The sequence below is a fragment of the Ascaphus truei genome, chromosome 1 (assembly GCF_040206685.1).
Source record: "Ascaphus truei isolate aAscTru1 chromosome 1, aAscTru1.hap1, whole genome shotgun sequence".
NCBI lineage: Eukaryota > Metazoa > Chordata > Amphibia > Anura > Ascaphidae > Ascaphus > Ascaphus truei.
In genome coordinates, this window is record NC_134483.1 from 485560558 (window position 1) to 485632646 (window position 72089).

Consider the following 72089-nt stretch of genomic DNA (forward strand, 5'->3'; position numbering starts at 1 on the left):
CATTTACAGCATAGTTTTGACAGACAAGATGATGGTTTTTACTATTACTGTGAAGTCTGCTGAAATGCAGATACACTGCTAATTTGCACGGAGGTCTGACCAGCTGATATAGGTCTCTTTGTATCAATAGTCGGCTTCTCTCTATGGGACAGGCATCTGGCATCAATTTTTGCTTCATACTTACCATTACTCCCTAGAGAATTACCTACACATAGTAAAAGCTTTTGATACAATATATGTGCAGTATCTATGTATATGTTGCAAACCCTGAGTTGCCTCAAAGTGTGTTTCTATGTGAGCAAGCAAACGTGCTGCATTCACATGAGTGAAAATTAATTATGCAGCGATATGGTTAAAGATTAACCAGCCACACGGACACCATTAACCTTTGTGTACGTAGTAGGGAATTTAGAGTCTCTGACTACTGATTATAAGTAGTCACACTTATAGCCTTGAGAAAGCGTTTCTAACTGCGAAACAGGCCTGTCGGCATCTGTCACGTGCACGCGCGCCGTCAGTACTCACGTGGTAGCATTATTGAGTTGCAGAGCAAACAGCTGCCAGACGGCTAACGTGTACTCCCTTCAATGTTGGGCAGGAGTCTTTGTGGGGACTCGGTGACGCATGGTGAGGCGAGGGCTGCTTGATTTTCCTTGTTATTTTGTTGCATTAGTGTAACCAGCAATGGTGAACAAAAAATTGTGAACTAGCGCTAAAGTGTAAAACACAGTTTGGTAATATAAAATGACTTATATTAAAGGTTGGCTGCCCGGTGATACTGCCAGTACTAACAGAAAAACACAAAAATATACTAAAAACCTGGCACCAAATTGTCAGTGGAATGTCCTGTACTCCTCAAGGGATCCGCACACTTGCTCGACAGACCATGGAAAGAGAAAAACACAAACAAACAAAAATCATAGCGCAACACTGTAGGGTAAGCAGTACTGCACTAATCACACAAACAATTAAGAGTCCTAGCGACAATTAAAAAACTATTTATTAAAAGGAACTATGCCAAATCAGGCATTGGCAAATACAAAGAACCGCAGGTCATCTGGAACACAAAAACTGGAGCCCTACTTACAGACAGCAAGGCTTTAACTCGCATTGGTAGGAACAAGTCCTAATTTCAGATGGTCTCCCTGCCGGGTGATGTCTCTGCTCCGTTGCGGCTTAAGCTCCAAACCGTCCCTACGATGGTAGCCGGAGCAGCTCCGGCCGTGGAGGCTGGTGTGCAGGGTCCACAGCTCTGCACCGCGTGTAGACACACGCCTCACTTCCTCCTCCGGAACAAACGGGAAATAATTGCGCGCCTGCGCGATAGAACCCGTAGCCTTAAAGGGACAGCTGGCAAGCTGAAGGGAAAGCTGGGCTCCAATGTTCAAATGTTCAAATGACCATAAACGTCCAAAGCCAGACCAACAGTGGCAATGCCACTAGCCCTACGCGTTTCGTAGATGTCACTCTACTTCCTCAGGGGCTGAAAACAATGATACTTGGTGACACATTAATAAACCCTAGCCAATTAAAATTAATTGATCATTTAAAATTAAAACAGCCTGTATGTCATTAGTACCAATTCACTACATGGACTCTTAAACATACATTACATAAAAACATAAAAACAACATTACCAACAATGTCAAAATATATACACCTAGACGTCGTATACATATAAGACAGACCAACAGTGATAAAAAAATATATTCAAACTCTCCCAATGGATATATTTGATTATTGCACAGATTCCTTTTATTCTTAATTTGTAAGACCTAGCAGGTGTTGCACCAGTCATGCCACAGTTAGCTAGAAATAACTAATTCTCTTACATCTGATATTGCCAGACCAATCTATTTACCTAAAAAAAAAAACCTAATTCAAAATCAATATTGAGGCCATTGGGGGACAGGGTCTTCAGTTCGTAAATCCAAAAGGCCTCACGTCTATTTATATGTTTAATAATGTCCCCACCTCTCCAGTCTGGACTGCATAGCTCAATAGGTTGGCAAACCAGGCCCTTTGGGTCTCTATCGTGATGTAACAAAAAATGGTGGGACACACTGTGCGTTGTTAGACCTTTCTTTATATTATAGACGTGTTCATACATACGTCTTTGAAAGGTTCTGCCTGTGCGTCCCACATATTGCAAGCCACATGGGCATTGCAACACATAAATTACAAATTGTGATTTGCATGTGATGTGTGACATAATCTTGTACACTTTATCAGTAACATTAGATTTAAACTCAATGCTACACCGACTATATTTACAGGCTATGCGCTTTTTGCATGGTTTGAACCCATTAGGACCCTTGGTACGTCCCATTTTATCCTTCCCTTGATGTAAAGGACAACTGGGTGCCAGTTTGTTTTTAAAGTTATTTGCTTTCTTAAAGATAATGGAAGGTTTTGGAGTTAGTGCCTGTGATAGTGTAGCGTCCTGTAGCAAAATTAGCCAGTGCTTGGCAAAAATATTTCTTATTCTAGGGGCCATAGCATTATATTGTGTAATAAAAGAGATGTTATTCTTTCCTTGGTCCAACCCTTTATCTTTATATTGAAGGAGCTTATTCCTGTCCATACTACGGACTTGTGATATTGTACTTTCAAGTTCTTCTATAGGATAATTCCTTTCAAGAAACTTTCCCTTAAGTTCTTCCACCTGTACCGCAAAAGACTCTAATTTTGAGCAATTGCGCCTCAGGCGGATGAACTGCCCTTTGGGGATGTTCCTAATCCAATGCGGATTGTGATGACTGTTGGCCATAACATAATTGTTGGCCTGTACAGGTTTAAAATACGTTTGAGTGTGTATTTGGTCATCAGTGATGCTGATATTAAGGTCCAGAAAATTAATGGTATTCTTGTCATATTGGCAAACAAATCTCAAATTTCGTTCGTTCGCATTAAGGTATAAAATAAATTTATCTAATAGCTCTAATTCCCCATCCCAAATGAAAATAACATCATCAATGTAGCGCCGCCAGAGCACGAGGTTGGCACCAAATGGGCAGTTGTTCCAAATAACCTCCTTCTCCCATTGCCCCTGTTTATTGATGTGCACAAATTCGCCAGAAAACTAGCTTTAAAGAAATATTTTGCTAAGGATGCCATCAGTAACCAGATTGAGTCAGGTAGTAAGAACAATATATGCAGTAATGCTCCCTTTAAGAAACAATCTACTTTCAACCCCAAGTTTGTCCAGGGCCACTTTGTGAGCACATTTGTGGAAATGGTCTCCAGGGATTTGGAGCAGTCGAGTCGTACTTTCAGAATTAAAAGTGATAACCTCAATCTGGAAGAAAAGCTGGCTGTTAAATCATTAGCCAGTAACGAGTCGATTGTAATCAAACCAGCTGATAAGGGGGGGGGGAGTGGTAGTGATGGACAGCACTTATTATGTCCAAGAATCATCAAGATTGCTTGGTGACACTGCCACTTACCTCCCCCTGGACAATGACCCTACGGACATCTACCATTCAGAACTTGTTGCCCTTTTAGATAGAGGTTTGACCAGTCGAGCTATCACGCAGGATGAGTATGACTTTATAAATAATTTACACCCGCGGATACCACTTTTTTATTTCATTCCTAAAATTCACAAGGATCTTCACCACCCACCAGGTCATCCCATTATATCTGGGATTCAATCAATCACATCAAATTTATCTCAATTTATTGATTATTTTTTACAGCCACTTGTAGTTAAATTAAAATCACATTTAAAAGATACCACACAAGTTTTGCAAATCCTGCGTGAGATCGATTGGAAATCCAGTTATGTATGGGTAACAGGAGATGTCACATCCCTCTATATCATTATAGACCACCATTTGGGGTGTGAGGCTATAAGAGCAGCCTTTGAGGAGGATAGTACTATGAGCACTGCACTCAAGGCCTTTCTGATGGATGGGATTAGGTTTATACTCACCCACAATTACTTTTGTTTTAATTTACAGTATTATTTGCAGATATGTGGCACCGCTATGGGCACGAGGTTTGCACCAAGTTATGCGAACATTTTTATGGGGCAATGGGAGAAGGAGGTTATTTGGAACAACTGCCCATTTGGTGCCAACCTCGTGCTCTGGCGGCGCTACATTGATGATGTTATTTTCATTTGGGATGGGGAATTAGAGCTATTAGATAAATTTATTTTATACCTTAATGCGAACGAACGAAATTCGAGATTTGTTTGCCAATATGATAAGAATACCATTAATTTTCTGGACCTTAATATCAGCATCACTGATGACCAAATACACACTCAAACGTATTTTAAACCTGTACAGGCCAACAATTATGTTATGGCCAACAGTCATCACAATCCGCATTGGATTAGGAACATCCCCAAAGGGCAGTTCATCCGCCTGAGGCGCAATTGCTCAAAATTAGAGTCTTTTGCGGTAGAGGTGGAAGAACTTAAGGGAAAGTTTCTTGAAAGGAATTATCCTATAGAAGAACTTGAAAGTACAATATCACAAGTCCGTAGTATGGACAGGAATAAGCTCCTTCAATATAAAGATAAAGGGTTGGACCAAGGAAAGAATAACATCTCTTTTATTACACAATATAATGCTATGGCCCCTTGAATAAGAAATATTTTTGCCAAGCACTGGCCAATTTTGCTACAGGACGCTACACTATCACAGGCACTAACTCCAAAACCTTCCATTATCTTTAAGAAAGCAAATAACTTTAAAAACAAACTGGCACCCAGTTGTCCTTTACATCAAGGGAAGGATAAAATGGGACGTACCAAGGGTCCTAATGGGTTCAAACCATGCAAAAAGTGCATAGCCTGTAAATATAGTCGGTGTAGCATTGAGTTTAAATCTAATGTTACTGATAAAGTGTACAAGATTATGTCACACATCACATGCAAATCACAATTTGTAATTTATGTGTTGCAATGCCCATGTGGCTTGCAATATGTGGGACGCACAGGCAGAACCTTTCAAAGACGTATGTATGAACACGTCTATAATATAAAGAAAGGTCTAACAACGCACAGTGTGTCCCACCATTTTTTGTTACATCACGATAGAGACCCAAAGGGCCTGGTTTGCCAACCTATTGAGCTATGCAGTCCAGACTGGAGAGGTGGGGACATTATTAAACATATAAATAGACGTGATGCCTTTTGGATTTACGAACTGAAGACCCTGTCCCCCAATGGTCTCAATATTGATTTTGAATTAGTTTTTTTTTTTAGGTAAATAGATTGGTCTGGCAATATCAGATGTAAGAGAATTAGTTATTTATAGCTAACTGTGGCATGACTGGTGCAACACCTGCTAGGTCTTATAAATTAAGAATAAAGGGAATCTGTGCAATAATCAAATATATCCATTGGGAGAGTTTGAATATATTTTTTTATCACTGTTGGTCTGTCTTATATGTATACGACGTCTAGGTGTGTATATATTTTGACATTGTTGGTAATGTTGTTTTTATGTTTTTATGTAATGTATGTTTAAGAGTCCATGTAGTGAATTGGTACTAATGACATACAGGCTGTTTTAATTTTAAATGATCAATTAATTTTAATTGGCTAGGGTTTATTAATGTGTCACCAAGTATCATTGTTTTCAGCCCCTGAGAAAGTAGAGTGACATCTACGAAACGCGTAGGGCTAGTGGCATTGCCACTGTTGGTCTGGCTTTGGACGTTTATGGTCATTTGAACATTTGAACATTGGAGCCCAGCTTTCCCTTCAGCTTGCAAGCTGTCCCTTTAAGGCTACGGGTACTATCGCGCACGGGCGCGCAATGATTTCCCGTTTGTTCCGGAGGAGGAAGTGAGGCGTGTGTCTACACGCGGTGCAGAGCTGTGGACCCCGCACACCAGCCTCCACGGCCGGAGCTGCTCCGGCTACCATCGTAGGGACGGTTTGGAGCTTAAGCCGCAACGGAGCAGAGACATCACCCGGCAGGGAGACCATCTGAAATTAGGACTTGTTCCTACCAATGCGAGTTAAAGCCTTGCTGTCTGTAAGTAGGGCTCCAGTTTTTGTGTTCCAGATGACCTGCGGTTCTTTGTATTTGCCAATGCCTGATTTGGCATAGTTCCTTTTAATAAATAGTTTTTTAATTGTCGCTAGGACTCTTAATTGTTTGTGTGATTAGTGCAGTACTGCTTACCCTACAGTGTTGCGCTATGATTTTTGTTTGTTTGTGTTTTTCTCTATGCATGGTCTGTCGAGCAAGTGTGCGGATCCCTTGAGGAGTACAGGACATTCCACTGACAATTTGGCGCCAGGTTTTTTCTATATTAGTGTAACCAGCACTCCTAACGGTGGTAGCACATTCATTAATATGTGCATAGGCATACCAACAGCCACACCGTTTCTAGGTGTATATTAGCCACGGCGTTTGCATTTATGAGTGGTATTAGCTCTATGAATTAATCAGCTAGTACACAGGTGATTTACATTTGAATTTTTATGGTACATATGTGACTGATTTACCTTCACTGGATCTGTATACCATATGCTCATTTAGCAGTTTACTAACAGTGTGTTCAGTGCTGCTTTGTGGCAGTATTATAACAGTGTCTCTTTCTCACTCAGTACCCACCAAGGAACCTTTTCCTGCACATTAGACAGGTTTCTTTCCACCATACACAGCTTTAAAGTGGCATTAGCACTCCTGACAGTGGAAGCACATTCATTAATATGTGCACAGGTATACTAATAACCACACTGCCTATAGGAGTCTATGAGCCTCTGCACATTGTGTTCTGTGTTTAACAGCCTCCTCCTTTACTATTTTGGAGCTAATTAGCTGCTGTTAGGTGACTACATGTATCCACCATAAACCTTTCTCTGCATACTAGATAGGTTTCTTTTCACCATACACAGCTTTATAGAGGCATTAGCACTCCTGACTGTGGAAGCACATTCATTTATATGTACACAGGTATACTAATAACCACACTGCCTATAGGAGTCTTTGAGCCTCTGCACATTGTGTTCTGTGTTTAATAGCCCACTCCTTTACTATTTTGGAGCTAATTAGCTGCTGTTAGGTGACTATATGTATCCACCATGAAACCTTTTTCTGTATACTAGATAGGTTTCTTTCCACCATACACAGCTTTATAGTGGCATTAGCACTCCTGACAGTGGACGCACATTCATGAATATGTGCACAGGTATACTGACAACCACACTGCCTATAGGAGTCTATGAGCCTCTGCACATTGTGTTCTGTGTTTAACAGCCCACTCCTTTACTATTCAGGAGTTAACCAGTTGCTGTTAGGTGGCTACATGTTGGATTGTAGAGAGAGTTTATACTTTCCATTTATGGATTCATGATTTGCAAAGTGAGCACACACTGGTTTAAAATACAGATCTTTTTGTCTGTACCTAGCATATTATGATCTATTTCACATTTCACCTTCACCATCTGGGACCTGTCTGACACTTGAGACAGGTATTGAACAGCCCCTCACTGATACCAGCATACACCTAATTAACCACTAATAGGGATTACTGTATACCGGCTCCCTGGGACAGTTTGATACAATTAACCTCAAATTGCCGCCTTACTTAGTTACCCGGAATATCATATATATTCATCATAGGGTATCATATATGTGTGTCAATTGTTGAATTTTAACACCCATTATTTTAATTAGTATAGCATTAAAAATTATTTTTAATTTTCACATCATACATCAGGGGGTATTGAGTGCTTATAGTGGGTTCTTGCTTCTTTACTACTCACCTTATACGTCACCCATTAGAACCTTACCCCCACACTATTACTTTGTACTTAGCTGAAGCGGGGTTCTTCTATATTGAACTTTACTGATTATAAGTAGTAAAATTATTAGAAACTGACTCTAATCCCTCGCTCCCATATGGGGATTTTTAACATTTTTTAGAATTTATTTTAACTAGTTAGTGTGATTATTTTTGATGTAATAAAAATTTGTTATTTTTTCGTCGTTCTCCTCCTATCTGAGAGGGATTTTTTGTGCTAGCCTTTGGAGACTTGTAAGACTACTATTGCTAAGCATTAGAGTGCAGTAAAGTGGGGTCTTTTTCTCTATATCTTTTGGAGATCTTGTAGTTACCTAAACTTAACCTCTATGCACCTATGGTACTTATCTTAGGACTTTATTTATTAGGTGAGCGGTAAAATTTCTCCTTTTATTAAATTAAGAAGCTAACAAGGTAACTGATACATTTTGACAGCTAGGCACTTCAGCTAGACCGCAAACCACTCATTCAATTAACCCTGCGGTTGCAAGGTCTAGGGCTTAGAAAGTGATCCGTATGCTTCAAAGCGGCCACCCATACATAGGCACGCTTCTTCAATCAGCGCTTTGTTTAGCGCTCAGAGCTCCCCCTTGTGTCGCAAAACCAATTGGCACAGTTCACATACACTTCTATTACTGCACCTAGGAATTGAGCTGCAAAATGGGGACAATAAAGATGGTAGGGGAAAACATGTCAGTGTGGTGCACATACAGTTAACCACTTCTGTCCCACACGATTTAGGGTTAATCAGCCGGGTATAATGCCTTTATTAATGGCCTGATTAACCCCCTGGCCACATCATCCTAATATCCTCATTTCCATCCACATCTCCCTCTCTGCACACACCATCTCTACCTGGAAGTGTTCAATTAGCTTCATTTAAGTAGCTATGTGTTTAGGTCACGTGACTTAATTAATTTAAATTAGTTACAACACATTACAAAAAAATTAATCGATAAACGCAAGCTCTGTCTAGAAAATATGAATATGTGTTCATTAGCTATTCAAATGTATTATAACAGGATATATTTTTTTACACGTGATGTAAATATTCATATTCCTTGGTTACTTAAAACAATTATTTTTTAAATGCCACAAATGGACGGTAATGCAACAGTAGTCACCAATAGGTGTAGCATTTTTTAATTTGTGAACACTGTTACTAAATCATTGACGTGTAAATCTACTTTGGAAATTTTTAATTTATTAACAAATATTTTATTACCAAAAATATTAAAGATGTGCATAAATTCAATATGCACAACTACAACTGAATTGCTACACTGATGACCGATCCGTTCTCCTGTAATCGATCGCTTGATCAGGGTTATTATGTCACATTATTGCACAGCATTGTGGGAAATTGAGTCCTTGAATCTGCTTGTGTGGGCAGTTACTAGATATAATTGGTATAAAAGGACAAAACAATCAGAAGAGGAAGGGGATGTAACTTTGAAAATGTGTAATACAGTAAATATTGGGTGGTCGTGGCTGGCTGGCTCCTGGTGGGGAGCCGCCTGCTTGGTCTCTGGCCTTTCCTCTCTCCCCCCCCCATCCCGTGTTTGTGTATGGGAGAGAGAGAGTGTGTGCATGGGAGAGAGAGAGAGTGTATGTGTGTATGGGAGAGAAAGAAAGAGGGTGTGTGTGTGTGCAGGACACCAGAAGTACCCCCCCAATCAGTCACCCTCCCAACCAATCATCCAGTCAGTCACCCCCCCACTCAATCACCCAGTAAGTCAACCCCCACCCAATCACCCAGTCAATCACCCAGTCAGTCACCCAGTCAGTCACCCCCTCACCCAATCACCCAGTCTGTCACCCCCGAACCAATTACCCTGTCAGTCACTCAGTCACCGCACCTCCCACCCAGTCACCCCACCCAGTCACCCAGTCAGTCACCCAAACCCCCACCCAGTCACACAGTCACCCCCCACACCCCCACCCAGTCAGTCACCCACTCTCTCCCACTCTGTCACTCTCCCACTCTGTCACTCTCCCACTCTGTCACTCTCCAACTCTCCCACTCTGTCACTTTCCCTCTTTGTCTCTCACCCTCTCTTCCTCTCACCCTCTCTTCCTCTCACCCTCTCTGCCTCTCAGCCTCTCTCTCTCTCAGCCTCTCTCTCTCAGCCTCTCTCTCTCTCAGCCTCTCTCTCTCAGCCTCTCTCTCTCACCTTCTCTCTCTCACAATCTCTCTTTCTGTCTCTGTCACCCTCTCTCTCTGTCTCTGTCACCCTCTCTCTGTCTCTGTCACCCTCTCTCTGTATCTGTCCCCCTCTCTCTGTCTCTGTCACCCTCTCTCTCTGTGGCCCTCTATATCTCTCTCTATCTCTGTTGCCGTCTCTTTCTCTGTCGCCCTCTCTCTCTGTCATTCTCTCTCTCTGTCACCCTCTCTCTCTCTCTCACCCTCTATCTCTCACCCACACTCTGTCTCTCTCACACACTCTGTCTGTCTCTCTCACATACTCTGTCTGTCTCTCTCAAAAACTCTGTCTGTCTCTCTCACACACTCTTTCTGTCTCTCTCACACACTATCTCTGTCTATCTCTCTAACACTCTCTCACTCACTCTCTGTCTGTCTCTCTCCCTCTCTCTTACACACTCTCTCTGTCTCACTGAGAAGAGTAGGGGCTCCAGAACAGAGCCTTGCTGGACACCACAGGTGATATCCAAGTGGTTGGAGTTAGAGCATGAGATGGACAGATGTTGGGATCTACCATAGGTAGGATTGAAACTAGTTTAAACCATGCTTTCCTATTCCAGAGCACTGGAGTTTGTTAGCCAAGATACCATGATCAACAGTATCAATAGCCTTTACAATATCTAGGAATATTGCACCAGTGAGTTGTCCCTGTTCCATTCCACACTGGATTTTATTGCAAACTTTTAGCAGGATAGTTACCGTGGAGTGTTTGGGACGAAAGCCAGATTGGAATTGGCTAGGGAAATTTGTCTTGGTATAGTAATCTCTTAATTGGGAGTGACTTTGGATAGTATTGGTAGAAGAGAGATTGGCCTGTAGTTTGAGACAGTGTTTTTGTCCCCACATTATGTCACGTGTATTGTAAAGCGCTATGTTCTGTCCCTGGATGGCACTATATAAATAAAGACATACATACAAATTTCTACTACTTAAATGTACTTTATTTTGAGTACGAAAATAGTAATAAACTTCAGAGACAACGCCTTAAAACTATTTGTAGACGATAAAACGAAATTCTGAATTCTGTATGGTTTATAGAAAAGAGTAATTTGAAATATGCTTTTAAAATGTTTTGAATAAAATTATTTTAAATCTTAAAGGCTGGACATTAAAGTGCAGTTCTAGTTCAATTTGTTATTGTTTATGGGATATTAAAATATCTATAATATACTGTACTCTTTTGCACCTACTCTTTAAAGATCGATGTGAAATGAATGCAAATAATAATGTAATAAATCAACTTGATCTTAAAAATATGATGTTAATAGCAAATGGAGTCTACCATGACCAGCAAGATATGTCAAATGGATATGGGTATTTTATTACAGTTGCAAAATGAGACTGCCTTAGTATATTTTGCCTTCTGATTTATACTTCAATATTGAAAAGAATAAACTTTGACTTCTTCACAACATCGTCTCTTTAGGATAACCTTCTTCTGTCCGGTCAGATTTTCACTTGATTTATAATTCATGATAAATTATACAGGGGAAAATAACTTGTGCTATATGTTTATCATCCTATTGTGCTGTGGACACTTACTGTAAATGGCATGCTTTTATGCTGTATTTGTGTCATGTAGTTTCAGCATTACTAAAAGAAATAAATTCCCAGTCTGGATATTATTTCTTTTTTATTTAAAAAAAAAATCAATCTTGTCATGTAAAGTGTATTTCTAATTCTGACAGCTCTGTGAGTAATATATAATACTTGGCACCTATCAATTGTGTATACATTTTCCTATATTCTTAAACTTAAAATACACATCTAAGAAAATAATTAAAAATTTAGTAATTTAGCTCCATGTTCTATAGAAACCTAGAAGAATACTATTTTACAGTTGAGATGTATACTCTGCTGTTCACTGAGTTGAAGAAAATATACTCAGCAATAATCTAGTTATTATCTCATCTTAAGTCTGACATTGCTTGATTTCCAAAAAGTTGGAAAGCTTAGTGATCTAAATCTGTAAATAAAGGAGATAATGAGAGAAATAATCTAGCAGTGCTTTCGATTGAACAGTGGTGAAGTTCTCGGAGCGCTAATCCAATATACAGCCATTTATTATTATGTAATTTTATAACCTGGAGCGTATGACTGAGTCATTTTTGGACATTTGTCCTGGACAGAGTTTGAATTGGTGTAATGCAGTGTAATTCCTCTACCTTCTTGACTGATGTTTGAAACTGATAAATGGGACAAGGTTTTTGGTTGAGACTTTTAACATGGTGTAGCGGGGTATCCCCTGGCTACTCTTCTACCCAATGGCCTGGCACTAAACCCTTGTATTTACAGGCTTGCCAGTAGTTGGTATGGGGTTTTCCCCTTCACCTTTGGTACTGCACTTCAGTGACAGCAGAGGGTGGCACATCCTGTTGTAGCTGGGACAACGGGGTGCTGTACAGTATATGTACTTCATGAAGATTCAAATTCTGAGGAGGGACGAGTCTTGATTCCTGAGTTGAACTCATGAGTTGAACAAAGTTGATTTCAACCTCCAGGAACCCCTACTTCCCGAGATACAGGCCCCGGTATGGGGTGCCGGTATCCCCTCTGCTTTGTTTAGATCCCACGGTCACATGACCCACAGGATTTTAACATGGGGTTACCGACACCCTATCCCGGGGCCAGTATCTCGGGAAGTAGGGAGTCCCCGGACCGGAAATCAATGCGGTTCAGCTCAGGAGACCCCTGCTACATTACTGTAATGTTGGACGTTTAATAAACCCCCCCCCCCGATTGCCTGTGAGAGGCGTGCAGTTAGAGTGACTGATTCAGCCTATCTCCTACTGCGCGTCTATTACAGGCAGGCAGACCCCGGTAGGACTCAAATAGCAGGGACCCCTGCTGTGTTACTCTGGTGGGCCATTAGTCTGAAACTGACCATCTAGGGTCCACCACGTGACGCAACGCGGGATGTACCCAGATATTCCTTAAAATAACGGCCGCTGCATCTCTAACTAATAAAAGCTTCTGCTACATGTTTAGATTATGAATAAAATTAAAAAAAGTACAGGTAAATTGAAAGCTAAAAGCCTTTCACAAATATTCTGTTTTTAGAAATGAGTCAATACTGATTATGATCACGTTAATAACTCAGATACCTGAAAGACAAAGGAACCTTAAAAGGTAGGAAATCCTGAATACCCTGTAATTAAACACTGAGAGAAAGCAGGCTTAAAATTGCCTAAATACATAAGTTACATAGGATGTGGAAACCCTTTATGTTGGCAAACATTTGATATTCCCTGTTCACAAAAATTAGCAAACAAATCTGCAAAAATGTATCATTCATTATCAACTAAATATGCACAGGAAATTATGGTGGGAAAAGTGTTCTCTTCATTACATTTTGTACAGCAAAGACAATACATAGGACACAAACTCACAGAAACAAATAAATTGTTTATTGCCATTGATTTGTAGTCACTGCATACTGTTCATGTGGATGGGAAATGAGAATCTAGAGACTAAAAGAAAAAAAGCAAACTCTTTAGAGTCAGGTATTGCTTGTATTTTCTTGGAATCAATTGTAGATGTGTGAAACTTTACAACATTCATTCTCATACTTATTTTCAGGGTTTTTTATTTATTTTTGTGAAAGTGGCTTACTGGTCAACCAGTTCAAAAACATTTTAAGGTCTAAAAGTCATTAAATATCACACATTTCCAAAATCAATTTTTTGATTGAACTGACACTTGTCTGTCTGTGTCCACTCCCCTGACCTCAGTGGCCTTGTTCTATGCTTTATATATTATATTTAATTATATATTTGTGTGTGTAACGCACTTCCCCCCACACTATGGGAGATATGGCGGCTACGGTGTGTGTGGTGCCTATCCTGTGGTTCACAGGAGGCCTGAAACTCCGCCGCTGGGAACCTGGGGTGTACCTGATTCATCTGTTGACACCGCTTGCACCTGCAAGGGATCCCAATGGAGTGGGATAATAATACCAATAATACACACACACAAGTACAGTTGTGTGAAAAAGATAGTACATGGTTTTACATATCGAGACATAATAACAATCATCTGTTCCTTAGAAGGACTTAAAATTAGGTAAATACTACCTCAGATGAACAACACATGACATATTACACAGTGTCATGATTTATTTAACAAAAATAAAGCCAAAATGGAGAAGCTACAGTATGTGTGAAAAACTAAGTACACCCTTACTGCTTCCATAGGAATTAAGATGCTAAGTAGCAGACAGGTGCTGCTAATAAAATGCCCTTAATTAATTGATCATCAGCAAGTGTGACCACCTCTATAAAAGCCGAAGTTTTAGCAGTTTGCTGGTCTGGAGCATTCAGGTGTGTGTTAACACAATGCCAAGGAGGAAAGACATCAGCAATGATCTTAGAGAAGCAATTGTTGCTGTCCATCAATCTGGGAAGGGTTATAAGGCCATTTCCAAACAATTTAAAGACCATCATTCTACAGTGAGAAAGATTATTCAAAAGTGGAAAACATTCAAGAGACTTGCCAATCTTCCCAGGAGTGGACATCCCAGAAAATTCACCCCAAGGTCAGACCGTGCAATGCTCAGAGAAATTGCAAAAAAACCAAGAGTTACATCTCAGACTCTACAGGCCTCAGTTAGCATGTTAAATGTTAAAGTTCATGACAATACAATCAGAAAAAGACTGAACAAGTATGGTTTGTTTGGAAGGGTTGCCAGGAGAAAGCATCTTCTCGCCAAAAAGAACATGGCAGCACGGCTTAGGTTTGCAAAATTGCATCTGAACAAACCACAACAATGTCCTTTGGACAGAGAATGTCCTTTGGAAAGACGAACAAAGGAACAATGTCCTTTGGACAGACGAGAAACCAAACACAGCATATCAGCACAGACACCTCATACCAACTGTCAAGCACGGTGGTGGAGGGGTGATGATTTGGGCTTGTTTTGTAGCCACAGGACCTGGGAACCTTGCAGTCATTGAGTCAACCATGAACTCCTCTGTATACCAAAGTATTCTAGAGTCAAATGTGAGGCCATCTGTCCGACAGCTAAAGCTTGGCCGAAATTGGGTCATGCAATAGGACAATGATCCTAAGCACACCAGCAAATCTACAACAGAATGGCTGAAAAAGAAAATAATCAAGGTGTTGCAATTGCCCAGTCAAAGTCCACAGGTGTCTGCGGGGCCTCGGGTGGTTCTCACGGGGGTCTGGGGAACTCACGAGTGCTCACTATGGGTCCGCGGTGCCCCCACGGATGTGGGACCACCACTTCATCCCCGCACCTACGGGTCTATGTTGCCCCCACGGATGTGGGACCACCGGTTCTTCCCCGCAGACTACGGGTCCACGGTGCCCCCACAGATGTGGGACCACCGCTTCATCCCCGCAGGTGTCACCCGTGGAACCACCAGCCTGATACCCGTGAGATACCCGAGGAGACCGCAGGTGGTCTCCAGATGTCTCACGCAGAACCAAGGAACAAACCCTGAATGTAAAAAAAATAAACCTGGCCTATACATTCAATACATACAGGCCCCCCACCCCCAACACCTACAGTACAATAATGTGCAAAATAACTATTATCCAGATAGGGATAATAGATTATTTGACCATTATTAAACACATTAACAAGCATATTAAAATAAATAAAATACTACTGACCTCATCAATAAGAAGCCCCCATCGGCAGCAACATCCTTGTCTTTCGTTGCCCACAAAATACATAGCCAATACATAGCCAATACATTGCAATTACATTCAGATATCAATTAACCCCTTAAACACCTTATCGGATAATAACCGCAAAGGAAATTAAGGGGTTAAGCCACCCTGGGCCGATACCCACCCTTCACCCATTCATTTGTACAGTGGCTTCATCATGCAACTACTGTATATATATATATATATATATATATATATATATATATATATATATATATATATATATAAATAAATACAGAGAGAGAGAGAGAGAGAGAGATATACATATATACTCACACACATGATGAACCAATATACAAATAAATGTAGAAGGGTTATCAAAAACTTGCTGTACTACAAATACCACTTCTCCATACAGACACACTACAATAAAATCAATTTCCTTTAATAATCCAATCTGATCTTCCAATCAAAATCCTCAAATGCCAATCAAAAGCCACAAATGCCACTGAAAACATTGCATTTACATTGTATACATGATGCATACAATCTACGCACCATATACATTCTGCAAATGAATGTTAACAATAACATATTCCAAACAAAATACCAATACATCTAAACAAGTATACTATTTAAACCAATCCAGTAGCCATCAATCAATTTGCAGACATTAATTACATCCCCAAACAATTAATACAATGAACCCTGTATGTAAAAGGATAAATCATGTATTTATAGGGGGGCACAGGGGGTGGGTAATGTATTTATTAAATAGAATGATGTTTAATGTGGGGCTGTGTATTGTTTTATTGTGGGTACTGGGGTTGGGGGGATGGGGTATTGGCACCAAGGGTATGTGGGTAGGCCTCCCTTGTGGGTAGTGGGTGAGGGTGGTTAGGCCTCACGGGGTGGGTGGTTAGTGTGGGAGGGTATGTAGGCCTCCTGAGTGGTGGGTGAGGGTGGGTTAACTCCTTAATGACTGTAGCGGTTAATAACCGCTATGGTGATTAAGGGGTTAGGGGACATTACATTGGATGTTTTTATTCTTGTTTCTGTTTTGCAGAAGCGGATGGGGCATTAGCAAGATGAAAATGAGGATGGCCTTCATCGTGGCAGCCGGACAAGGGTGAGTGCTATACTGCTGCGGCACAGTTTATTCGAGCATTTGCCCGTTCTGTGCCGCAGCAGTAGCCTGGCGCGCGCCCGAGTGTGACGGGCGCGCGCCGAAGCAGCGGAAGAGCGCCCTCCGATCGGGGCGCTCTCCCTCCCGCTGCCGGGTCCGCCGGGTCCCCCGGAACCCCCTGCCGCTGTCCCGCGATCGCGGGACACCAGGGCTCCCTCGGGGAGCCCCTGGACGCGCGTGCAGGGGGCGCACGCTCCCGAAGACGCGTGACCGCGCGTCTATGACGCGCGGCACGCCGAGGGGCGGCCACTAGCAAGCCGGGAAATCTCCCGGCTTGCGGATCTGGCCGCAGTGCAATTAAATGTGTCGCCAGTGTATGTATTTAATGTATTTATTGTTATTTATGTATTTTAAATGGACAACTGCACTATTATCCATTTGTGGATAATAGTAATTTTGCCCATCGATGGTTTGGGGCATAGGTCCCAATAACAGTGCTCAATCCAATTCCAAACTCCAGTCATATGTATAATGACAGTCCATATGTGTATGAAGCCAGTTAAACCATACAGTGAGATATTGGACCCAGTGCTATGTGTAAGCAGCAATACCACAACCACTGATAAATCCACTAATCAAGTGAGATGATCCATATGTATCGATAAGGAGATGTAATAAAGGTATAACATACCATAGGTGTGTGGAATAGTGCCATGCAGGTCACTATAGCTGCAGCGCTGTTACCGGTCATCAAGTCTCCTTGGGGAGAAAAACAATACTCACTGAGGTCTGCTTCCTTGGTTGCGTGCATCAACGCTCCATATTCAAAGTTTGTGGTAGAAATCCCTGGATTCCAGCGGTGCACAGCTTGGTAGATACAAGAGACCAGCAAGGTGTAAGTTAAAAACAGAACTTTATTGATAGAACATGGTATATGGGGGGTAAAACTCTTACGCGTTTCGGACCTACAAAGTCCTTAATCATAGAGTTGATTCGCGCCGTTTGGTTCCCCAATCTTTAAAGGGTAAGCCCCTCCCCCCTGCGTCATCGCGCTGCGTGATTTTGGCGCGAAAATCGCCAAGCTATCCCCTCATTGGTTAATGCTATCAGCCACTGAGCAGCCTTATGCCGCGAGTGTGTCCCGAGCAGGGGAATGACGCGCATGTTGGTAACTGCGCGCATATCCCCTCCTTCCTGACAGATCGCGACGTCGCTAGGCAACCAGAATAAACAAATACAATGAGTTGCCCGTCTCTGTGTTCTATGAGGATAAATACTGCATCGTGAGGAAATGGGGATGGTGGGGGGGGGGGGGGGGGTGGGGTAAGGGGGGGAAGAGGGAAAGAAGGGTATGAGGACAGGGACAAATGACTGGGGAAGAACAGAAAAACGGATTAAAATAAAAAAATGGCATGATGCAACATGCACAGTGATAATTGACAACGTATATAGCAGACAAAAACAGTTAAAACCTTATATAGCAAATCTTTTAGCTGCAATAGAGAACACATAGTCTATGAACAGGGCAATCCATTTATGATATTTGTTCCATAATTAATCATTGCAATATATTTGTCTCAAAGCATCAAACAATGTGTCCCTATTGTACTACATGTTAAGATATAGTGATCAATCATATCTGTGAGTACCATATTAGTTTCACCATATGGGGGAATTAATATTGACCCCATATATTTTAATTAATGTGATAACCAATAGTATATTAATTGTGGTATATAAACAAACAAAGTAAATTATATATACTGCATGTATACTCTAGATGAGATATTGTAATAGTTGTTATATCAGAATAGGTATGATAAAATCTATTATATGAGTAGACCCCAATTTTTTCATGGAAGTTATTTTGACCATTAAGTATTTCAAGTATTTTGATGCGTGAGGCAAATGAATAATCATAGGTCAATGTGTGAATCCAAAATGAGGACACTATATTGATGTTTTTATCAATTGAGGAAGTGTTTCAACTCCCAGTCCTGATTCATGCCCCTGGGTGCCATTGTCCCAAGGGCATAAATCCAGAACATCTCTCGACGATTTAATGAAGCCTCCCTGTGTCCCCCTCTAGGATGCATAGATACATTCTCGATGGCGCTGTATGTAAATGTTTTAATGGATCCTAATGGGCATGTATTAAAATGGCGCGCTACGGGGAAGCGTTCGTCACATTTTTTGATGCTACGGATATGTTCTGTGATCCTCACTTTTAATGCTCTAATAGTTCTACCTATGTAGCCACTGCCACATGCACATTTCAGCAGATAAATCACAAAGTTGGTGTTACAAGTCATGAATGTTTCAATATTGTATGTATGACCCGTATAGATATCCCTCAACGACTTTAAGGGTTCCGCATATTTACAAAGGGTACATTGGCCACACTTATAGAATCCCTTTGGTAAATGTGTTGATTTCTTATTCCTAGAGCTAAACATACTAGGGGATACATAGTTGCCGATTGTCTTGGCTTTTTTGAAAACCAGTCTCGGGTTTTGTCTAGTGTAAGGATCTAATTCTGGATCTAGTCTTAGAACTCCCCAATGTTTCTGCAAGATGTATCTTATCTGCTCTGCTTGTTTGGAAAAGGTGGTTATGAAGAGAGGGCCCTGTTCAGTATCGTTGTTATGAAATGGTTTTTTGGGGTTTCTTTTCTTAATCAAGTGTTCCCTATCTGCTTGTAGAGCATGTTCATAGGCACTCTCCAGGTCCCTCTCTCCATAACCACGCTCTCTGAACCTTTGTTTGAGTTCTTGAGCTTGTACCAAAAAGGACTCTTTTGTGGAACATAGCCTCCTTAATCTTAAAAATTGCCCTTTGGGTATCCCCTTTATAAGTGGTCTCGGGTGGGCACTGTTCGATCTGAGCAGAGAATTTTTGGAATTTGTTTTTCTATATATACTGGTCTGAATTTGTTGTCCAGTATCTATATAGAGGTGCAGATCTAAATAATCAATCTGTGAGTCACTGTAAGAATGTGTGAATCTCAAATTGTATGTATTTGCCTCAAGATATTCAAAGAAAGAGTGTAAGGTGTCTACATCCCCATTCCAAATAAATAATAAGTCGTCAATAAAGCGACGATAAAAAATGATATTATCTCTAAACGGGTTGCTATCACCAAAAATATGAGTGGACTCCCAAAATCCCATAAACAAGTTTGCATATGAAGGTGCAAATGACGTGCCCATAGCTGTGCCTTGTGACTGTAAATAAAATTGTGCATCAAACATAAAATAATTGTGCTGTAGCAAAAACATTACCGAATCTAACAAAAAAGTGTTTTGTGCTAAATTTAAATTTGAGTGATTAAGAAAGTGACTAATTGCTCTCGTGCCCAAAGTGTGATCAATAATAGTGTATAAAGAAGTTACATCGAGCGTGACCCAAGTGTAACCATTAAGCCATTTGATCATTTGAATATCTTGAAGCAAATCTGCAGAATCCCTTAAATAAGCGGGTAATGTTTTAACCAATGTTTGTAAAAAGTAATCAACGTACCAAGATAGACCATCTCCCAAAGATCCAATGCTAGATATAATAGGTCTGCCTGGAGGGCAGACTAGAGTTTTGTGGATCTTTATTATTTATTAAATAGAATGATGTTTAATGTGGGGCTGTGTATTGTTTTATTGTGGGTACTGGGGTTGGGGGGATGGGGTATTGGCACCAAGGGTATGTGGGTAGGCCTCCCTTGTGGGTAGTGGGTGAGGGTGGTTAGGCCTCACGGGGTGGGTGGTTAGTGTGGGAGGGTATGTAGGCCTCCTGAGTGGTGGGTGAGGGTGGGTTAACTCCTTAATGACTGTAGCGGTTAATAACCGCTATGGTGATTAAGGGGTTAGGGGACATTACATTGGATGTTTTTATTCTTGTTTCTGTTTTGCAGAAGCGGATGGGGCATTAGCAAGATGAAAATGAGGATGGCCTTCATCGTGGCAGCCGGACAAGGGTGAGTGCTATATGTATTTAATGTATTTATTGTTATTTATGTATTTTAAATGGACAACTGCACTATTATCCATTTGTGGATAATAGTAATTTTGCCCATTACTGTATTGTATGTTGTGTATTGCAATGTTTATTGGGGGCAATTGTCCCCAATAAACATGCTATTATGCGTTAACCACTTCATTGCCTTAGCGGCTATCCGCTATGGTAATGAAGCAGCATTAATGTATTTTAATAATATTGTGCGGGAGCAGGGGGTCCCATGTGCTGAACCGCATTGATTTATGTCTCAGAGACCCCCTGCTTCCCGAGTTACAGGCCCCGGTTTTGGGCATCGGTTACAGTGTCGACACATTCTTTATTGCGGGCACGTAGCGTTGGGACGCTATAAACATGGCGGCAACACTGCCCACATGATCACACATACCGGGGCCTGTAACTCGGGAACCAGGGGTTCCCTGGTGCACAAAGCAAGTGCGGTTCAGCTCAGGGGACCACCTGCTCACGATACAGTATTATTAAAAATATATTCATGCTGCTTCGTTACCATAGCAGATAGCCGCAAAGGTAAGTAATGATTGTGTATTGATATGTGTGTTTTATTCATAGTGTAGATGTGCAGAGGGTCTCTGGAGCTGAACCGCTTTGGTTTTAAGTCCGGGGACCCCCTGCTTCCCGACATACAGGCCCCTTTATGGGGTGCCGGTATCCCTCTGCTTTGTTTACATTCCGCGGTCACGTGATCGGTACCTTTAAATGCAGAGGGATACCGGCACCTCATAAAGGGGCCTGTATCTCAGGAAGCAGGGGGTCCCCGGACCTGAAACCAATGCGGTTCAGCTCCGGAAACCCCCTGCACATGTACACTATGAATAAAAAGGGTTTATAAAATACTTTTTAATATGCCGAACTTTGCGCAGAGAGAGCGGCGGATCTCTCTCTGCTGCAGACATATCTCGGCAGGGGACGGCTTCTCGGCAGCTAGTCGCGAGGCAGCCATCTCGCAACCGGTTACTCGCCATTTTATCAAATGGTGGTGGCGCATTCATTCGTCAGGGATTCGGCCCTTACAGCATACAGCGAGTTTAACACGCCAAAAACATGGCTAGTTCCAAAACTGGCGAATGTTTTTTTTCGCTGCTTACTGCATAGACCCCCTAGTATCTATTGGGAATGGGCCTGAAGAAGGGGTTCCAGACCCCGAAACGTTGCTGCCCCCTTTGTACTTTTATGTTTGCCTCACCCCATCCCTTTCCTCTCCCTTCCCCTTTATTGTACGTTGTGGTTTCACACTCACTTCGTGTTTTTTATTAAAATATTTTTTGCTTACCTATCCCCTTACCGTCTTTTGTGTGCTGGGAACTTTCATTTTTTTTTGTTTTGTAGTAGGGAGAAATTAGGGCCCTCCATGTTCCACATTGCACCTACTATTCCATACGCCCTTTTGAGTGCCGTCTATATTTTTGTTGTTCACAATAATATTGGAACTCTTTAACGCACAGTGATATAGGCCCAACCTGATACCACCAGTGAGTTTCCCCAAAGTACATTGGGTGCCAGGCACTTATACCCTGATGTCCCTTTTCCCAAAGTCAAGGCTCACCCAAAGTGTAGGAGATAGCGCTATCCCGTGATGTGTTGGTGCACTTAGTTGGGTACCTGCCTGGGGCTCCAGCACCCGGGTAATGTTGATGAACAGGGGATCCATCTGATCCAGCATTGTCATCGTCCGCGATGGCATCCACCTCCGTGTGGGGTGAATTCCGGCATGGATAATATTACCTGAGTCTTTGGCAACTGAGATGGTCTGGTCACAGACCACAGGACGTGAGCACCGTGCGGCATCTTCACTGTGTCCCTGACACTAGACAGTACAATGGGGAAGTGTCCCTATCTAAGGGGCATTTCCTGAAGCAGCCACAAGCTACTCGTGAGCGGGGACTTTCTGGGGCCTAAGGGGCAAACTAGGCCTATTCTTAGAGCCACAGGCTCCTGAGACCCAACCTCTCTCTCTGGCTCCCTTCTCCGACTGGCCTTGTCCCCTGAGCACGCCAAATTAGAGGGTTCCATTCATAGGATCCTCTGCAGTTTCATTCACAGTCTCTGCAGCTTCCATAGAGTTCTTTGTAGAAGAATCATTGGTGGTATCATCATTGCTTCCCGGTCCTGCCCGCTCACCATCCAGAGGTGTAGCTTGTATCTCAGGCTCGTCATCTCCCACTTGAGGGATAGGGAGAAGATGATTACGGTGCCAGACATCTGTGTCTTTTATGCGGTAGACAGGGAGGCCCGGCATCTGCAACTCGACTTAAAATACACCGTCACGCCAACGGTCTGCTAATTTGTGTTTCCCGGGAAATCCGAGGTTGTGGAGAAGCACAGAATCTCCAGGATGAATTTCCCGATGAATTTGTTTTCGTATCACCTCTTATTGTTGGCGTTGAGCTGTGCGGAGGACTTCTCGGCTAACTGGTAAGCCTGTTATAGGCTTTCCTGGAGCCTTTGCACATATCGGAAGTGCATGATGTTGGGTACCCCATCGGTCGATACCCCTAGACGCACATCCACCGGTAACCTGACTTCCCGCCCGAACATGAAGAAGTAAGGGAAGACGCGGTGATCTCATGGAGGGTACAGTTGTACGCATGTACCAGGGTTTCCACATGACTACTCCACTCGGTCTTCTGAGCGCCTTTCAAGGTGTCAAGCATGTCCAACAACGTCCTGTTGAATCGCTCTGGCAGAGCGTCTCCCTCCGGATGTAATGGAGATGTGCGAGACTTGATGATGTTGAGAATTTTGAGTAGTTCCCGGATAAGTTTACTCTCAAAATCCCGACCTTGGTCGGAGTGAAGGCGTTGGGTAGGCCATAATGTACAAAGTACTTTTCTCACAGGATCTTTTCCACCATAATGGCCTTCTGGTCTTTGGTTGGGAAGGCTTGTGCATAGCGGGTATAATGGTCCTTAATGACCAACACATTACTGATGCCTTGGGCGTCAGGTTCGATACACAGAAAATCCATGCACACCAAGTTCATGGGACCAGAGCTCTTCAAATGAGCCATTGGTGCAGCTCGGGTAGGGAGAGTTTTGCGCTGGATGCACCTTGAGCACCAGCAACAGTGTCGCTCTACTGATGCTGTCATCCGTGGCCAGAATAATCGGTCTAGTATTAAACCGAAAGTCGTGTCCGCTCCAAGATGCATATGGTCATCATGTAGCGCTCGCAGGACCATGTGTTGTAGGTTCCTAGGTAGAACCAGCTGCATTCTATCCGGGTGGTTATGGTATTGAATCACCTGATAAAGTCGACCCTTGTCCATTTCGAACTTGTCTATTTTCCGCATTAGTATTGCAACCTTGTCGCTGGGAGCACATTTCACTAATGAAGGCTTGTTGTGCTGGACAGCCTGGTGCATAACTCCGGCCACTGGATCCCATATCTGATACTGCACTAGATCTTTCCAGGTGATAATCTTATCAGGGGTGATATTAATTTCATCTGGATGGCAATAAGTGGCCGGGATAGCCCGGGATGGCATCCCAGGGAGTCCACAACCCTTAGTTCAGAGAAGGTCACTCTGTCCTCCATGATGGCTGCAGTCGAGCACATAGCCCGCATTCCTAGCCCAGGGATTTCTTCCCAGGGGCAGTTGTTCGGTGTGGTATTCAGTACTGGTCTTCTGGACAGAGCATCAGCTTCTATGTTCAATGGGCCTGGTTTGTATTTTAACGTGAACTGGTAGTTCGAGAGAGCCGCCAGCCATTTGCGGCCAGTGGCGTCCAGTTTGGCGGATGTCATTATGTACATCAATGGATTGTTGTCTATTCGCACTTCGAACGTGACTCCATACAGGTAGTCGTGGAGTTTGTCCATGATGGCCCATTTGAGAGCGAGGAATTCCAGCTTGTGGACAGGATAATTGTGTTTGCTGGTGGTCAAGCTACGACTTACATATGCTACTGGCTGGAGGTCTGCCAGATACTTCTGGAGCAAGACTGCACCTAGACTGTTGAAGCTCACATCTACATGAAGAATGTAGGGCTGCTCGTGATTGGCGCATGCAAGAACGATCACCTCCTTTAATCTCTTCTTCAGACCAGAGAATGCCGATTCACAGGCGCCGTCCACTTGTCACCAAATGGTTTTCGCGCGGAGGTGGCTGTCCGCCCGGTATCCTTTGGCTGTCCGCCCGGTATCCTTGGTGCATATTTTGAGGAGCTTGTTAAGGACCTTTGCTTGACTGGAATATCCCTCCACAATACGACGGTAGTACCTGCAGAATCCTAAGAAGGAGCGTAGTTCTATTACATTCTCGTGTCTTGGCCAGTTCAACACTGCTTTGATTTTGGCGGGGACGGTAGCTATTCCATCCGCAGACACTATGTGCCCCACGTAAGTCACTGAGGTGCAGCAGAATCGGCATTTGTCCAGGGACAGCTTCAGGCCTTCTTGCCCAGCCGGTACAGCACTTTTAGCAGCCGTTCCTAATGTTTTTCCAGGGTCTTACCGAAGACGATGATATCGTCCAGGTAGACTAAACATTCCAGTGGATTCATGTCACCAATGGTCTTTTCCATCAAACGCTGGAACTTTGCGAGAGCACCACAAATGCCTTGGGGCATATGGGTGAATTGGGAAAGGCGCCAAGGGGACATACAAATGCTGTCTTCTCCTGGTCTTCTGCACTCATTGGTACCTGATGGTACCCAGATCTCAGGTCCAATACACTGAACCACTGGCTTCCTGACATTGCATTGAGGATCTCTTAAATCCTTGGAAAAGTGTACTGGTCGGGTACAGTGCAGTTGTTCAGGGTCCAATAGTCCATGCATACGAGGACCGACACACATTTGGGACCACCATGATCGGGGATGCGTAGGGCTAATGGGATTCCGTTATTATACCCGCCGTCTCCATCTCTTGTAGACCGTTTCTCACATCCTCACATATCGGGGAGCGATGCGGAAAGGAGTGGTATCACTTAACCATACGTGTATTGAACATTTTGGCTGCAGTCCACATCCATCTCGCTAGTTGAGAAGACTTCCCGGCGTTCTTCCAACTTGGCCATCTGCCGATCCTTCCATTAAGCGACCAAGATTGATTCTCTGAAGTTGAATTACAGCCCGGCCGGCTGCTCTTACATAGTGACGGCAGTCACTTGGATCATCGTCTCGACGGGCGTAAGTGTGTATATCCTATCCAACCGCTGACCTTGTTCGAGGGGCATGGTGTAAAGAGAGAGGTTTTGAATAAACACCTTGATCCTCCCTGGTAGTGATGACATCTACTCTCGTACCTCTGGCACAAGCTTGTAACCTCGGAAGGCATCTTCCTCGGCCGTACTCTCCAGAGAGAAGAGATGATCGGCCTCGTCTCGGCCCGGATAGCAGCACACCGTGTGCAGGATCTTCACTCCCCCTGGAGGAATCTCGGTTAATCCCTGGGTGAGGTTGAACAGTTCACCACATATTTCCTGGGCTGAGACCTTGCAGCACTCTTCCATCAGAACCGGATGGATCCGTAGTGAAAACAGAGGTAGTTCGCCGGCATCATGTAGATAGGCATGGATTACTGCCCTCACCACATCGGCGTTGGTCCCAAAGATGATTGGGGAACTCTGGTATTCACAGGGCTCTGGGAAGATCAGAGCCTCCACATCCATGATGTGAGACTTGCCTGTGTTCAACTGGGGTATCTCTATCTGCACCTTTATTACGCCCTCAATGGAGTAAGCCTCATTGCAGCACACCAACAACTTCATCTTGTCCGCCGACTGTAAGGGCAGGTGTTTAAGGTGGAGGTCGTACAAGGGGCGGTATATAATGGTCACTTGGGACCCTGTGTCCAGCAAAGCCGATGCGTAGATGCCTTTTACCACAATCTGTATGATCGTGGACATCCTACTCGACTGAAGGCTTCCGGTTGGGATGCCTCATTGGGTGTGAGGGGTGGAGGTTCTATCGGTGGCACTGTGAGGGTCATGACCCTAGGGTTGGGCACCTTGGGCTCCGTACATTCCTTAGTGAAGTGTCCACCTTGATCACAGTTGAAGCAGCGGGGAGTGCGACCCTCGCCAGCACTGCATGGGAGAGTTAGTCTTCTAGGCGGCGGGGAGATTCGTCGGTGCTGCCTCTCGGCAGCAAGATCCTCAAATTTCTCTTCGGCACTGTACTGCTCCCCAGAAGCCTTCGGAACCGTTGGCCCTTTAGTCTCTTCTTTAGGGGACTCCTTGGTCTTCTTGGAGCCATGGAACCGACGGTGTTCCTCGTGCACCTTCACTTGGTTTAATAATCCCGTAAACGTGGGAGGACTTCCTTGCATCACATTACATCGGATCATATTGGCTATAGTGTTGTTTGGGTTCGAACCACACAGGAACTGATTCCATCAGGCTTCATCCATTTCGGGGGCGGAGATAAGCTTGCGGGTGTGTAGCGTCCCCAGCACCAATTGTATGCGGTGAATAAATGCCGACAAATCCTCTCCTTCCATCTGGCAGAGGGCATAGTACTGAGCCCAGAGTTCCCGCTTGTCCTACACTAGACCATCGGCTTCATTTAAGAAATCTACTAGCATCCGAGCCTTTAGGTCTGGATGCTGCTCCCGGGGTATGCCTACTATTGTAGAGGCTGGGGGCCTGAGGCATTCCATGATCCGCTGTCTCTTCATGGCTTCAGTACATGACCATTCCTCTTGCACCTTCAGAGTATGTTCCTTCCAGCAGTCTATCCCTTCTCCAGTGGGAGTGGGGAATACTCCAGAGAAGACCTTGAGGTTTCTCTAGTTCTGGGTCTCAGGGGACATCGCTGGAGCCTCAACTAGTTGCTTTAGTTTGACACCTAGGTCAGAGCTCCCACTTGACAGGCAAATGTGATATTCGGGGCCCAGGCTAAGGGCCTGCACAGGACTACTTTCACCCCTACTAGGGGTAGATGCTGGTTGGGGGTGTTCAGCCCCACGAGGTGCTTCTAACGTGTTGCTGGGAGTGAAGGCCACCCGGGGTATCGGTCAGATGATAACCGGAGTGGTATTTCTCGACAGGGTGAAAAGGGTGATTGACAGTTCAGCTTGATAGGTTGTGCCTGGAGAGAGCCCTGGAGTAGATGTCACCGGTAATGTGGGTAAGTTGGGGTATATCATTGGACAACCCGTAAGGGAAGCTTCAGGACCCTCGGGCACCTTCTTTGTATATCTCGTGGCCTAATGACGCTAGTACGATACTCCATTTGTGCATAGAGTCATACTTGCAACCTACGACCCAAGCATTGGCTACACCAGGGAGTCGGAAGAGATGTTTGCAGATCTCCCAAGGGGGCGTATTTGTGGGAATATCTCCTACTGCAACCACGTGGTGGGGAAACTCGTGAAACCCCAAGGCCCAGTCATGGACCTCTTGCTTGGACGGTACAAATATGGTTTTGGTTTAATTTAGCTGATGAGTCGGGCACCCCAGGTCTGATGAATCTCAGTAGCGCCTCCAAATGAAACGCTCTTTTCCCCACCCTATGGGACATATGGTGGCTACTGTGTGTGTGGTACATTACCTGTGGCTCACAGGAGGCCTGGACCTCTGCCGCTGGGAGCCTGAGGTGTACCTGATTCGTTTGGTGACAGCACCCCCACCTGCAAGGAATCCCAACAGGGTGGGATAAGTCCCATACAGGAACAATACCAATAATACACACATTCAAGTATATACTGACAATCTTTACTGAACACAATAATATCGGTACTCTGTACCGCACAGTAATATAGGCCCCAACTTGATACCACCAGTGAGTGTCCCCAAAGTACATTAGGTGCCAGGCACCAATACTCTGATGTTCCCTTCCCAATATCAAGGCCCATCCAAAGTGTAGGTGATAGGGCTATCCTGTGATGTGTTGTGGCACTTAGTTGGGTACCTGCCTGGGGCTCCAGCACAGGGGTAATGCTGATGAACAGGTTATCCGTCTAAGCCAACATTGTCATCATCTGCGATGGCGTCCGCCTCCGTGTGAGGTGAATTCCGCATGGATAATATCACCTGAGTCTTTGGCAACTGAGATGGTCTGGTCCTAGACCACAGGCCGTGAGAACCGAGCGGTGTCTTCACTGTGTCCCTGACACTAGGCAGTACAATGGGGAAGTGTCCCTATCTAAGGGGCCTTTCCTGAAGCAGCCACAAGCTACTCGTGAGCAGGGCCTATCTGGGGACTAAGGGGCAAACAAAGCCTAGTCACAGAGCAAACAAACAAAGTGTTATCTTTGTGGCGCTTAATTATAATCAGTGGTATTACTTAAATAAGAATGCAGTGACTTAAAATTATGTAATATACCAAAAGTGCATATATTATCAATAATAAGTGAAGTAATTAAGTGATTAATACACCCTAGTAATAAATATAGATTTGCAGCTCAAACCCTGATTTCAGATTGCTTTCTCAAACCGTGAATGTTATAGATGTCCAGATATTTCGGGGAGCACAGGTGCATGAAAAAGACAAAGCATATATACTATAGTGCAATATGTCTGTGATTCAAATTAAGTATTTATTTTCTTTAAAATCTGCTGAATAGTGTACAGTACTCACAAATTTCTCACTGGTATAGTGTTTATAAAGGTATCTTTGTGGTGCTGTGCCAAACACCTCCACAGATGTGTTCACCTTAATGAAAATGAAACAAGAGAACCAACCATAGTGCGATCTGATAAAAAACTTTATACTAAAAAATATGGTAAAACACACTCACATGGTGTTAGTAGGTTAATAGCAGTTTGACCAAATTGAATGACGCCAGTAGCTTGGAGTCAGGAAGCAGAGCGGTGTGTTCTGTTTAGGCTTTCAGCTGGACTCGCGTCACCTGTGTTCTTGCGTTCCGGTGAGATCCCTGGATGATAGGCAGGGGTTGGTTTAAAGCCAAAGGCTCCTGAGACCCTACCCCTCTGTCTGGCTCCTGTCTCCGACTGGCCTTGTCCTGTGAGGGCGCCAAATGTATCATTCTTGTTGCAGGGGATTGCTGCAGCCCGATTAGCTGCTGTGGGCCATGTGTCCCTACTCCCAGAGGCTCATGGGAGTTGTAGTTTCCCTGCGGAGCTTTGGGTGTAATGGCCACGCTGTATGATTGTACTGCGCATGCGCGAGGAGTCCAAAAATGGCTGCCGCTACTCTGATTACCTTCTGCGCATGCGCAAGCTGTTACTGCATATGCGCGCATTTCTAAAATGGCAGCGCCCTTACCGGTGTCCCGCCACCTCACTGCAACCCCCGGCACTGGTTTGTTTGAAGTAACAAATAATAACAACAAGTCTAATAGTAATACCAGTTTTAGTGGTTTAAAGAAACATTTTGAAAGTAGACGTGGAGGGGCAAGAGGATGTTTGATGTCATTTTAATGGTGGTTTTTTTTTTTAGTGATGAATCTGATAAAGGTACAGTAAATCAGTGGAAAGTGGTGGTGCGGCTGGTGTGTCTACTATTCACAGCAGTCACAAAGTATAAGCTCAAGTACAATGACATTGTCACTGGATCCCAATCTCACTGCAGAGATTCCCCTATCTCCTCCTTCTAGACATGTAACCTCAAGTTAAGGGATTTAAACTTGGAATGCAAAGTTCAAGTCTGCCTAGGCCACCAACAAGTCTAGTAGTACTTCTGAAACTAAAATTGCTAATGTGAAGAGGTATATTATAGAAAATGTTAATAGGAAAAGCCAGTCACCACTTTCACCAATGCCTGCTGCTGTTACTGTTGTCACTGCTACTGCTGACAAGCTCACTCATTTATATGCAAAAATGCGCATCGTTTTTATGTAGTTTTATTAAACTTTTTTAAGCCTTCCATTTGGTGAACTGACGGTGCCTTTTTTGGACTTAGCGATCTATTTTCCAATCCATTTCTACCTCTACATTGCTCCACGATTGGTCTGACGCGCTGGGGCTTAGAGGGCGCGACATTTGGGAGTTGGCGTTCATCAGTTCTCCCTTGTGGATCTCACAGAGGAGGGGAGTGTTTACCGGACGGACCGGAGGTGCTCTGACGCACTTCCGGTACTCGGAAGCTCCGCGCTGTGGATGTGAAGAGACGCAGCTGAATTTGGGATCTTCACGGCAACACTGCCTGCAGGACAGCCGAGCAGACAAGAAGGAGCGCTACAGGAGGGATCCACAGAGGTATCCATATTGTTTCTCTGTCACGTACTCATCCCAGGTAGAGGTGTCCATTGGAGCTCCTTTGCCGTCTGTCGCTGTCCTCAGTGATCTCTTTTATCAACACTTCACACGACACCCACGCATTGACTTTCCCTCGTTTCTAACCCCAGTTGTCCACCATATTATATCATTATTTCTTTTACTCCCTGTTATAGAGCTTTCAGTAGCCTTGCCATTTATGATGCTATGTATGTACCCATGTTTTAGTAGCAACAATTTATGGAACGTTGTTCTGTTTTAATATAATGAGAAATTAATATTATATTATATATATTATATTATTTAATATAATGAGAAAAGGGAAGAGGTCCAAGGACGGTGTCCTGGGGTACACCGAAAGTGAGATGGATAGAGGCGGAGAAGGTGTTAGCAAAAGAGACACTGAAAGTACGATGGGAGAGGTAAGAGAAGATCCAGGATAGAGCTTTGTTATGAATGACAAGAGTATGCAGAATGTGAAGGAGAAGAGGGTGGTCCGCAGTATCAAATGTTGCGGAGAGGTTGAGTATCGGGGATGCTCGGGGATCACGTGAGGCCTCTGCCACTTCACTTTCCTTGTCTTTGGCATTGCGTCGCCATGGCAATACAGCATCAAATGACACTGCGGGGTCACGTGACCACGCACCGTCATTTGACACTGACAGCCAGAGATAAGGTAAAGGAAGAGGGGCACGAGCAGGGAGGGAAGCAGGTAGGGGTGCGCAGCAGGAAAAGATTGCGCTCCCCTGCACTATATAAATAAAACTGTGCAAACCAAAAAGAGATATTTTTGATGCCTGATAATTAAATTCTCGGTTCAGTGTGACTAGTACTGTACAGATGTAATATATACAACCGTTTTGCAGTTCAAATCGTGACAAATATCCTGGCCATTCCAAACGAAAATCAATGCAGATGTATTTTCAGTACATGAAACGAAAAAAAAAACTGCTTTTTTGTATCATAGCTGTTTTGTAAGTGTGATAGCACAATATGTAACATTATGTGGCACTTAATGTAAATATAAACTGAATGTAAGTTTAATGTTGGTGTTATAATCAGGAGTTTTTTGAGAGTGGCAATTAATATAATACATTAAATAAGTTAAAAGTATTAGTTGATTAGTTTATTGTATATTGTTCATATTTATCTCCCATTATAGAATATTTCAGTTAGATTTAGATGTCCAGAGGTTTCAGTAACATGTGTATTTTATATATGTTATATGCGCATGTGCAGAGAGGTGCACACTGGTCTAATGGATTAATGATTGATTAAATGGACTATTTAAAATCAGAGCAACTACACTGCCGCAATATTCCCCTGAAGAAGCAAGTGAACTTGCAAAACACGTCGAGTTATTCCTTGTTGGCCCTGCGTAGTCCATGTTTTAACATAATGCCTATATTCTTATCTTTCCCTATGGTATTATATCTTGTTCTGTACCAGAGATATCTACTTTCTCGTTTATCTGTCACATTCCCCAAACGTTCCAAATTATACACAAGATGAAGTCTTAGCAAGACAACATTTACATTGAATCACATAATCCTATTCTTCACCCAATGGAAACTGGCAAATTGCAAGGAGGAGCTACTGTAATTTATTGTATCCAGGCAATATTGTTAATGGAGGAAAGGCAGTGAAAGGAGGGCAATAAAGGTTCCATGAGGGCAGCTTCAGTGGGCGTGCATTCTACATAGAAATCGAGAGCATGGCATGCCACCTTCATCATGTACACTGCTTTCTTCCTCTCAGGCCTAAAGTCAAGTGGCTTTTAGTAGTGATGGTGATAGCCATGGCAGTATCAGCAGCATAAGTAATGACCCATCACTATTTGAAATGCTCCATCACTATGATATGGTTCACACTAGCGCAGAAAACACTTTTGGACATAGTGGCGGTGTAAATGGGTGATAATTTATTCCTGTCTCCTGACTCTGATCCTTTTGAATACTGGGCTGATAAAACAGAAACAGGACAGGTTCTAGCAAGGTTGGCAGTGGACTGGATGATCTATCCTCTGGAAAGTGTTGTCAGAGACAGTGTTTAGTGCGACTGGTGCAATCCTTACTGACCCTCTGATTAAACTGTCCCATGGTAGCATGGAAAACTCACTTTTATCATGATTAATCAATATCTGATTCCTCAGAATTCCCTGTATCAGCATTTAAGAGGCTCAAGAGGTGTGGGCTAATTAGTAGGATTACAACACTACCTATACTACCACACTAACAGTACCACTACTATAGCACTTACAAAAGACCATGCAACAATAGTGTCTGCCTCTTCAGTATCATATCCCAATTAGCACCACAACTATCACTGGTTGTTCCCATCGGTATGTGGACACATTCCACTCCATCGGCAACCACATTTTCCATGGCAGAAATATGCAAATATGGCACTATTTAAGTTATAAACTGATGTGCAATGCCAGGTAAGCCATCTTATACCCTAACATCTATGTTGAAATTGGAAATTTGGAACCTGGCAATAGAGGTCATCCTACTACAAATATTATCTAACATCTAGGTTGGCATTGGCACAGTACTTTGTTTATTCTGTTTAATAATATATGTACAGTATGTCCTATGCCGCAGTTACTGTTCCATCTTTTAGCTGCACACAGGTGGGAGGAAGGGCCCAAAAAAACAATGTTTTGCCCTATAAAAAATAACACTTTTGTTTTCGGTAATTATACCACATTTTTTCTTACCACAGTTTAATGTATCCAGGCTTAAGTAAACAATATCTTGAGTTTTATATCTGCATAAATTAATGCATTTCTACTGCAACTAGTCTTAGTAGAAAAGAATGTCTGACTCTGAATGAATATATTATTGAATCATAAATTCAATTCAGGAACAACAATAATTAAATTCTAAAATTGGTCATAAAGGTTTAGGGGTCTATGCACTAAAAGTTCATAAAAAAAATCACCGTTGCTAACACGGTATTCAAAAAGCCTTCATTACCTGACATAGCAAAATTCACAAAACGGGCGATTAGCCGATGATCTGATGAACAACCCTCTGAAACGGCCTTACCAGCGATTTGTATCTGCTGCAGAGAGAGCTGCTCTGAGAGAGCCGTCTCTCCCTGTGCAAATCTCGCCCGAAATGTATGTGTATAAATTTTTATTTTGTTAATAGTGTAGATGAGCAGGTAATCTCCTGAGCTGAACCGCATTGGTTTCAGCCTCGGAGAACCCCTACTTCCTTAGATACAGGCCCCGATATGGGGTGCCGGTATCTCCTATGCATTTAAATGTCCGTGTCTCGTGACCGTGGGAATAAAATGCATAGGAGATTATTTGCATCATGTACTCACTGTACCATTCAATTGTTTTATTGGCGTTTGTTATATATTTAGTTGGCTATGTGCTGTGTTTTATTTGGAGATGTGCTGGGTTTTATTTGGCTATTTGAAGTTTTTATTTGGATATGTGGGGCCGTGGGAACCATTTGATGGAAATGTGACGTCATAGGTCTATAAAAGATTATGACGCCTCATTTTAGAGCAAGAAGCCGAGGATGAAGCACCTCCTGCAGCAAGAAGAGGACAAGGGCATGCTGGAAAAAGATACAGATGAAGAAGAGATAAATGAAGACCCCGAAGACCCCAGAAGACTAATGATTTGGATTACAAATTTACAGAAGAAGAAAAAGAAAGAAGATAAAAACTTGGGTTTATTTTTTTACCGGGTTCCTTTTGCATGGATTGGTTCGAGAGCATGCAGTGTCCATGATCTACCCACTGTACAAATGAATTTGTGTAGGGTGGGGTAGTTGCCTGGGGAGGGTGGTTAGGCCTCCTGGGTGTGTATCAGGGCAGGATGGGTTAACCCACTTAATTAGTTTTGCGGTTATTAACTGCTAAGGTGATTAAGGGGCTAGGGGACATTAGATTGTATTTTTCTGGCAACGGAGGACAGGGACCTTGCAGTATCCTGACGAGGCCTCCCTGGTGGGTATTGGGAAAGGTGAGTTAACCCCTTAATTAGTTTAGCGGGTTAGGGGACATTAGATTGTCGCTTTTTATTCTTGTGTATTGTTTGCAGCCCCTGAGGACATGGACGGGATGAGGATGAGGACAGTCTTCATTGCGGCAGCCTGCCAGGGGTGAGTGCAAGACGTATTTACTTTATTTATGCTGCTTATTGTATTTTAAATGGGCAAAAGTATTATTATCCATATGTGGATAATAGTAATTTTGCCCAATACAATAATGTACGGGTGGAAGTATTTATTTAAAAGTATTTATGTATTTTTTATTTATTTTTTGGGGGCACAGAATTGGTACTGCATGCAAGTGGAGACCCCTGGACATCGCTGGCGACCACCTGAGGGCCACCGCTGGCCACCACCTGAGGGCCACTACTGGTGACCACCTGAGGGCCACCACTGGCCTATAACATTATTCATGTGCATCCCCAACAAGATATTTTATGTATTTTGGGGGGGTATACGGGTTGTTGGGGCACCGGGGGTGGGTGTGTTATGTATTGCAATATTTATTGGGGGCAATTTTACCCAATAAACATGCTATTGTGCCTTAAACCCTTCATTCCCTTAGCGAAAATCTGCTAAGGTAATGAATAAGCTATAATGTATTTTTTTTTATAGTGTGTGGGAGCAGAGGGTCTCCTGAGCTGAACCGCTTTGCTTTCTGGCTCAGGGACCACCTGCTTCCCGAATTACAGGCCCCATTATGGGGTGCAGGTATCCCTCTGCTTTCTTTACATCCCACGGTCACGTGATCGGGACATCTCAAAGCAGACCCCCTGCTACTGTATAATACACTAGGAATAACATTTTTATTTTAAAATATTTTTATTCCCGGCGAGATTATTGCAGAGAGAGGCGGACTCTCTAATGCAGAAAGATCGCGGTAGGTGAGCCCTTCTCGGAAGGCAGGTCATATCGCCACTTGCAACTCGCAATGTTTGCAAATGTTGCTCTCACAGGTCCAGGCCTTTCTGCATAACTAGGCAAAAACATGGCGAGTTCAAAGCCCTGTCGATATTTTTTTCCGGTGCTTACTTCATGAGGTCCTATATCTTTTTGGGATAGTCTCTACCTACAATAGATTACAATGAGCCCATAGGCATATTCTAACCTAACATACTAGTGTGTCGCTGCACCACTCTGGGGATTGTAAAATATCACTGTATATATATATCACATTGTAATATGTAATTAAAATTGTATTTTTTTTTATTTGCTGATCCATATGTCATTAGACGTGCCTCTAAGACAGGCCTGCTCAACTCGTAAAGTGAGAAGGGCCGAACTGCTCCAAGGAAAAAAAAATTGGGCAGCACGGGTTAAATCATCATCATCATCATCATCATCATCATCATCATCATCATCATCATCATCATCATCATCATCATCATCATCATCATCATCATCATCTCTCCTCCAGCACCTCTCATCATCATCATCGTCATCATCATCATCATCATCATCCTCATATCTCCCACAGAACCCCTCACTATCAATCTTTACGATACTCCCCATCTATCTCTCATACCCCCATCTCTCCCCTCACCCACACAATACCCCCCTCCACATCAAACACACAATACCCCCCTCCACAAACACACAATACCCCCCTCCACATCAAACATACAATACCCCCCACCACATCCCCCCAGCCCATTCCATGTCAGCATCCCCCCCCCACAAGTCAGCATTCCCCCATTTCTCTCTTCCCTCAATATGACACTCTCTACCCCTCTGCTTAATGACACTCTCTCCCCTCAATATGACACTCTCCCCCTCCCTTCAATATGACACTCTCCCCCTCCCCTCAATATGACACTCTCCCCCTCCCCTCAATATGACACTCTCTCCCCCCCCTGCAACTCACATCACACCCTCCCCCTGCAATTCACATCACTCTCACCCTCCCCCTGCAACTCACATCACACCCTCCCCCTGCAACTCAGATCACTCTCACCCTCCCCCTGCAAATCACATCACTGTCACCCTCCCCCTGCAACACACATCACTCTCTCCCCCCCCTGCAACTCACATCAGTATCTCCCCCCCCTGCACCTCACATTACTCTCTCCCCCCCTGCACCTAACATCACTCTCTCCCCCCCTGCACCTCACATCACTCTCTCCCCCCCTGCACCTCACATCACTCCCCCCCTGCCCCTCACATGTCAGCAGCCCAGCCCCCCCTCACATGTCAGCAGCCCACCCCCTCACATGTCAGCAGCCCTCCCCCTCACATGTCAGCAGCCCACCCCCCTCACATGTCAGCAGCCCACCCCCCACCAGCCCGTTTTTCACACCCACCCCCCCCACCAGCCCGTTTTTCACACCCACCGCCCCACCAGCCTGTTTTTCACACCCACCCCCCACCAGCCCCTTTTTCACACACACACACACACACACACACACACACACACACACACACACACACACACACACACACACACGCACACGCACGCACGCACGCACGCACGCACGCACGCACGCACACACACACACACACACACACACACACACACACACACACACACACACCACACACACCTCTCTTAGATCAACTCAGCACATCCTCTCTCCCCGATACTAAGCCCGCCCCCGGCATGCTCTGACCTCCCCGGCAGCCTGCTATTGAAGAAAAAAAAACACACGGCTGCCGCATCCTCCTCATGCTGCTGCTGCCCCCGTGCGCCGCAAAACCTGGGGGCTGAGAGGGAGAGAGAGGGAGAAGGGATGAATCGGCGCCATTTTTTTAAACTTTTTAAAAAAAAATTATTTAATTAACTGGCGCCCGGCCAGAGTCATCGCAAGCCGCACAGAGAGGCCAGACGGCCGCATGCGGCCCGCGGGCCGTATGTTGTGCAGGCCTGCTCTAAGAGTTAGCATATCTCAGGGATACACTGAGTGCCTAATACATAATGCAAACATCAGCATGCATGCAACCTGCGGGGTTTCTTTCTGATCCCTCTTGTATCAACCTTGTTATAAAATATGCATCTATTCCCCTATGCACCTTGTTAATTTTTGATATATTCTACTACTAAGCAATACTCCAGGTGGGCGGCCTTGTCATTTCTCTGTTTGGTCCTTTTTGTTTGTAAGGTGCAGGCAGTTGAAGAGTGGCTGGGATCCCACTTCAGCCACGTATTTAAACTTGAATCTGGATATCATCTTGCTGCACGTTTCTGGGATCTCCCTTCCTAAAGTAAATATTGTAGCTTAGGAAGGGAGATCCCAGAAACGTTGTGCGTTTGCAATCTGCAAATAAAGAAGATATCCAATTTAAAGTTTTTAATTGATAGGCAACATGAAGTAGGTCATTTGTCACTGAGAATACCCTAGCAGACCTTTTGGATTATCCCATATAGGATATCATTTAATATTCATTCAATATATGGGTTTGATAGGGTTTTTCACAATTTACGTTCCTCAATATGATTGGTGGATGTCCCGTTTCTCAGTCAAATGTGACGTAACAGGTCTTATATACGGCCTCTCACGTCTCATTTGACAGGGAGAAGACTACGTGGAAACTTCTCCTCCTGAACCTGTTCAAGAGAAGAAAGAAAATGAGGATGAAGAAATAAAGAAACTAAAGATGGTGAGAAGATTTACGCACAAGTGACTCCTATTCACGCAACTGAGAATTGTGGACTTCTGCACATCATGCCATTATTAAAGATAAGGATAATTGTTTAATGGATCAAGAGTTGTTGTGCCTCAGTTGGAGGAGGAGGATGAAAGTCTTCATCCCGTCAAGGGTAAGAAGCACTGGTACTGTATTTTATTTAATTGCATTAGTTTTATGTTGCCCATTAATTGCGAATGTGGTTATCTGTGCCGTTGAGAATATAGTTAACCACAGAGACAATTAATGTATTTTTTGGCTAATGTTTGCATTTATTTAATTTTGTATACCGTGAGTAACAATGGAGTGGGAGGGTGCATAGAAGTTAAAACAGATGAGCGTGGGAGAGGAGTTTGTGGGAGTAAAAATGGAGGTTGGTGGGGTGTTTGGGAGTAAAAACATAAGGTGGTTTGGAAATAAAAATGGAAGTGAGTGTGGGTATGTCAAAGCAAAAATGAAGGTGGTGCTGTAAGAGTAAAAACTGATGGGGGTTTTGGGAGTAAAAAAGTAGAGGATGTGAATACAAATGGCAGTGGGGGGTTGTGGGAGTAAAAACTCAGGTCAGGGGTGTGTGGGAGTAAAAATGGAGGTAGGTGTGGGATTTAAATTGGAGGGGGTATATGTGTGGGAGTTAAAACGGAGAGGGTGCGAGTAAAAATGGTGGGTGGTCTGTGTAAAAACAGAGGGGAATGTTTGTTTTAAAATAGAGGGGGTGGGAGAGTAAAAGATGGGGAAAACATGTGAGAGACAAGGCAGAAAGATTGAGAAGGAAGGGAAGAATAAGAGAGAGAAAGGGGGTCTTACAGTGGAGAACTAGATGAGGAGGTGAGCATGTTGTGCAGAAGCTAGTGAGGAGGGGGAATGTGGGTGATTATCTGGTGAGAAGGGGGCATGTAGGGGAAAAGCAGGTGAAGAGGGGAGCATGCGAGGGAGAAGCAGGTGAGAAGCTGCTGAGTCCTGAAATATTCTGTTTATTGTATGAGGAAACTGAAAATAAGGATTTTTTTTTAAATTGCAATGTTTAAGATGGGGTTGTGGGGAAAAAATAGAGTTCCTGCATTTTGTTTTTTATTTATATTTTGTACAATACATGTATAGTAAGTCACAATGTTTATAATGCACAAGATTATTCTGATATCAATGCCTTCTAAAGCTTACAAGATAAGCTCATGTTTCGCTCGGATTTTGTTAAACAAAATGATATTTTTTCAGAATTGTTGGTGATCCTGGAGGCTTTACCTAAAATAAAACAACACCATATTGTCTAATGTTAAGTAAAAGCACCAAACATCATTATTACCACAATAGATTTTTTAACAACTGTTTTCAAGAAAGATTGATGAGTTCTAATTAAGGTTTACTGCTTAAAAGTTTTCAGAGCATTTTTAAAACGTGATATGAATAATTATTCACCATCTGTATGTTTGTTCTTGAAAAGCAGACGTCATATATATTATTATTGCAAATGTAGTTGCATTTATGTCACTTACATTTTATCTAAAAATGTCAATGGGAAATAACTTGCTGTTCAGTGAATTTGCAGACTAATTTTATTAATACGGTCATAAAAAAATTAGAAGCAACGAATATAAGCAATTGCTCCCAACAGCATACTCAGCTAACCCAAACTACATCAGATTTTCGGAAAGTAATGAATAGAAATACAGTACTTTACACATGATTCAAAAATTACTGAATTTGTACATGCCCAAATCATAGAAACCTACAGATGGACCATGATTTATGTGTAATTGGCCCTAAATAGTATGTACCTCATCCATTACCTTGCTGTTCCCCTTGTCGCACTGAGCTGCAGTGAACCACAACTGTGTCACAACTGAGCCGTATGGACATTGTTTCTGGTCAGACAGAATTATTATTTGTGTTGTTGTAGTTCAGTGCACGTCCGACAAGTGGACCGCTGATTATCCTTGCCTATGATAATCTGAATGGTACAATGCAGTAAGTGTAGGCGTTTGGAGGTGAAGATAAATGTTCATGTGTCTTTGTCTAAAGGGCCTTGTACAGTACTGTACATTTCTAGTGTTGCAGTTTCACATTTTATTAAAAAAGCACTATTATTTACGGAATCTGTCTTAACTTTTGTGCATGTCCTGGGAAATTGCGCTTACTCATACTGCAAAAGGCCAGCTTGCAGTTATGACTATATGATGTATTGCACCATTCAAGTTGGGACAGATATGAGAGCAACTCTAGATGAGATCTACTGTATGAGTATATCATTGACAAGTACAAATTCTTCAATGAAATAATGTACCAAACCAAAAAGGGTGGAAAAATTATTAGACATAACTTAAGCATGAATTATGTCTTTATTGGAACACCTCTGCATCCCTGCAACTGGGCCAGATTCTGGGCACTGCACACGTCGTGATTGGTTATGTTCGATTATGGCAACTTTCGAGGAGTAAGAGATTGGTCAGAACAAAGAGTTTGAATAATAACCCTTCAAGAACTGGTTCTTCGGGACTTCCAATCTGCCCCCACTCGAGTACCTGCTCCAACCTGTGTGCCTGCCCCCATACCATGACCAGTATGGACAAACCCACTCCAAAAAACAAGATGAACCTAAATCCCAACTACCGGCCTCCACCCGAGTACATGCTCCAACCTGAGTGCCTGTGTCTGCACGGGTATCTGCCCAATACCATTACCATTATGGACTGATCAACTCTAAAAATGAGATAAACCTACATCCCAACTACATTATCGATTCAAGCATCGACATTCATTACCATTGCATCAACACCAAAAACATAGATTACAAGCTCCACGGGGCAGGGACTGTATATGCAAAAATATCTTTGTAAAGCGCTACGTAAAACTAGAAGACTATACAAGAACAAACAAACAATGGGTCACTGCAATCTGATCAAATCAAGGTAAATATACATTTACACAAGTTTACATACAATACTGTAAACTGTACAGTAGATCTATCATTCAAAATTAGCCGCAAATGCATTCCATAGACCACGCATGCGTCTACATTGTATTGTATGTCTTTATTTATATAGCGCCAAAAGTGTTCTGAGCGCTTAACAAAGAATACAGTACAGGGAATTATAATAATACAATAAGTGCAGCAAAATCAGACAATAGGAAAGGCAATCCCTGCCCGAAGAGCTTACAATCTAAGAGGTTTGATGGGGAATTTACAGAAAAAGTAGGTGAGGGAATAAGTGCTGTAGATTGGTCACAATGGGTGGTAGGAGTGTGGGAGAGTAACCATGACTGCCGGCTATTGGGATGCTTGATTTGTGGAGCAAGTTTTAAGGTTTGTCATTATTGAAATGAGAGGGTTAACACAATTTACAGGGGAAGAGATTGCAGGGAGGCATGGGTGAGATCAGGTGTGTATGTCTGGCTTCAGGCTTAGGGGAGATCCCCAGCAGCAGGAAGGAGTAGATAGAGGGTGTGAATAGATGATGTGTGTGGGTGTTTTTTATTGAGGGATAAAGAAGTTGTTGGGAGAGAAGTGCATTAATAATGGTGCCGTGGGGAAGTTGGAGAGAACAGAGACGTTCACAAAGGAGTGAGGAAACAGTAAACAGAAAAAACAGTAGGGAGGGCATAGTGAGATGCAGGAGGAGAGACTTCCCAGGTACTGGAGGATAGAAAGAGTACAAAGAATCGCAGCTTTTGGAAAGTTAATTTCTCACAGTTGCAAAATTGTTGTGCAGGGTCCAGATCTTTCTCAAATCTTCACCTCCAATTTCAACTCCAAAATTAACTCTACCATGACTTTAAATATGACACTTAAGATGGGACACACAGTCAAAAATGGGAAATATACGTTCCATATATCATGCATGTGCGGACGTTGAAAGACCCGCATTTGTTTTATTAATAGTGTACAGTAAATTATTTCACAAATAGTTTACAGAATTCAAAACATCAAATTGACAGCCAGAAGATGTCAATGGAAGTCTAAAACCATAATTAATTTCAACCCTTTTAGTACTGTTGAAATATACTGGCGACAAATAGAAATGCAGTCCCTGGCGCAGTATGATGTTAAAGTTAGTAAAAGTACCACATTGACTGTTCGTAGAAATGTCAATGAAAAAGTCCCCCAAAAAATCGATCAGATGATGTGGTCTGGAAACATCTTTTTCAATGGTCGTCCTCCTGTTATACAGAAAAGAGATCTGCTGAGGAAGTGACAAACCTAGTCACGAAATGTGTAGGGTGGTGCCTAATTGCATTGCCCGTCAGTGTGGTAGTGACACAGACTAAGCAGTGACGTCATTAGGGAAGGCATCGGATAACCCTTGACCGTGAGGAGAGGAAGAGAGAAAGAGAGAAAAAGGTGCCGTCCCAGCTCTGCTGAATGCCTAATTTCTGTTGCATGCTGTGCACTGCAACAGTGTATCAACAGAAAAGACTTGACACATTGTAAGTGTAATTTGTCTTGTTTTGTATTTTTTATTAAAGTTTCCCCACAGTACTGCACTATTTCCATCTATTTCATTGTTTTGGAGTAAAACCATCTGGTATATAGTGTGTGGACTTACCTGGAGGAAGCGTGTCAGAGACAGCTAGAGACCGCGTGGGGTTCGTGAATCCAGAAGAGGTAAACATTGGTTAAAGCACAGTTTGTATCCGTTACAGTTATTAACAGATCCTTCTGTAAGTTGGCATTTGTATCTGTACAGAAAGAGTATCTGCTGAGTCTGTCTGCTGCGCAATGGTTTGTTGTCTCTTTTCTGTATAACAGGAGGACGACCATTGAAGAAGATGTTTCAAGACCACATCATCTGATCGATCTTTTTGAGACTTTTTCATTGACATTTCTACGGACAGTTAATTTGGTACTTTTAGAATCTTTTACAGCACACTGCGCCGGGGACTGCATTTCTATTTGTCATGTGCTTTGTAACGAGTTTCTTGAGAGAACTTGTGTGTGAGGTTCCACTTGGCAGCCATTCCTTTCAGAGTGTTTCACTATTAAGAAATTCCCCCAACACATGCACTACAGTATTGGGCAAAATCCCTATTATCCATATCTGACCATTAAAAACATAAAACATAACCACAACATTAACCAGCCAGCATGTACGGTAGTTGCAGTAGGTCCAGGGATGATGTCACGTCCTTTAAAAAAAACTGGAAGTTGTCACATGGCTTTCTACAACCAATAGGATGACTCCCAATCATGTTGGTTCTAGTACCACGTGATGGCAGCCATTTTGGTTTTGTTGACATCATCTTAAAGGAAAAGGAAGCAGAGCTTTCTGATTGGCTGGTTTCCCTCACTTCTGATGATGTCACACCCTTAGAAAAAACTGTCACATGTGTAATCAAGCAAATCGAATTCGCTGGAAACCATTTGCCAGTCAAATGTGATTTCTCAGGCCTTATATAAAGCCTGTCCCGTCTCATTTGATGCCAAGAAGCTGAAGTGTCAACATCTCCCCCAAATTGGATTTACAAGTACAGATGAAGATTAAGAAGAACCCAAAATAGATTACAATTTACAGATGAAGCTAAAGAAGAACCCCAATTAAATTACAATTTACAGATGAAGAAAAGAAAAGATTTAAAAAACTTACTGGACAGTGTTTTTGAGGTGTGTCGCGGACCAGATGTTGCTGCTGCTGCTGCTACTGCTGTTGCTGCTGTTGGGGATGAATTCGGTGGGTGAAGACATCAAAGAGTAAGAAAAACATGGATTGTATTTTATTTCATTATGTATTTTGTTTTAAGTTGGTATTTGCATTGGCATAATTTTTTTATTCCAATATAAATGTCTTTTGTTTGGTGCTTGTTTTGCATTTTGCATTTTGCATTGGCATTGTATTTGAGGTTGGCCTTTTCATTGGCATTACAGTATTTGTTAATTGGAATGCAATGTCTTTTATTTGCTGTTTCTTTTATTTGCAGGTTATTTTTTATTGAAATGCGATGTCTTTAATTTGCTGTTTTTTATTTTAAATTTGAAATTAAATGTCTTATTTTTGGTTCCTTGGTTTTTGGATTTGCATGTTGCATATTGACTGGCATAGTGACAGCTCATGCCCATAGGGCAGGGGTGTGTCACTGTGCTAATCAATTTGTTTATTGGCATATTTTGTTTAAAATTGAATGTGTTTTTAATTAGAGGCTTGTTTTTTCTATGGTAGGTTGCATATTGACTGGCATAATGGCAGCTCATGCCCAAAGGGCATAGATTTGCATCTGTGCCAAGCAATTGGGTTATTGGCATTTTTTGTTTAAAATTGAATGTCTTTGAAATTTGTGGCTTGTTTAGGGGATTTGCAGGCAGGCTGCATATTGACCTGCATAGTGGTGAGCCACTGTGCCAATCAATGGGTAGAGGAGGTGGGGTAGGTGACCTGGGGAGGTGGTTAGGTCTCCCAGGTGGGTAGCAGGAGGGGAGTTTAACCCGTTAATTCCTTAGTGGTTAAAAACTGCTAAGGTAATTAAGGGGTTAGTGGCCAGAAGTTATTATTTTATTGTTGTTGTTGGTGCCACTGAAGAAGAGGAAGACAAGGAATAATATTTTTATTTGCTATATGCTATACGGAGGAGGGTTTTCAGTCACATTTTCACCCACCATAAACCATAACCTAAATAATGTGATATATTGTATATATTTTATATAGAGTATATATAGAGATAGATACTGTATATATATATATATATATATATATATATATATATATATATATATATATAGAGATAGAGAGAGAGAGAGAGAGAGAGAGAGAGAGAGAGAGAGAGAGAGAGAGAGAGAGAGAGAGAGAGAGAGAGAGAGAGAGAGAGAGAGAGAGAGAGAGAGAGAGAGAGAGAGAGAGAGTTACATACTGTAGTTACATAGTTACATAGTAGTTGAGGTTGAAAAAAGACATAATGTACATCCATCAAGTTCAACCTATGCTAAAATTTAGACAACAGATACTTTATCATATATCTATACATTATTGATCAAGAGGAAGGCAAACAAAAAATCCTAGTGTCATATCATCCAATGAAAATGGAAAAAAAAATTCCTTCCTGACTCCAAGAATTGGCAATCGGATTATTCCCTTGATCAACATTCTTCCCATGTTTACTTATTTGATATATCCCTGTGTACCTTTCCTTTCTAAAAAGATGTCCAAACTTTTTTTGAATAAATCTACTGTATATGCCATTACAGTCTCCATGGGTAATGAATTCCACATTTTAACTGCCCTTACTATAAAGAACCCTATCCTTTGTTGCTGGTGAAATCTCCTTTCCTCCAAACTTAGTACTGACCTTGGGATAAATAGTTCTTTTGAAAGCTCTCTATACTGTCCCCGAATATATTTGTATATAGTTATATACCCCCACTTTCAAATGTAAATAAATCGAATTTAACTGGCCTCTCCTCATAAGTTAGATTGTCTATTCCCTTTATTAATTTGGTGGTTCTTCTCTGCACTCTCTCTAGTTCCATAATGTATTTTCTAAGAAGTGGTGCCCAAAATTGTACTCCATATTCTAGGTGTGGTCTTATTAATGCTTTGTAAATGTGGATGGTCTGTGTAAAAACAGGGTGGATAAAAGGCATGAATTTTTCTAAATAGCTGTGAGGGCAAATCTTACCATTCGAAGGTTGTCATTAGTCAGTACATATAGTACTACCCTATGTTCTTTTCCATTTTCTCCCTTTGCGCCTAGGTCATTCTAGTGGTATCTATCTTTTACAACTACTGTGGAGCTGTAGACCTAAATGGCAGCAGGCTGAATAGGGACAGTTAGATTGAAAGGGTTATAAACTTCTGTTCTAAGTTTATGTGGTATAATTAATTTTTTTGAATTTGATGATTGTATAGGGTTGCGCTGTGTGTTTCTCTTTGTTTTATATATATATATATATATATATATATATATATATATATATATATAACACACAAAGAGTAGCACTACTTAGTTGAGTGAATTGATGTTAGACTAAAGTGATAAATAAATAATACAATACTAATACAGTGGCGACAACCTTTATTCTAACTCGGCTAGCTCCGCGAATTTCAGATTGTCCCGGTTATGTGCGGTTTTGTGTCTTTTTCGCCCGGGGTGAATTGCGTTATTTTCGCGGCTGTGATTTAAGCATTTTATTCTCGCTGTCTGCAATACTGCAATGCCGTGTAAAAACTCATGGGGGCGTTTGCGAGCTGTTGTCTTTGAAGTCGAGAATCCGTCCCCTGGCGAGATATGTTTGCAGCAGAGAGAGATCCGCTGCTCTCTCTGCGCAAACATCGGCAAATGAAAAATTATTTAAAATACATTTTTATTCATAGTGTAGATGTGCAGGGGGTCTCCGGAGCTGAACCGCATTGGTTTCAGGTCTGGGGACCCCCTGCTTCCCGAAATACAGGCCCCTTTATGGGGTGCCGGTATCCCTCTGCATTATAAAGGTCCCGATCACGTGACCGCGGAATGTAAACAAAGCAGAGGGATACCGGCACCCCCTAAAGGGGCCTGTATCTCGGGAAGCAGGGGGTCCCGGACCTAAAACCAAAGCAGTATATGCACATCAATGATACTATAGGCCGGCGGGGGCGAGATGTGTTTGCAGCAGAGAGAGATCCGCTGCTCTCTCTGCGCAAACATCGGCACATTAAAAATTATTTAAAATACATTTTTATTCGTAGTGTAGATGTGCAGGGGGTCTCCGGAGCTGAACCGCATTGGTTTCAGGTCCGGGGACCCCCTGCTTCCCGAGATACAGGCCACTTTATGGGGTGCCATATCCCTCTGCATTTAAAGGTCCCGATCACGTGACCGTGGAATGTAAACAAAGCAGAGGGATACCGGCACCCCCTAAAGGGGCCTGTATCTCGGGAAGCAGGGGGTTCCCGGACCTAAAACCAAAGCGGTTCCACTCCGGAGACCCTCTGCACATCTACAGTATGAATAAAACACCCATATCAATAAACAATCATTCCTTACCTTTGCGGCTATGTGCTATGGTAACGAAGCAGCATGAATGTATTTTTAATAATATTGTACAGTGAGCAGGGGGTCCCTGAGCCACAAATCAATGCGGTTCAGCTCAGGGGACCCCCTGCTCCTGCACAATATTATTAAAATACAGAAATGCTGTGTGACAGAGTGAAGTCAACTCCTATCAGTTACGCCTGGGAGACATATGTCTGAGTGCTTCATCCAGCACTCATAGGGGTTAACTTAGGTAGTCAGGAAGTAAGCTGACACCTGAGAGCCAGAAAGGTAGAAAAGGATCTTGTTACCAGCAGTAGCTGTCTCTCTCAGAAAAGAGCACATGGATAGATGTGCTGCTAGCCAGATGGATACAATACTACTTACTGCAGCCAAAGTAAGATGTGTTTCATTTGTTTTCATGACTGCTTAAAAGACTCTGAAGGTTTGGTTATAGTTTAACCAGCCTGCTAGATAGGTCTGCTGTGTTAGACAGTTTTTCTCCCATCATGGAGCAGAATTTATTTTGTTAAAGGGACAGTGTACCCGCTGTGGAGAAATAAAGCCATTGACCATTTTTCATTATCCTGAAACTACACGTGTGGACTGTTCCCTGACCTCGGCTACAGGCCGTCCTGCCACAAGTGGTGTCAGAAGTGGGATGTCGGACGGCCCCTGTATCTGAAGGGCCTCAATAATAATAAAAAAATGGAGAATTTTTTTTCTCAGTTCCTTGAGCAACAGCTCCAGCTAGCAGAGAAACAAGCTGAGCGACAGGCCCAGCAAGATGAGCGACAGGCCCAGCAAGCTGAGTGACAAGCCCAGCGAGATGAGCAACAGGCCCGGCGAGAGGAAAAGCTACTCCAACTGCTGGTCGAAGGCCCAACCCCAGGCAGACCAGGGATTCCAAATAACCCACTGGTGATGCTGCCTAAGATGAAGCCAAACGAAGACCCAGAGGCATTTCTCCTCACTTTTGAAAGGGTAGCCACGGGACTATCAGCAACTAAAGGCTGCTATTCTGGATCGCCTAGGCCTCACTCCAGAGACCTACCGACAGCGGTTCTGGACAGTCAAATATACAAACAGAGACAGACCCCGGGTCGTAGCCCACCGCTTAGTAGACTTATGTACCAGGTGGATACAACCGGAAAAACATGACAAGGCAGAGATCCTTGAACAGTTTGTGCTTGAGCAGTTCATACAGATACTGCCCCCCTCCTCCCGCTCCTGGGTAAAAAGACACGCTGCATTTTCCTTGGATTCAGCGGTCCGCTTGGTGGAAAACTTCATGGGCGACGACACCCAACAGGATAGCTGGGAACGGCCGGTGCAAACACCAGTTGCTTCCGGTGATGCTAGAGGCAGGAGAGCAGACAATCGAGGGGTCTACAACCCGCCAGCTCGGGAGAACCAGTCAACCCGATCGGAAGACCCTTTCCCATCTCGGAGGGTTCCTGGTACAAACTCCCTCAGAGATGCCCATCCTGGGTCCGAGGCCACTGGATCCGCCACCCACAGTATTCCCTGAAAACCTGGACTCCTGTCACCCACTCGGTGGAGAGGATAACCCCACTAACTAGAAGGGAGGACCCCATCCAACAGCGGAGAGGTCCAAACACTGAGCCCCGCCGAGAGCTTCCACGGACGACCGAGTTTGCGGACTCAGGAGATGGGGAGATGGACTGTTCATATGGCAGAACCACTGCCACAGCTTGTCTCCAAGAGGACCACAATCCGTGGTTAGTCCTAGCATCTCTGGAGGGGACAAAAGTAAATGCCATGCTGGACTCGGGAAAAACCCTGATCCTAGAGGGCCTAATTCCAAGCAATATACTATCTTATGACTCTCCTTGGAATATCGAGTGTATCCATGGGGATACAAAGAAATACCCGACGGCGAACGTTACACTGCGTATCCAGAATCAAGAGGCTAGCCTACTAGTGGGAGTTGCTCCCTGGCTACCTGCTCCTGTTCTACTTGGCCGAGACTGGCACTACCGCGAAACATTGTTGGCCCCTACTCCTACGGAGCCTTCTTCTCTGGTACCGGAGAAGCCCGGAGACTTGTTCGCTTTTCCCCCAGAGATTTTCCCCCGTAGACACCATGTCCCAAAGACACGTAAACAGAGACGTGCGGAAAAAGAGGACTGGTTAAGAAAGGCTGGGACTTTTGGTAACATTAGTCAGCCCAAGGGACTGCCGGTCATGGCCGGGGATGACCAGGGTGGGGAACATATAGATACGGGAGTGTTGCCAGCCCTGGATCTTCCTGACTTCCGACAGAGGCAGAGGGAGGACCCAGCTCTGGCTAGACAATATGAGAAGGTGGTACAGGTCAACAACAAGAAAATAGATGAACAAGGTGTAAAAGTGTATCCACATTTTGAACTGTTGAATGACATACTATATCGTGTGAATAAGGTTACACAAACAGGGGAGGTCATTCGACAGATGCTAGTCCCTAAAGGGTTGATTAAAACAGTGTTCACCCTAGCCCATACTCTCCCATGGGGTGGTCATTTGGGCAGAGATAAGACCACGGACCGCATCTCGTCCCGGTTTTACTGGCCAGGCATACATGGTGACATCATGAAACTATGTGAGACATGTCCTGAATGCCAGTTAACTAGCCAAAAAGGACAGAAGCCGGCTCCCTTGGTTCCTCTGCCCTTGGTAGCCATCCCATTCGAGAGAATTGGGGTAGATCTGGTCGGACCTTTAGAACCCTCTGCGAAGGGACATAAATTTATACTCGTTGTTGTTGATTATGCCACCAGATATCCTGAAGCCTTCCCTCTGAGATCAGCCACTGCTAAACAGGTTGCTCACAGGCTGTTAGAACTGTTTTCTAGGGTAGGACTTCCCCAAGTAATGTTAACTGACCAGGGAACAAATTTCATGGCAAAGTTAATGCAGGATGTCCTGAAGTTATTGGAGGTAAAATCCGTCCGGACCTCGGTCTACCATCCTCAGACTGATGGATTGGTAGAGAGGTTTAACCGTACTTTAAAATCTATGCTTAGGAAGTTTGTGGACACTGAAAAGCGAGCTTGGGATGAACTTCTCCCTTTCCTGTTGTTTGTGGTACGAGAAGTTCCCCAATCATCCACAGGCTTCTCCCCGTTTGAGCTCCTATATGGACGCCAACCTCGGGGTATTCTCGACCTACTGAAGGAATCCTGGGAGGAGGAGCCCTCCCCCTCCAAGAATACCCTTCAGTATGTCATAGACCTTAGAAACCACCTAGACATGATAGGTCGGTTTACAAAGGAAAACCTCAAATCTGCTCAAGAACGTCAAGAGAGACAGTACAACCAAAATGCTCGCTTGAGGGTCTTCCAACCTGGGGACCAAGTGATGCTACTACTACCGACATCAGAGACTAAACTCTTTGCGAAGTGGCAGGGTCCTTTCCAAGTTCTCCGCCGCACCGGGGAGGTGAACTATGAGATCTCTCAACCAGGGTCCAGGAAGGGTAAACAAATCTACCACGTGAACCTCCTGAAACCCTGGAAAACAATGAGATCGCTGTTCATTCACCCTCGGGAAGGAGAGACGGATTTGGGTCCAAAGCTTCCAAAGGGTAGTACGTACACTGATCATCAGGTTCCCATAGGAGAGCAGTTAACAACGGAACAAAGGTCAGACCTACTTGATGTATGTGACCAGTTGTCAGATGTTTTTTCTGAGCTGCCAGGGCAGAATGATTTAGTGTCCCATAGGCTTGAGACAGAACCTGGCGTAAAAGTACGGTCCCGTCCCTATAGATTGCCAGAGGGCCGAAAAGACCTGGTAGAGAGGGAGATAATAGACATGTTAGAATTGGGCGTGATCGAGGAGTCCCACAGCGAATGGTGTAGCCCTATCGTGTTGGTACCTAAACCAGATGGGAAGGTGAGGTTTTGCGTAGATCTGTGAAAGGTAAATGCTGTATCCAGATTTGATGCATATCCAATGCCTAGGGTAGATGAATTGCTTGATTCGCTTGGTAAAGCAGAGTATATCTCCACCCTAGATCTCACGAAAGGATATTGGCAGATACCTCTAGCGGAAGAATCCAAATGCAAAACTGCCTTCGCCACCCCTCTCGGTTTATACCAATTCGTCACTATGCCATTTGGATTACATGGGGCTCCAGCCACGTTCCAAAGGTTAATGGACAAGGTACTACGACCCCATAGGGCATATGCCGCGGCCTACTTGGATGACATTGTCATCTATAGCAGACACTGGCAGTCTCATATAAAAAGGTTAAGGGCAGTCCTAACGTCCTTAAGAGAAGCAGGGCTCACTGCAAATCCAAAAAATGTGCCCTGGGTAAATCCACTACAAAGTTCTTGGGCTATGCCGTTGGGGGAGGGATAGTAAGGCCACTAGCTAGCAAGGTGGCCGCCATAAAGGAAGTCCCCACCCCACAGACAAAGACACAGGTCCGCTCCCTTTTGGGGTTAGCAGGGTATTACCGACGGTTTATCCCCAATTTTTCGGAAATTTCTGCACCCCTAACAGATCTGACAAAAAAGAGTGCCCCAACCCAAGTTAAATGGTCTTGGGAGTGCCAAGACGCCTTTGACATGCTAAAAAAGTGCCTGTCAGAGGGCCCCGCTCTTCGGAGCCCAGATTTCAAAGAGCCCTTCATCACCCAGACGGATGCCTCAGAGGTAGGACTGGGAGCAGTGCTGTCTCAGCAATTTGATGGTGTTTAACACCCCATACTGTTCATCAGCCGGAAGCTGTTCCCAAGGGAAGTGAGGTATTCCGTTATTGAGAAGGAGTGCCTCGCTGTAAAATGGGCAATGGAGGCTTTGAGACATTATGTCGCCGGAGTACACTTCACCCTGGTCACTGACCATGCGCCCTTGAAGTGGTTAAACACTATGAAGGACACAAATCCAGGGTTGACCAGGTGGTATATTGCCCTCCAACCCTTCTCGTTTTATATTCAGCATAGACCTGGAAAGGACCATGGAAATGCTGATTTTTTGTCAAGGGAAGGAGTGGAGGGTCGGGCTTCAGCCGTGTGGGACACTAGCCACACACAAACAGGGGAGGTATGTGACAGAGTGAAGTCAACTCCTATCAGTTACGCCTGGGAGACATATGTCTGAGTGCTTCATCTAGCACTCATAGGGGCTAACTTAGGTAGTCAGGAAGTAAGCTGACACCTGAGAGCCAGAAAGGTAGAAAAGGATCTTGTTACCAGCAGTAGCTGTCTCTCTCAGACAAGAGCACATGGATAGATGTGCTGCTAGCCAGAAGGATACAACACTACTTACTGCAGCCAAAGTAAGATTTGTTTCATTTGTTTTCATGACTTCTTAAAAGACTCTGAAGGTTTGGTTATGGTTTAGCCAGCCAGCCTGCTAGATAGGTCTGCTGTGTTAGTCAGTTTTTCTCCCATCATGGAGCAGAATTAATTTTGTTAAAGGGACAGTGTACCTGCATGTTATGTTACTGTGGAGAAATAAAGCCATTGAACATTTTTCATTATCCTGAAACTACACGTGTGGACTGTTCCCTGACCTCGGCTACAGGCCATCCTGCCACATGCTGCTTCATTACCAAAGCTGATAGCCGCTAAGGCAATGAAGGGTTAAGACAGAATAGCATGTTTATTGGGGACATTTGCCCCCAATAAACATTGCAATAAACAACATACACCCCCTGTGTATTTAAAATAATTAAACAACAATAAATACATTAAATACATATTTTTAACATAATGGTTCACTTTTGGTTATAACCCCACCTCCTTGACTGTAATCTGTGTAAGGCCCACTCCCCCTAATTTGTATGTTAAATCTCCCTGCCTGTGTTCCTGTGAGTGCAGTTTATGTAAATGTGGGGAGGGGGAGGGGGATCCCGATGTGCATATAATGCAGCGCCTCACTGCCAATGGTCCACCCCATGAGGCCTAACCACCCTCACCCACTACCCACAAGGGAGGCCTACCCACATACAGTTGCCCCCCCCTCCCCACCCCCCCATCCTGTTCATGCCCCCTCCGCTGCTGCAAAACAGACACAAAAATTAAAACATCCAAAGTAATGTCCCCTAACCCCTTAATCACCATAGCGGTTATTAAACGCTACAGTCATTAAGGGGTTAACCCACCCTTACCCACCACTCGGGACAACTACATACCCTCCCACACTAACCCCCCACCCCATGAGGCCTAACCACCCTCACCCACTACCCACAAAGGAGGCCTACCCACATACCGTTGGGGAGTGTTCCTGATGAAGACGTCATTACGTTGAAACGCGTAGAGTCTTACACGTTAGTCATCTTACAGGAGGAAGAGAAGCAGAGGGAATCTTGGTATTTTCCTCCGTTCCGGCAAGCTGTGATGACACGATCCGGAAGTGACGTCACGGTGTCCACACACTCGAGAGCTGTGAGCAGTGTGTACCGGGCAGTGAGAGTTTGTGACGCACGAAAGACCCAGCTGTATACTGCCTTTACTTTTAAGATCTATGTAAGCCTCCATTCGTGACCTTTATTTATAAATTTTGTTATTCTATCTGCACCATGGCTGTTTTCTCTTTTTCATGAGATTGCTGACCCTATATACCGCACCTGAGTGGGAGGATTCAAAGTTCCAGACAGATTCAATGCTTTAAAATCTACTTCGTTTGTGAGTAGTGATTTGACAACCCCTTATATTTTGATTATCACTGTGTTATTGTATGACACTATCATATTTCATCTTTTTGGGGTATCCACGATGCTCCCCTGGAATTCGATCGCCAGGAGCCAGACGCCAGAGAGGAGAGGAAGTTCTCTCAGTTGCTCTCAAGACAGTCCGTGTTGGATAGGAACCAAAGGCTGCAATTTTGTGTTGCCAGAGAGACACTTACATGGTGACACCAGCAGCAGTGAGGTCTTACAGGAACACACATTGTGACGGAGCAAACGGATTGCGATCTGGTTACAGTACATGCTGGCGCATGGGCCTGCCCATACAACGCTATTTTATTATTGGCAAATTGTGATTGTGCATTTGTCTTGGTTCATGTTATTAAAACTTTGCAATTGGATTTTACACAAGGATCGGGCACTTTTCCTCTTCTTGTTTTTTTTTATATATATATATATATGTACAGTTGTGGGAAAAAGAAAGTACACGCTCTTTGAATTCTATGGTTTTACATATCAGGTCAGAATAACAATCTCTTGTTCCTTAGTAAGTCTTAAAATTAGGTAAATACAACCTCAGAGGAACAACAACACATGACATATTACACCGCGCCATGATTTATTTAATAAAAATAAAGCCAAAATGGAGAAGCTATGTGTGAAAAACTAAGTACACCCTTACTGCTTCCATAAGAATTACTGATGCAGCGGCCCTTATTCGAACACATCTCGGCACCGATTTTGAGTTCTCTGCTGTTCCCCACGCAGCATGAACGCGGGCAATCGCCCCAGGCACCCGCGCTTATCGCGGATGTTTCTTTGAATTTCATGGATTCTGTTTCTCATTTGCAATAAAATGGATGAATTGTAATGTGTACAGTACTGTGCTACTGTGCTACGGTTTCAATTTCATGTTTTTAAAAGCCAGAATACTAAAATGAATTTTTCTGCTCTCGCCGCACTCGCATCTTAGTGCGGGAAGGTTGGAATTCATCCCGCGGTTTGAAATCGGGATTAAGATGTACATGACGCGTGCAGTGTTCAAATAACGGCCGCTGCATCAGTAAGATGCTAAGTAGCAGACAGGTGCTGCTAATTGTAACGGATTGGGGGACACGCTCCTCTCAGCGGGTCCTCGTCACCTCCGGTACCACAGCTGCTCCCTGCCCTGTTACCCCGCTCTCTCAACACCTTACCTCCTCCATGCCAGGCCGTTCCTCCGCGGCGCACGCCACATCTGCGTGCACATGATTGGGGCGCGCGCACAGCAGCCTTACAGAAGGCGCGCGCGCACCCTCTTACCTGCCCTCCCGTGCTACTGGCTCCTCCCCTCATCGGCTGCAGCCACTCAGCCAAGCCTCCGCTCCACCCCTTGCTACCATTGGCCCTCCGCCCTTTATTACCACAGTCTGCCCTCTCTGTCGTCGCTCAGCATAGCTTCTCTGTGATTCCTGTGTGCACTAACTTGTGCTTAGCTCTCTGTTCCAGCTTCTTGTTCCTGACCCTGCCTCTGTTTGGATTTTCCTGGTTTGATCTCGGCTTGGCTTTACTACGTTTACCTCTCTACTACTGGACTCTGCTTTGGATCTCACTTCGCTGCTCTCTCCTGCCCCTGACTCTTGGCTCTTGGACATCTACCCGTCTACTTCTGGCACCCCGACTCTGTAAGTATAATCGTTAACCCTTTCCTCACCAGGCCCAGCAACGCAACTTACCACACTCTGGGCACGCCCTCACTGCTGTGGGTGCGTGTTATACCCTTACCCACCTCAGTACTGGGGACTGGCCAGGTCTGTGGGCATACAGGTGTTACATTATGCTGAGCCCAACAAACGCAGACCCCCCTGAGGTGGGTCAAGCTGTCACTATGGATCACTGGCAATTTTTGAGTGACCACGTTACCTCTGTGGCGCAAACACTTTCTACACTCTCCCTGCGGGATACTCCAACAGTACAGCTTGCGTGTACTGACTGATATGTGTGGTTGATTTCAAGTGCTGGTTGTTTAAAGTGTGTGCAGTTAGAACCAGAAGGAAAGGGAAGTACTGGGTATATTAGCAGGGGTGGCTGTTTTTTGGGAGTGTGCAGTGGGTTAATCTATTTTTAAAGTGTGCTGTAATTTGAAGCCTGTAACTTTTTTTCCCCTTTCTCCTGCCTGAGGCAGAGTGGGTGTGGTTGGTTAATTGGCTGGCTTAACACACCTGCAGTGGGTGGGATTAGTTAATTGATAACCTAACACACCTGGTGGGTGTCCCTATTTAAACAGAGGCTTCTAACGAATCCTGAGCTTGCGTGTACTGACTGATATGTGTGGTTGATTTCAAGTGCTGGTTGTTTAAAGTGTGTGCAGTTAGAACCAGGAGCAGTTTGAACATGGAAGCGGTTAAACAAGGTATAGTTATTGAAGTACAGTTTACTGTTAGTACTTCTAAACTTCATATTTGCTAGAATGAGCAGGATTTAAAATGCCACTCAATGTGCCACATGTATGTGCACTTGGAGTAGCTGTTCCAAGGAGCATACTGCTGTGAAAAGTGTGAGCGGGTGGTCTCTTTAGTGTCAGAGATTGCTGATCTTAAGAGGCAACTTGCAATATTGAGGGACATTGGCCATCTTGAAAGGGAATTAGAGCTCACTGAGCAGGCTCTTGCTTCGACTAGTGGTGCAGATGGTGGCGCTGTTAGTGAGGAGCAGGTAGGTAGCTTGGTTGCTGTTAGTGAGGAGCAGGTAGGTGGCTGGGTGACAGTTGGAAGGGGAAGCAGGGGCAATAGGGAAAGGCAGGTCATTTCTGAGCTGACACATCCCAATAGATTTGCCATGTTGAGTGAAGATATTGGGAATGTTGGGGCAGAAATGTCATGGCTGGGGGAGACTAATTCCTCTAGCAGCCAGGGGAATAGTTCCTCCAGCACAGAGGGGACTCAGGATGCTCAGATACAAAGAAAGATTGTGGTGGTAGGGGACTCCATTATTAGGAAGGTAGATAGGGCAATCTGTTGCCAGGACCACATGAACCGAACAGTTTGTTGTCTCCCGCGTGCTAGGGTTCGGCACATTGCGGATCGGGTAGACAGATTGTTGGGGGGGGGCTGGGATTGACCCAGCGGTCTTGGTACATGTTGGCACCAATGACAAAGTTAGAGAAAGATGGAGGGTCCTAAAAAATGATTACAGGGATCTAGGCCAAAAGCTTAAGGCAAGGACCTCCAAGGTAGTATTTTCTGAAATACTACCAGTGCCATGAGCTACTGCAGGGAGACAGTCAGAGATCAGGGAGGTTAATGCATGGCTAAGAAAGTGGTGCAGGAAGGAGGGGTTTGGGTTTTTAGAGCACTGGGACTCCTTTTCTGAGAAGTGCCATCTATATTCTAGGGACGGATTGCACCTCAATGAAGAGGGATCTTCTGTGCCAGGGGGGAGAATGCTAAAAAGGTTGGAGGAGATTTTAAACTAGGATGGAGGGGGAGGGAAATGAAACAGATAATGAACTAAATGGAATAGAGGAGGATACAAGGTGGTATGGAGGTAGAATGTGGGCAAGTGCGAGTTTGACAAGCAGTGAGATACCCATAGTAAATACAGATAATACTAGAAAATTTCTAAAGACTAAACCAAGTGGGAGCAGAAAGGAAGGAGCAGATAAGCTAATTGTACAGGCTGAAAAAAAACTTAAATGCATGCTTGCTAATGCAAGAAGCCTGACAGATAAAATGGGGGAGCTTGAATTAATAGCTGCAAGGGAGCAGTATGATATCATAGGCATTACTGAAACATGGTGGGATGAAACTCATGACTGGACAGTTAATTTAGAGGGTTATTCCCTTTTTCGGAAGGATCGAACAAATAGAAGGGGAGGTGGAGTATGTTTATATGTTAAACTGGATCTAAAACCTATTATAAGGGATGATATTTATGAAGGGAATGATGAAAATGTAGAGACTTTGTGGATAGAAATTAGCAGTGGGGGTAAAAGTATTAAGAAAATGTTTGTTAGAATATGCTATAAACCACCAAATATCTGTGAGATTGAGGAAGCTAAAATACTTTTGCAAATGGAGAAGGCATCAAAACTGGGTCATGTTTGCATAATGGGGGATTTTAATTATCCAGACATAGACTGGGGCAATGAGATTAGCGTTACAACAAAAGGGAACATGTTTTTTGGGGTGCTAAAAGACAATTATATGACCCAAATTATTGAGGAACCAACCAGGAGAGAAGCAGTTCTGGATTTGGTCATATCAAACAATGTAGAAGTAATAATAAATATTGAAGTCCTGGAACATTAGGGTAACAGTGATCATAACATGGTCTCATTTGAAATAAATTATCAAAAAAACAGATTACTTGGGTTCAACAAAGACCTTCAACTTTGGAAAGGCAGATTTAAATAAACTGAGGTCTAATCTAGTAGTAATACAATGGGGTGATATTTTTGCAGGGAAAAATGTAGAAGATAAATGGGCAGTCTTTAAAACATTGTTAGAAAAGCACACTTATCAGTGTATACCCTTTGGTAATAAGTATAAAATAAATAAGTCAAAACCAATGCGGCTAAATAAACAGGTAGGGGAGAAAATGGACAAGAAGAGGAAGGCGTTTAGATTCTTTAAGTCAGAAGGGACAGAGACATCGTATCAGAATTATAAGGAATGTAACAAAAATTGCAAAAGGGCAATCAAATTAGCAAAAATGGATAATGAAAAATGATAATGAATATCAAGGGAGAGGTTGAAGCCTTCATCGACTCCGAGTCTGGTGGCAACTTTTTGGATCATGACTATGCCTGCAACAATCATATCCCGTTAGTCAAGAAGAAGTCGCCCATCGGCCTGGAGGTTATCGGCAGCCGTCCGCTTCAACCTGCCTTCATTATTTGGGAATCTATCCCCCTCACCATGACCACCGTGGATGGTCATACTGAAATCATCATCTTCGATGTCTTTCACTCCGCTACTGTCAGGTCATTTTGGGACTGCTGTGGCTCCAGCTTCACAACCCTCGGATTGATTGGACCACGAACTACCTATCCAGTGGGCTTTTACCTTGGAGAAGACGTTCCTTCTCCCGTTACCATGCTCGCCGGTCTCAACGCCTCTACTCCTCTTTCCTCTCTGCCTGAGGTATACCAAGATTTCTCGGATGTCTTTAACAAGACCCAGGCTGAATTTTTACCCCCTCATCGTTCATACGACTGTCCCATCGATTTAATTCCTGGAACCATTCTCCCCAAGTCTAAATCATATCCCTTGTCTGTTCCCGAGACCGAAGCTATGTAAACCTACATCCAGGAGAATCTTAAGAAAGATTTTATAAGGAATTCCACTTCTCCCGCTGGGGCCGGTTTCTTCTTCGTGAAAAAGAAGGATGGCTCTTTGAGACCCTGTATCGACTTTCGTGGATTACAGTCAAAAATCGGTACCCTCTTCCCCTAATTTCCGAACTCTTTGATCGGCTACAGGTAGCCTCTATATTTTCTAAACTTGACCTGAGAGGAGCCTCATCCGAATACAAGATGGTGACGAATGGAAAACTGCATTCAAAACACGTTCTGGTCATTATGAATACCTAGTGATGTCGTTCGGCCTCTGCAATGCTCCTGCCGTCTTCTAAGAATTCATGAATGATATCTTCCGGGACATTCTAGGAATCTTCGTCATCGTATACTTAGATGACATCCTCATATTCACCAAGAACCTGGAAGAACACATTCGTCACACCAGGGTGGTCCACTCACGTCTGCGTGCTAATCGCCTCTACGCGAAGATGGAGAAATGCCTCTTCCATCAATCTTCCACAGCCTTCCTTGGCTACATAATCTTCGATAAGGGGTTTACCATTGATCCGGAGAAATTGAAGTCTGTTTTGGATTGGCCGCTGCCGAACTCTCTGAAGCCGTGCAGCGTTTCCTTGGTTTCGCTAACTACTATTGAAAGTTCATTCGTAATTTCTCCACTATCGCATTACCCTTTACGGCCCTGACCAACAAAGATGCTGATCCCACAGCATGGTCTTCTGAAGCCATCAAAGCCTTCAAGTTCCTCAAAAGGGCTTTTATCTCCGCCCCCATCCTTTGGCATCCGGATACAACCCTTCCTTTCACCCTGGAGGTAGATGCTTCTGACGTGGGAGCTGGGGAAGTAACAAAGATCTTCTCCACAGGAAAAACTCTACCCATGCGGATTCTTTTCCAGGAAATTCTCTTCTGCAGAGAGAAATTATGATGTCGGGAACCGTGAACTTTTAGCTATCAAATTAGCTCTGCAGGAATAGAGACATCTCCTCTAGGGTACCAAGGAGCAGTAGCCATTCTCACCGATCATAAAAATCTATTATATATTGATGGGGCTCGTCACCTAGAATCCCGCCAGGCACGTTGTACATTGTTTTTCTATCACTAACTATACGATTTCTTATATTCCCCTTACCAAGAATATCAAGGCCGATGCTCTTTCTCACCAATTTTCTACGCAGGAAGGATCTAATGAATCTTCTGAGACTATCCTTCCCGCAAAACACATAATTTCTGCTAATAATTTTGATATTCTGGATGAAATCAATAAAGCCCAGGCTCATACTGCTGCGGCCAAGTTTATTTGAGCATTTGCCCGGTCTCGGCCGCAGCAGTAACCAGGCGCGCGCCGGGATGTGCCTGGCGCGCGCCGAAGCCGCGGAGGAGCGCCCTACGATCGGGGCTTTCTCCCTCCGCTCGCCGGGTCCGCCGGGTCCCCCGGAAACCCCTGCCGCCGTCCCCCACATCGCGGGACACCAGGGCTCCCTCGGGGATCCCTGGACGCGCGTGCAGGGGGCGCAGGCACCCGATGACGCGTGACCGCGCGTCGATGACGCGCGGCACGCCAAGGGAGTGCGGCTAGCATGCCGGGGCATCCCCAGGCTTGCGGAGCTTGCCGCACTCAAATAAAATGTGCCGGTAGTGTATGCCTAGGAGATTTAAGGTGCCAGAAGGACGTCTGTACGCCGCTCCACGTTTTCGCCACAAAATCATTGAGTGTGGTCATTCTTCGAGATCTGCAGGGCATCCAGGCTTCAAGAGAACACTAGACCTTATCAAGTGGACTTTCTGGTGGCCCAAAATGAACAAGGACATTTTTGACTTCACCAGGGCTAGCCCAGTATGTGCTCAGAGCAAGTCCGCCTGACACAAACCTTCTGGTCTCCTCCTTCCCCTTCCCCTTCCCATTCCGGAGCAGCCTGGAAAGCACATTTCCATGGACTTTATTGTAGAACTTCCCAATTCTCACGGGATGAATACAATCCTTGTGGTAGTGGACAGGTTTTCTAAGCACACACATTTTATTTTATTTTTTTTAAATCTGATTTTTCCTTTCTTGGTATCTTGCAAGGTACATACAGGTAAAAACAACAGTCAAAGCTTAGTTGGAGATTTCGGGTCAAAGGCACATGACTGCAAAGTACAATGAGACACTCAATAAACCTTTTTCTATCCTAATTTGTAGAAAAAAGATGGGGAACGACAGGGGTCGGGTGGATAGTCGGGAACGACATGGGGATGAAGAGGGGGGGAGAGAGCGGGATCAGGGAGAAGGCTGGGATGGGCTCAAAGCTCCTTTAGTCCAGGGGTTGTCATGTTTGGATCAGGGCTTGTAATAGAGACGGGGCTCCTGAGCCTGGCCAGGGTTCACAGGTTTTATAGAAATGGTGCATTCTCTCTTTTAGCATGGCTGTCAGTCTCTCCATGTTCATGACCATATCTATTCTTTTTATTCTCCTGGAGGGGGCCTTTATTTGTTTCCAGGCTGCCGCGACAGAGCATCTTGCGGCCGTTAGAATCGCCGAGGTCAATCTGGCCATTGGGGCAGGGAGGTCTTCAATTGGTTTTCCCAGCACGTACGTCAGGGAGTCCAGGGGGATCTCCAATCCCAGGGATTCAGCCAAGAGACCCTGGATCCTGGTCCAGAACTTCTGGATCTCTGGACACGCCCACCAGATATGGGGCATGTTCCCCCTTTGACCACATCCTCTCCAGCACAAGTCTATTGTGCCTGGGAAGATCTGTCTCAGTCTACTCAGAGTTAGGTACCACTGGAATAGGATTTTATATATATTTTCTTTGGTGATAGAGCAAATTGATGTTTTGGAGGCAGCTTCCCAGATATCCTCCCAGTCTTCCAGATCAATTGGGGTGTTTAAGTCCGCGCTCCATTTTTGCATATATGAATGCGAAGGGCAGGCCTCTAATGTTCTGTAGATTTTGGAGATTAATCCTCTCTGATATTCCCCTTTTAGGCAGAGGGTTTCGAATCTGGGAATTTGTGGTTTGGGGACAGGGCTCGCAGGAAGTGCCTTATCTGAAGGTATTTGAAGATGGGGAGGTCTGGGGAGGTGAATTTGTTTTTGAGCTCCTGGAAGGACAGTACCTCATCACTTTCCAGCAGATCCGCAACCATTCTGATGTTTAGGTCCAGAAATTGACCAAATTGGATACGGGAGCACCCGGGTGGGAAGTCCGGGTTCCCGAAGATGGGGGTGAGTTGTGAGGGGGTTGAAGCTAGGCCATGTTTCCCTTTAGTTTTAGTCCAGGTAGACCACGTGCACCTCATCGCCCCAAGCTCAAATCTCTGGGGCCTCCTATCTTTGTGTGCCTGAGACCATAGTAAGACCGGGAGGGGGGTGGGGGCTGCGTGGTGGGTCTCTATTGCCAACCAACAGTTAGAGGTCGGGGGGTTATTCCAGACCACCGCCTGCCTCAGCTGGGCCTCCTGGTAGTACCTGACTACATCCGGGGCTCCCAAACCCCCTCTGTCTTAGAGGCTAGTAGCACTGATCTCGGCACTCTTCGTCTACGCTGCTTCCATATAAAACGGAGGATATAGGCCTGGATGTTCCGTAGTTCTACTAGTGGGACTGGGACTGGGAGAGTTTGGAAATAATAGAGTAAGCGGGGGAGGATTTTCATTTTAGCGGACACTATTCTTCCAAACCAGGAGATTTGGTGGGTGGGCCAAATCTCCAGGTCTCTTTTGATCTGGCGGAACAGGGGGGGGGGGTAATTAGCTTTATATAGAGAGCTGTATGACTTAGCTATTTTTATTCCTAGGTATTTAATATGGGAGTTGTTACATTTATACTTATAGTTGGCTTGCAAAAGTTTCCATGCAGGGTCTGGTAGGGAAATGTTGAGCGCTTCCGACTTGTTCATATTTATTTTATAGTCGACACCAGACTGAATTGGTCTAATAGTTTCTGTAGATTGGGGAGGGAAATATGGGGGTCAGCCAGGGTCAGAATGACGTCATCGGCGAAAAGGGAGATTTTATACTCATTATCTGCAATTGGTATGCCTTTTATGCTAGGTTCGGCCCTGATCTGGGCTGCCAGTGGTTCAATTAAGATGGTGAAAAGTAGTGGGGATAGGGGCCAACCCTGTCTGGTTCCATTTTTGATTGTTATTGGGTTTGAATGCCCGCCCGGGAGTTTTAGTAAGGCGGTGGGATTGTTGTAGAGAGCTCTCACCCCTTCAAGGATGGACCTGAGAAGCCAAATCTAAGCATAGTTTCGTCAAGAAAGGACCATTTGATTCGGTCAAATGCCTTTTCGGCATCAAGGCTTAGGATCATGGCTTGGGTCTTGCTGAGGTGGACGTGGTCTATGATGTCTATAATTTTGCGGGTGTTGTCAGAGGCCTGTCTTCCTGACACAAAGCCCACTTGGTCTATATGAATTAGTCGGGGGAGAATTGGGTTCAGTCTGTTTGCTTGGATCTTGCTGCAAAGCTCGAGGTCCTTATTGAGTAGGGAGATCGGTCTATAACTGCCGCATTGTAGCGGGTCCCTTCCCTCCTTATGGATGATGGCAAGGTTGGCGGCCGTGATTGTACCAGGGATTGGTTCGCCATCTAAGAAAGAATTGAACATGTCCAATAGGTAGGGGGAGAGGGATGCTGCGAACTTTTTATAATATGCGTTAGAGAACCCATCTGGGCCCTATTTTAAGGGAGCTAATGGCTTGGGACAGCTCTTCCTGTATTATTTTTTGGTTAAGGAACTCGAGCTCTTCTGCTGATAGGGCTGGGAGGTTGCATTGAGTTAGATATTCCGCGGCTATTTTGGTGCTGTCCAGGTTCTGGCCAGGGGGGTGGAGGTTGTAAAGTTCTTCGTAAAATTTTGCAAATTCCTGCGCTATTTCATTTTCGTTATAGGATACCTGCCTGTTTTTGGTGCGAATTTTTGTGATCTGGGTTTTGGCTTTTACGCCTCTAAGTTTTGAGGCTAGGAGTTTGTCTGCCTTGTTGCCCCTGTTGTAGAACCTTTGGTTGGTCCATTTCAACACCCTCTCTACCTCGTCAAGCTGCAATAGATTAAGTTCTGCTCCTGTTTTATCTAGGGTTCTGAACACTCTCTTAGAGGGGGTTTGCTTATGTTGGAGTTGTAGGGCCAAGATCTTATCTGTGAGTTCTTTTTGTGCTTTGAGTTTCATTTTCTTCTTATGGGAGGCTACTGAGATAAGGTCTCCCCTGATAGTAACTTTGTGTGCTTCCCAGAGCATTGCTGCTGCTGCTGGTACAAAACCGCTGTTTATTTGGAAAAAGGTGTTTAGTTTCTGTTTGATTGACTTAACCACCTGGGGGTCGTTTAGGAGTGAGTCATTCACTTTCCACTTATACGCAAATCTTTTGACGAAAGGTAGATAGAGGGTCAGTTTGACAGGGGCGTGGCTGATCACGTAATTGGGCCTATGTTGGAGTGGGAGGATGCCTGGAGAACATTATTGGTGCCTAGAAAATAGTCAATCCGCGAGTAAGACTGATGAGGAGCTGAGAAGAACGTGTAGTCCCTCTGGCCCACGTGCTGGGTCCTCCAAATATCCGACAGCGAGTAGTTTCGTAAAATCTCACGGAATTTTTTGCCCCTTTTCTGTGTCTGGGCGGTATGTGGAGATGTGGACAGCGTGGATTTGTCTTGGTCTGGGGAGAGGACAATGTTGACGTCTCCAATCAGTAGTAGCGAGAAGAGCATAGATTGGTCTAGTGAACCAAGTAGGTTCTGGAGGAATTGGATTTGATTGTCATTAGGGGCATATACATTCAGTATAGAGTTGGGGGATCCTGAGAGGGTACCCTGTAGTAGCAAGTATTTCCCCTCAGGGTCTTTTATTATCATTGTTGGGGTGAAGGGGATGTTATTTTTAATCAGTATGGCTACTCTTCATTTCTTGTTTGGGGAGGATGCAAAGAACTCTTGGGGGAAGGTGTGCTTGAATGTGTTGGGTGGGTCTGAGGTATTAAAGTGAGTCTCCTGGATACATATAATATCACATTGGGTCTTTTTAAGCTCTTGGAGAGCCAGTTTAAGCTTTCTAACTAAATTAAGGCCCTTGACGTTGAGGGAGATGATTTTAATTGATGCCATTAGGTGGGGGTACGGCTCCTAGGGTTAGACTCCGGGCCCCGAGTGATTCCCATGTCGGGGGTGGGTGGGTCCTCCAAGCGAGGGGGCAGTGAGTCCCCATGCAGTCCCTTTCAGGGCTTCTGAGAGTGGACAGGGCCAGGGAGAGGGGGGGAGGGGAGAGCTGGGGGGGAATGTGGACACATGAGGGAGAGAAAGAATGCGGGCTGTCCGGGAGCCCAAAAGAGTGTCCTTTTGGCACCGTGGTGTCAAAGGAAGGGGGCAAGAACCCCTGGAGGACTTTCCGGGTTGCCAAACATGGGGCGAGACCAGGATACGAGGTCCAACACCCTCGTTGTTTAAGGCAGGTGGAGGGGGATCTGCAAGTAGCAGGTGGATGGGGGGTAGGACGCCGGACTGCAAACAGTTCAGGGTGGCAACTTTGGTGAGCAATGAACTCTGCTGGGGCTGGGGAGAGGGGTGGGGGGGGAAAGAGGGGGGATGGGGTGAGGTAGGGGGGAGGGGTGTGGTTGGGGAGCGGGGTGGGATGGGGGGGAGACCTTGGTGCCTTTTTGTCTTTGGTCTACAAGGAGTATAGCAGCATTGCTCTTCCGTGGCATCTTCCAGGGGACATTGAGGAGTGGGAGGGGGGGGAAAGGGAGGGAAGGGGCTGACCGGGGGAGACTACAGAGCCACGGGTATATATTGGGTTTAAGCAGAGCTCCCAGAGCGTATTTAGATTGAGCAGAGGGTCTATTGGTGCACAGGCACTCTGGATACTTTAGATCATGAGAAATCAACATTGCAAATACATACATGGATCAGGTGAACCTTTTCTTTGGTTTGGCATGTGGGAGGGGGGGAGAGCGAGGGGAAGAAGGGTGAGGGTGGGGTGAGGGGGGGAGAAGGAGGGGGAGGGGGGGAGAGGGTGGGGGAAGGGGGGAGGTAGGGGGGAGAGGGGGGAAGGGAGTAGGGGGGAGAGGAGGAGAGGGAGGGGGTGGGAAGAGGGGAGGAGGAAGGGGGGAGGAGGAAGGGGGGGTAAAGGGGGGAAGGGGAGAAGGGGGGAGGGGGGGATTAACAGGGGAAGACGGCAATGTCAAAGGTATATACAGGGTTTAAGCAGAGCTCCTCAAGCATATTTCAATTGATCAGTAGCTCTATTGACGCATAGGCATTATGGATACTTTAGGTCATGAGAAATCAACATTGCATGTACTGTATACATGAATCAGATAAACCGTTTTCTTGATTCAGTGTGAGGAGGGGGGGGAGATAAGGGAGGGGGGAGTAAGGGAGGGGGGGACGGGGGAGGAAGGTTGGAAGGGGGGAGGAGGAGGGGAGGGGGGGGGAGGAGGGGAGGGGGGGGGGGGGAGGAGGGGAGGGGAGGGATTAACAGGGGAAGACGGCAATGTCAAAGGCATATACAGGGTTTAAGCAGAGCTCCTAAAGCATATTTCAATTGGTCAGCAGGTCTATTGACACATAGGCATTATGAATAGTTTAGGACATGAGAAATCAACATTACATGTGCATACATGAATCAGATAAACCGTTTTCTTGATTCAGTGTGGGGACGGGGGGGAGATAAGGCGGGAGGTGGGGCTCAGTAGCGAGGGGACTTATATCGGGAGGTGGATGTGTTAGTACCTGGGAGTATACATTGGGGGGTATGGGGGGGGCTGGTGAGGGCCGAAAGGCTGGTTTCTGTTTGGGGTGAGTAGAAGGGTACCGGCATAGTAAGCAAGGACAAGTCCAGCACAATATGAGCATGTTCATCGCCGTTTTGGCATGGGGTGTATCAGGGGGTATAGTGGGGGGGGGAAGGAGGGGCGGGGGGGTGCGTGTGGGGATCGAGACGCATACATATGACCTGTTCTCCTCGGTTCAAAAAGGAGGGGGGAGCGGGGTAGATGTCCCTAGTAGGAGTGGCGCTTTAGACCTGGTCTGGGTTCGGACGGAGCGACGGGAATCCTTGGTTAGACCCGGCTCCACCTATCGGAGATTAAAGACTGGGACTGGGCATCCAGGGTCTTGAAGCGGAATCCTCGCCAGGGAAGAGACCGGAGACGATCGGTTGGAGGCCTCTGTCAGGATGCTTGCCAGCGGAGGACAGGGGGGCCTCTTCACGTTGCCGGATCCAGGCGGGTGAGTAGTGGGGCTTCTTGGGAGGGGGGGAGGGATTGGGGGAGGTTGGGGGGGAAGGGATGTTGGTGGGGTGGGGGAGCGGGTGGAAGGGAGAGTGGGCAAGGGCATGAGGCAGCTCGCCATGTGCTGCTGGGTGTTCTTGGAGAGTCTGGGGATGCAGAGCTTCCATGGCGGCCATCTTTGGTGAACCCCAGGGCTTGGTCAAAGCCTTCCCTGCTGGAAGTTGAAGGGTGTGGCTGGATTCAGTTGCTGTTCCTGGGGAGTCGGCAATTCAGGTGGAGTGAGGATTGCTAGTGGGAGTCCGTGTAGATAGGAGATGTTGGGGTGCGTGGCAGGTCTTCATCCAGCTGATGGGGTGGTCAGCTCAGTCAGCGTAGTTTCTGGCTGGCCAGCCTCTCAGATGCTCGGGGAGTGTCTGAAGGCTCCGACCCTGCCGCAGGACGGGGGGGCGGTTGTATTTTTTTGGTGGGGGGATCCCCAGAGCTTTGAGGAAGTCCCTCGCATCCTCTGGAGCAGAGATTGTGTAGTGACGCCCGTTGCGGAGCACCACCAGTTTAAAGGGGAAGCCCCAGCGATATTTAACTCCCTGGTCACGGAGGTAGGTGGTAAGAGGCTTCATGTCCCGTCTCTTTGGCACTGTGGTCCTGGAAAGGTCGTTGAATAGCTGAATGTCCATATTGTCAATTTGTATGTTGCGCAGGCCCCTGGTGGCATCCAATATGCGTTCCTTGGTGCAGTACGCGTGGAGTCTTACCACTAAGTCTCTGTGACGATTGGGGTCTGTCGGCTTTGGGCCCAGGGCTCGGTGGGCTCTGTCCATGAGGAGCTCATGATCGGAAAGGCCTGGCACCACTTGTAGGAAAACTTTGCGGAGGAAAGCTTGAAGGTCCTCGTGGGAGACCGTCTCTGGTATGCTTCTGAGGCGGATGTTCTGCCTCCTCTCTCGGTTCTCGAGGTCTTCAAGCGCGTTCTGGAGGTCCCGTATTGCATCGCCGCATCTGGCTACTTCTTCGTGAGTTTCAGTCTGGGAGTTGATGGCCCCTTCGATTTTGGCCTCCAGCTCATCTGTTCTGCCGGAGAGGGCTCCCAGGTCAGCTCTGATGTTCTGCAGGGCCTTCTCCGTATCCTCTTGCACCCCTCTCCTCATTTTGAGTATCAGGGAGTCGAAAAATTCTTTATTAAGAACAGGAGGGTCTGAATCAAACTGCTCCTGGAGCTCGCCAAGCACCGCGTGCTCCGGCTCCTCGGCGCCATCTTGAGAATCTGGGTTCAGTTCTGCCTGGCGCGGTGCGGGGGTAAAGAACTTTGTGACGGTGTTCTGGTTCTTTTTTGTTTTAGCCGCCATCTCGCCTGTGCTGAGAACAGTTATATGAGCTGAATTCAGGAGGTTTGGTGTGGGGAGGGTTGCTTATTCTACTCTATTTCTTCTGAGGGTGTCGGGAGCACTTCTCCTAGTCAGCCATCCGTGGTGATGGCACCGGATTTCTCCAGCACACACATTTTAAACCCCTCAAGGGTCTTCCTAATTCAGCCACCTTGGCTGACATTTTCTCTAAAGAAATTTTCAGGTTACATGGCGTGCCACTTTCCATTGTTTATGACAGAGGTATTCAATTTATCTCTTAATTTTGGTGAGCGTTCACACAAAGACTTGGCATCTCCCTGCTTTTCTCCTCGGGTTATCATCCGCAGACCAACAGCTAGATGGAAAGAATTAATCAGACCTTGGAGCAGTATCTCATATGCTTTGTATCAGAATCTCAAGACAATTGGGTGGACCTATTACCATGGGCAGAGTTTGCTATTAATTCACTGAAGAACGAATCCACGCGAGTCGCCTTTTTTCATTAACTATGGTTATCATTCCAGCAGTCTTCCTCTCTCCTCCCTCCCGTCTGGTGTTCCTGCAGCAGACACTCACGTCTACAATCTACAGAATTCTTGGAAAAAGATTCAAAGAGCCTTACAAGGGTCCACCCAAAAACAAAAGACGAAAGCTGATCGGCGACGTCATGTGGGTCCAGTGTACAAATCTGGAGACAGGCTTTGGCTCTCCTCAAGAAATACCAAACTCAAAACTCCTTCTCAGAAGCTGGCTCCTAGATTTTTGGGTCCCTTCAAGGTTCTCGAACGGATTAACCCGGTGACATATCGACTCTTGCTTCCTCCCACCATGAAGATACCCTCCGTGTTTCACGTATCCCTCCTGAAACCCTTTGTCCAAAATGTACACTTGCCAGACCGTCCACGGAGACCTAATCCTGTCACTATACAAGGACAACAGGAATACAAAGTCCAGTCCATTCTCGATTCGCATTGGTCCAGGGGCAGGCTCCAATTCCTCGTTCTTTGGAAAGGATATGGCCCAGAGGAACACTCATGGGTACCTTGTCATCATATCCACGCTCCAGCTCTTCTCAAACAATTCCGTTGGAAATTTCCTCACAAGCCTTGGGAGGATCGTCCGGAGTACGATCCTCAAGGGGGGGTACTGAAACGGATCGGGGGACACGCTCCTCTCAGCGGGTCCCCGTCACCTCCGGTCCCACGGCTGCTCCCTGCCCCATTGCCCCGCTATCTCAACACCTTACCTCTTCCACGCCAGGCCGTTCCTCCACGGTGCACGCCGCATCTGCGTGCACACAATCGGGGCACGCGCACAGCAGCCTTACAGAAGGCGCCGCATCCGATCCTCTTACCTGCCCTCCCGTGCTACTGGCTCCTCCCCTCATCGGTTGCAGGCTATTACCAGGTATCTCTCCCCTGTCCCCCTTCCTGCTTACCTGGACCTATCTCTGCAGCCACTCAGCCAAGCCTCCGCTCAACCCCTTGCTACCATTGGCCCTCCGCCCTTTATTACCACAGGCTGCCCTCTCCGTCGTCGCTCAGCATAGCTTCTCTGTGACTCCTGTGTGCAGTAACTTGTGCTTAGCTCTCTGTTCCAGCTTCTTGTTCCTGACCCTGCCTCTGTTTGGATTTCCCTGGTTTGATCTCGGCTTGGCTTTACTACGTGTACCTCTCTACTACTGGACTCTGCTTTGGACCTCACTACGCTGCTCTCTCTTGCCCCTGACCCTTGGCTCTTGGACATCTACCTGTCTACTTCTACTACCTGTCTATACTCTGCAAGTATAATCGTTAACCCTTTCCTCACCAGGCCCGGCAACGCAACTTACAACACTCCGGGCACGCCCTCACTGCTGTGGGTGCTTATTATACCCTTACCCACGAATGCAGGTGATGGAACAGGATTCCAAGGAACAGCAGCAGTAAAATAAAAGTCCTTTATTATAACTTCATGGTGCAGACAGGAATGGGTGCAAAAAAACCTCCGTCTCTTACGCGTTTCACGCCTTTGCTGTGCGCTGCATCACCTGCATTCGTGGCTACCATATCTTCTACCTACCTGCAGAAGCACGCATCTTGGAAGGCATTATGGGCATAGTCACGTGAGTTGGTACTTTATTTGTACTTTGAGGTATTTTATCGGTGTTATTAGTCGGTTGTCAGACCCAGTCCACATTGGCAGTGAGGGGGTGGGGCTCATATATCTCCATTACCCACACTCACCAGGACATTTTATTTTGGTCACAGACACACACGCTCACCTATATATACCTCGCTGCTCACTTATATACCTTTACCCACCCTATTACTATTCTTCAATCAAGAATCTATTGCATTATCACATGTGCAACTATCTAGGTCTTTAGAGCACTATCATTGAACTTTGTTCACTTACCCTGTCTTATACCCTTACCCACCTCAGTACTGGGGACTGGCCAGGTCTGCGGGCATACACGCTTTACACTAATCAAATGCCCCTGATTAATTGATCATCAGCTCTATAAATCCGACTTTTTAGCAGTTTACTGTTCTGGAGCATTCAGGTGTGTGTTAACACAATGCCAAGGAGGAAAGACATCAGCAATGACCTTAGAGAAGCAATTGTTGCTGTACATCAATCTGGGAAGGCGATTTCCAAACAATTTAATGTCCATCATTCTACAGTGAGAAAGATTATTCAAAAGTGGAAAACATTCAAGAAAGTTGCCAATCTTACCAGGAGTGGACGTCCCGCAAATTCAAACCAAGGGAAATTGCAAAAAACCTAAGAGTTACATCTCAGACTCTACTGGCCTCAGTTAGCATGTTAAATGTTAATGTTCATGACAGTACAATCAGAAAAAGACTGAACAAGTATACTGTAAGTTGTTTGGAAGGGTTGCCAGGAGAAAGCCCCGTCTCTCTAAAAAGAACATGGCATCACGTCTTAGGTTTGCAAAGTTGCATCTTAAAAAACCACAAGACTTCTGGAACAATGTCCTTTGGACAGACGAGACCAAAGTGGAGATGTTTGGCCATAATGCACAGCACCACATTTGGTGAAAACCAAACACAGCATATCAGCACAAACACCTCATACCAACAGTCAAGCAGGGTGGTGTAGGGTTGATGATTTGGGCTTGTTTTGCAGCCATAGGACCTG